The following is a 72089-nucleotide window of genomic DNA, read 5'->3' as shown; positions in this document are numbered from 1 at the left end:
ACTTCTGGCACAGAGTTCATATTCTAGCTAGCAAGAGCTCTAGAGAGATATATATTCGATCGGCATATAGAATCGCTTTGCAACAGAAAATGAGCGCACTGTTGAGAATATGCTTCACAAACTTTAGCTCAGGCACTCACCGCTAGAAGGAACCGATTCTATATGCATATTTGTCATGAAGTATATCGAAGGTAGGCAGATATTTTCCCAACTACGAATTATGGTTTGCGAACATTGGAGGGTCCGGTAGTAGGAATAGATCAAATAGATGAACATCAACATCACCCCTGTCTATCATGCAGAATATTTGTGCTTGCTCAGGTATGGCGGCAATGATTGAACATGATTAAGGTCGTTATATTCTGCGTAAGCTTCGATATACTTCATGACAAATATGTCATAGTCGTATGTGTCATGAATATATTGATGTATACATAGAAGATAACAACCATAATCATCATTGAAGATTATACAGATCTTTCCTCACGGCGTGAAACAACTATGTTATCAGCATCAAAACCCATCTATCAAGCACAGGTAGAAGGAATACAGAAGAACAAAGAAGAAAGAAAAATACAAGGGAGAAGAAGAAGAAGGAGAAGAAGAAGAATAAGAAAGAGGAGAAAAAAGAAGAAGAAGCTGCGCTGCCGCAGAAAAGAGGATAAATAGATTAAGGTTTTAGACATGGACAACGGGTCGGGTAGGGTAGGGTAGGGTAGGGTTTTACATAGATTAAGGTTTTACACAGATCTATATTAGGGTTTTACATAGAATAGGGTTTTACGCACGTGTACACAAATCAATACAACGTTTAGACTTACTAAAGTACAAATCGATTTACAACTTGATAACTATTAAAAAGTTGCAAATCACTATCACTGTTATATAGAAGAAGTGTTCTATCACGATCTGTATAGCAACAAACATTAAGTTAAAGTTATAAATCGTTATCACTGTTTTATAGAAGAAGTGTTCTATCAAGATCTGTACAACAACAAGCCTAAATAAGAAATGATTTGTCCTATCGCGATTTGCGTTTAAAAGGTTTGTTTATGTGAACAATATCCTATAGCAATTTGATTTTACGAGCGTTTTCTACGTAAACGATATGTCGTATCGTGATGTACCTAATGACTAATTCATAAAAGGTAGAAAGAAAATAGCTGTAAATAAATCGACACAATATTTAGACTTACTAAAGAACAAATCGACACGATGTTTAGGGTTTAGGGTTTCAGGGTTCAGAGTTATGGTCTAGGTTTTAGGGTTTAAGGTTAAGGGTTTAGTAATTTATTAAGGGTTTAGGGTTTAGCGTTAGGGTTTAGTAAGATATTAATGGTTTAGGGTTAGGGTTTAGGTTTAGGGTTTAGGATTTAGGTTTAGGGTTTAGGGTTTAGGGTTTAGGGTTTAGGGTTTAGGTTAAGGTATAGTAACAAATCGACACGACGCTTAGACTTAGTAAAGTATAAATCGATTTACAACTTTATAACTATAACGATTTGCTTTTACGAGCATTTGCTATGTGAACGATATGTTGTATAGCGATTTACTTGATACTGATTCATAAAAGGCGGGAAGGAAAAACAATAAACAAATCAACACGATGTTTAGACCTACTAAAGAACAAATCGACACGATGTTTAGGGTTTGGGGTTTAAGATCTAGGATCTAGGGTTTAGGGTTTCGGGTTTCGAGTTTAGGGTTTAGGGTTTAGGGTTTAGTAATATATTAAGGGTTTAGTATTTGCCATTAGGGTTTAGTAAGATATTTTGGGTTTAGGGTTTAGGGTTAGGGTTTATGGTTTAGGTTTAGTGTTTAGGTTTAGGGTTTACGGTGAAGGTATAGGGTTTAGGTTTAGGGTTTACGGTGAAGGTATAGGGTTAGCGTTTTGGGTTAGATATTTATAGTATGTAATTGAAATGTGTGCGTGAGGAATAACAATTATAGCGATATGAGGTGGCCATTTGTGTGTTCAAATCGTTGCCCATTTAGGGTTAGTATAAATCGCTATTGCATCAAACGTATAAATTGTTCCTACTTTAAACATATAAATCGCTGATTCAAACTTACAAATCGATGTAGAAGTCACACCTTTCATAAGTACATATCATTGTAACGTTTGGGCTTCAACAATAAATCTTGTTGTACGATTTAACAAACTTACAAATCTTGGTAACTTTATATATCATAAATCGCTATTGCGTTAAATATATAAATCGTTGCTGCTTTAAATGTATAAATCATAAATCATGTTGATTTGGATTTGTTACCAAAATATCAATTTGTAAGCTATTATGCTTACGTTTATCATATCAATTTGTAATATGAATAAGCGATTATGCTGAATTGTCGTATCGATTTGTAGTATATTATGCGATATGTACATTGATTTCTGTGTTGAAATCGTTGCTCATTTAACAATTTCTATTAAAATCACTGCACATTATTTGAAGTATGAATTGTTGTAAATAGATATTATGTGTTTGCTAGTGTCAATTATTATGATATTTGTTGTATGAATCACGTCAAAACATGCTAATACTATAAATCATTAGTTTTATTGGCATGATAAATAATAACTCGAAGATCATTATAAATAACTGAATGGCATTGAATGTTGAACAAAGTTTACAAAGTTTGTATACTAAGTTAATAAACTCCAATTTATTACACTCCTCACGAGTGATACCTTATCATGCTTCCAACCACCTTATCATGCTTTGTCATGTTTCCAACCACCTTTCCTTTGGCAGGGTCAACCATTCTTTGTAAAGATATTCAATTATTTTTCTTCGATGAGTATATATGTACAACCAATACGAATGAGCTTGTTTGCTTGCAAAGGATATGTGAGATCTGACCCCTAATACAGAGTTGTCAGAACTTTTGCAGAAGAACATGGAGTTATCAGCTGCAGAGTATACTTTTGAATCCGCTCTTGTTGATTTAATATCTGATAGATCCTCAGCTGCACGACAAAGGGTGGTCCGACAACAGACGACGGTAAAAGTTGGTCCGACAGTAGACGACAGTAAAAGGTGCTCCGACAACAGACGACGGCAAAGGGTGCTCCCGTGGCAGCAGACAACATCAAAAGGTGCTCCTCCGGAGGTGTAAGGATGATCCAGAACGGAGAGGGCGACATATTTTGAGGTTGAGACTCTTCAAGTAGAGGTGTTTACTGCTTAGGGCAAAAACAAAAGGTTATCCTCCATTTTCTGGCTGGAGGACATTTTGGTACATTACTCGAAACATTGTTTCATGACGCTAATGGTGGGAAAAGATACTTAGATCTTTGTAAACGCATCAGACTTTGATGCTAAGTGATGCAAACACACACGGGGAAACGAGCCCCACGTGCTTACATACGTGGTGCTCATTCAGACCTGAGAACACGCACTTGCGTGTTCCGGGGGGGGGGGGGGGGGGACATATAACCTGCTTCACACATAATGAGCTTATTCACTGTCTTGATGGGTGTCCATTTTTAAGATGAACGACATCGAAGGCACCGTCAGAGGTGCCTCTAAAGCGATCCTCTCTCAAATCAAACATCCCACCACCGACCCTCTCCCTCTCCCTAAAAAAAAAGCACCATCACCAACATAACATTGTTAGTCATTGAATTGGTAAAACCCTTAAAGTCCTCTTAACCATCAGAAAATACACCTAGCTTTGACAGTTGCAACAACGAATGTTCTCCATGAGTTTCGAACTGTGGTCATTCATGGTAGATGACAAACCATGGTCGCCTATAAGGAAGGCAAAGCCCTTATGAGACTTTGAGGTGACAACAATTGCATATATTAGTTCATCTTATTCTATTTGCCATGAACAAGTGGCCAGAGTATAAAACACAAATATTTGGCATATTTTAAAGTCAAAAGCCTTAAAAAAGTTTTTAAATTGGCTACTTATCATTTTCCTGATGGTGTCACGGGCTTATTTCTTCAATAGGCCAGTGTGGTGCGATGGTCCTTTCTTACCACCGTAAGCCTACCAGTCATTCACTTGCAACTAATTTGTCATGCGCATAGAATGCTTCGCAAACCTGCGATGCGCTAAACTGCTCAATCTGACTAGCCTAACGGCCACATACTAGCATTTTTCTATATGCTAAATCATTTTCATTAGCCCTGCACACCACCTCGTGCGCAACTGCCTAGCAGAAGCTGATCAAACACATTTTTTAATGTGTATTTCATCTAGTCCATCCCACTTAGTGCATAGCCGTCCCATACTAGCTATCACTTTTGAAAAGGGGATAAACTTGCCTTATCCTTGTGTGTCATGGGGCGTATTGCGACTCCATGCGCACGCTACAGCAAAACCTCGCCACTAAAGGAACAAGACCTTGTGGCCCCCAGTCCGAAGACCAATTGATGATTGAACACCATAGCGAAGAGCACCACTCAAACTCTTTTGTCGGCTCCTAGGCATTTTTTTGCCTAGCCCGAGTCACCATACTCGGTTGAAACTATCTAATGTGATCTTTTGAGAAATTAGCTCAAACCCACACTCACCCTCGTACGTCCAACCGTTATGCGTGAAAACTCCTGTAAGCCGAGAAGTCCTTAACCAAATATCAAAAGACAACATCCTCTGATCCATTGGCATTGCATAACCAAACAACGCTCTACCTCTATGTCTCCATACAATGATGCACTAATGACGATAACGTTGCCTATCATGTGCCATGCTATTATCGCACATCACCGTTCAAGCCAACACATACCGCACATTCCTATACTCGATGCATTTTCCACTCAATAAAGCTCTGCACTGCAACTGCCCTATTTTGAAGGCTCGGTCTGAAACATTTTCTTTCACCCAAACCATTATCGTCCTCGACAATGCCAGTGCAGGTAAGATCACAACCTTAACTAATATGCTAGTTTGCCTTTATACTCATTTTGGTTTATTTTTTTTTACCTTAACTTGTTTTTGTTTTCATCCACCATCGCCACAACCTTTAACACACTAAATTTCATCCCTTAAACGTGTCTCCAATCACTTAGACATCGGTCTTTTGCTTTATCAACGTCGAGCATTCTTTGCTCATGACAAATTAGTTGCAATTGAGCGATTGATAGGCTTGTAGTGGTAAGAAAGGTGATAAGAAAGGATCGTCGTGCTACAATGACCTATTAAAGAAATAGGCTGGTGACAGACTGTAACAAGCTTATTTTTTTTTTATGTAGTTTTCTTAGAAAGAAGATTTTAAATCCAAATGAGTATGGTTGTATAACGTCTGCCTAACAGCTTGGCTTTAAAAAAGAAAGATTTTGTTTTTCCTTTCCTTGTAAATATGCAATCGGCCAGTAGTGATAGCTTGTTCCTTTTTTCTGCAGGAATTATTCAAGAATATTAATATTTTGACCCTTTCACCAATAAGATGCGAGAAATTGGAATAAATAACACTAGGAAGGCGGGCTTATTTATTTCTCATACTCTCCTTCTAAGATTCAAACGTAAACGAGGCCATCTAACATTCAACCCATTGTTTAATTTCATGTTCATGTCTGTATGAAGCAAAAAAAAATATGCAATGGATTGATAGTTAGATAGCCTTGCTAAAAAAAGTATTAAGAAGTTTTTCACGGGGCTCTGTGTGCTTAGCTTGGGGTAACCATGATTTGTCACCTAACATTGAAACCCAAAGAAGTTATCCTTTGGTGCAAGGTTGAAACTGAGGCTACTCAAGGTTTTAGCAACTGAAGGCCTGCCAATATACGATGAGGTGTGGTTCTGCATCAAGGCCAAACACTTCAGAAGTGTTCCGGCCAGAGTAGGCAGTACACTGGCCCCTTCTTTAACAGGAGGCCACCTATTTTTTTTTTTTACATGGGGACAATGATTACATGGCTCTTCCTTTTTTTTTTAAAATTTATAACCTTATAAAACGACACCCAAGATAGCCCTCGCTTATCGTGCCAAACCTACCACTATAAGGATACAGTGGTGATATATTTTGCTGCTATTGTCTTACTTTTTTACGGCGATAAGTCTCATAAAAAAATATCCTTTATTGAGTAATAACGATCTATTTATATCTTACGGTTAAAGGGTGAACCAACACCTGCAAAAACTGAGAACACCAGTAACAGTAAGAGTGTGACAATCTTTAACAGTATGACAATCTTTAACGTTAAAGTTGTTACTTGTCTATGTTGCCGCAGCCTTATCTGGGGTCGAGGGCTTACTACCCGTTCAAAGTTTCCTAATCGTGCATGACCAGGTCTAGACTGACTATCTTCTAAAGTGCTTTGGTTTTCTCATCTGCCAAGTAGGTGTATCTTGTGCAAGTTTGTTTAAGAATCAACGTTTCATCTTTTTTGGGACTGCCCCACCTTTAGGAATATTTTCAAGCATACCTGGAACGAGGCTGAAGTCATCGTGCGTTAGGAGTCTTTCGCTCTGAACCTATTGTGGGGCTCGTAATCTGTTAGAAAGTGCAAAAGATGGAGTCTCATCTGGAGAACGTGGCTTCTTTCCTCATGGTGGGCGGTTTGGATGTCTCATAACAACGCTATTTTTCGAGAATGCCCAGTTACTTTAGGTAAGTTGGCGCATTGCATCTTATCTGATGTGCATTATATTTTACGTTTCTCGATCCCTCACGCCTTGGCTGCCTCCTGAACCGGGCTGATCAGTCGGTGCTTTTTGCTTTGCATCTCTGTTTTGGTTTTGTTTGTTTGGCTTTCGGGGCTGCTCTTCTGTGTTCTTGGGCTCAACTATGTTGACCCTTTCTCTTTAATGTTGATGCTTATTTTCGGCTCTCTTCTCATCCCAAAAGGGGAAACACCATGTTTGCATCTCATTAGTGAAGCACACTTTCCACTCACATCCTTTCAGTTTCTCACTCATTTTTCTTTGGCTTCTCACTTGCTTTTCTATGGTTTTCTCTTTGCCTTGTTTTCTGTATTTTTATGTTATTATTTATTTTTTTTGGCTTCTTACTTGTTTTTCTTTTATTTTCTTAGCGTTTTTTTCCATTTTTCATGCATATCCGCTATCGACACTTGCCTTCCCACTTCCTCTTCCTGTATCCATTTCCCTTCTTGGTAACCATTCACTTGTTTCATGCACAACGAAGGCATAACTTTCCCATTTATTTATTTTGTGATATTTTTAATTTTTTTATTTTCCATCATTTTTGTCAACAAAATATTAGCAACGCTAAAACAACTACAAGTGTAAATAATATAAAAATCAAAACAATGATTAAAATATTTAAATATATTCTGATTTTCATTTAAATGATAATATTAGGATGTTTTGAAAACATCACAACCGATTAAATGATCAAAACTCTCTCTCTCTCTCTCTTACCGTACCAATGTTGTCAGTATGGGCCTTGATGAATTGATCTTTAAAAAGATTTTGAGGAATCGGCTGATTCCGATTCTGAACTGAATCATTCATTTTTAACCAGAAGATGACACGTGTCACAAAAATATCAAAATAATATTAAAAATATTTTAAACAATTTTTAAAAATATTTAAAAATAAGCTTCATATCGATTTCTTGCCGATACGAATATGCTGACTAGCAAGGATAGTAACAACATTGAACCATAGAGTTTGATTTGTCATGCTTCATTTACTTTAGAATATACCTAAAAAAGTTTCTATCAAATTATGTCCTAAATAAGAAAAAAAGTCTAAGATTACAGTAAATATAATAATAAAAAGAGGGACTTTGACGTTCAAATTGTTAGGTTAAACTTAAAGACATGAAGTGTACTGAATAAACTACGGTAAACCCATCCGTAAGGATGATCTGCCTCAAAGAAAGCATTGGTTAGGTAAGATTGAATTGTTACGAGAGAGAGAGAGAGAGAGAGAGAGAGAGAGAGAGAGAGAGAGATGTGTATGCTAATTCAATGCAATGCATAAAGAAATTCATCTAACGATCGACCAACCTTTCAAATGGGTCAGGTTTCGGTTTTGATCCAACCTACCCGCAAGAAAAAGGAAAAAGATTCCTTGACCCTGGTGTCTAACGATACAATCTGCCATAATAAAGTTGGCATGCCTCCTAACGGATTTGCCCTTTTATTCCACAAATACCCCTGATCATTCAAAAGTGGCGGCGAACCACCTTGAGAACTTGATTTTTGAGTTACCCAAGAGTCACCTCGATACTACCCAAAATGGATTTCGGTTGACTGGTGACTGTTAGATCATTACCCATTGCAAGACAATAGAAGATGAAAATCCTAAGATATTTGTGTGAAAGTGAAAGCCAAGCTACAAATAGACACACATTTGGCCACCACAAGTCGAATCCCCCGCTCCCACATAGCAACAGTTCTCTTCTTCTTTGAGTATAAATTTATTAAGATAGGCTGCAAATCCAATTCTTGAAAATGGCTGGGTGCCTGCCATGTCCCATCCCCCCCTGCAACCAGTTGGCTTCTCCCCTGAGCCTGAAGAGTAAGTGCCAAAACTCAAAACTACCATGGTGGCCATCAAGACATGATTCAGTCAACCTCTCTCACTCTCCTGCAAGGAAGGTCTCAGTCAAGGCTGTAAATGGGAATCCACTCAATGCTCTTTCCATGCAAGATGGTGAGTCTTGTTGGTGATCATAACTCTTTCGGCTTCTTGGTTTTGCTTATCTTTTCTTTCTTGGTTGCTTTGTTCTTGATAGTAGGTGATACTGATACTAGTGCCTTCATATGTATATTCTATTTCCTTTTGGAAAATTTCTTGGACCAATCGTATTACTGCATGTGAGTTTCTGTTTATCGTAAAGAAAAACCAGTTTCTTTTTATTAAAAGAGAGAAATGAGAGAAAACAGAGGTGATTGGCAATTGTTATGTTTCAGTGGTTGGTGAGTTTAAATCTTGTTTGTCTAAATGCTAGTGGTATGCTGAAACTTCTCTCTCTCTCTCTCTTTTCTTTTTTTCTAACTTTTTTCTGATTTTTTGTTCTGGGTGAGGTTCTTCTGCAAATTTGCCTGTAAAAGAATCTTTTGGGAATCAATGGAAAGATGGAAAACTCCCTTTCTTTCCATCGGAAGATTTTTATGATGAGGCAATCTTTCGAAAGCCAGAGACAGAGACCACTCTTACTATTACTGTTGTTGGTGCCTCTGGGGATCTTGCAAAGAAGAAGATATTTCCAGCGTTGTTTGCTCTTTATTACGAAGACTGTCTTCCCAAGGTTCATTACTTCATCATGTTCTTTTCTAGATCTTACTTTAGCTAACGTTGCTCTTAAATTGTTCTGCTTTTGAACGGTTACGTCAATTGAGAAATTCAACATGTTGGCGTACTTCTGATTGTGCAGCATTTTACCATCTTCGGCTACGCAAGAAGTAAGATGACGGATGAAGAGCTTAGGACGACAATAAGCAGAACCTTGACTTGCAGAATTGACAAGAGGTAGCTTCTGAACATGGCTCTTTGGTTGCTTACGTTCTTATGGATGGGGAAACAAATTGAGTAAACATAGATACGTCAAACAACTAGAGTTGTAGCGAACAAATAGATTTTGGATTTGAAACTGTGGTTGCCAATAAGAGATTCACGAATTTTTTGCTGCTGTTTTGCTTAAACTCCTCACAAATTTAGCCATCTAAACTTTCTACTTGAGATTGTGGTTGCCATTCTGATGATTTTGATTAATGATGCTGTCTAGTTAGAATTCTATCACATTATGTATGTACTATTATCCTTCTGAATGGACTACTTTCTGTTGTGCAGAGAAAACTGTGATGACAAGATCGAACAGTTTTTGCAAAGATGCTTTTACCATTCTGGTCAATACAGTTCTGAGGACGATTTTGCAAATTTGGACAGAAAAATGACAGAGAAGGAGGTTAGATATTCCAATCTAATTGCTCTCTGTCCTAAATTACATCTTTGTAGATGCTCCATTTTGATCTCATCATGTCGAACATCATAGAAACTGTGAATGATGGTAGTCATGTTTTGTTTAGTTTGCCACCTACTTTTTGAGCCATTCGGATGGGAAGTCTCATCTATGACTACATTTAACTGTTTTATTCTATCAACACAATGCTCTGAGGATGCTTCATTTACATGGATAAATATTTATAAAAATTTGTTTTCCTCACTAGTTTATGCGGGTGGATCTGTCAGTTGTTCTCATGTTTTATGCATTACAAACATCTCTTTCTATCTCTGTAAAACTGTAACTGAAGTCATCATTGATGTAGAACAAATTATCTATAAAGAGAAAGGTTCTATAAGTTGGACCACATTTTATTGTGGCCACCCAAAAGGAAAAAAATCCGCGTTCATGAATCTTGTGGAAGTGTTTGTTACATGACATGTCCGTACTCACCTATACTCTGCAGATTTTGTTTGTTTTGAGAAACAGTCAATTTTATTTCTTTATTTTTCTACTGATTGTTTTCCAATATCTCGAAAAACTGGCCTTTTCAACTTAATGAAGATGTCTTTCTGTCACATCTTATACAGTATCATTTGGATGTTATTAAAGCAAAAGTAAATGATAAATCATAACATGTATAATTTTGAAGGGTCACTTTGACTTGTTTCAAGATTAGTATGGAATTTTATCCTGTTCCTGTATGTTGAATGTATATCATCATATATTTAATAAATTAAATAGCTAAGGACATAAGGCATCCTACTTCATAAAAAAAACATATTTTTGTCTGTGGATTGTTTCCTGACCCCCATCTTTACCATCTGTCTTTTATGCATATCTTCTGCTTTTGAAATTTTAAATTATCTTTTGCCTGATTCTTTATTAGTTATTTTGTTTTGTACAAGATGAGGGCGATCTATAGAACTCTCTCTGCATGCCTGACGGTGGGTGGGTTTGTTGTGAGATGATTCATGCACAAAGTAATATGCTTTGGAGTCAATTGGAGAAAGTTATTTTGGTGATGTTGAATGTGTGAAATTTTGGTTGATTGCACTTTTACAAATTTTTCCTTGGTTATGTTGACAGATCTTGTAGTCATGTAATGCTAGTGATGTTGATCCTGAACATGAAAAGTCATCATGATGTGGCAATTCTAAGCTTATGTCAAAGGTACTGAAAATGGCTAAAAGCATACTGCAGGCCATCTCTTTTCAGTATCCAAAGACGTACGGTAGTTCTCTATGGCTTTGCTAATATGCAGCCTTCTGATATTGTCCTTTTCCTTGTGTAATCAACAACAAACTTTGTGTTGTTGATATTCATATTTTATGAATATTAGATGAATTTGAGGGTATTTTAGAAGTATTGGAACATTACTTTGCACTCTTTCTTTGAGAAATAAATGAGCCTCTTTCTGAAATTGTGAAAAGTAAAAAAAAAGAGTGTGGCACACTTGTTTATCAAATGGCTGCAGTAATGTTGGAATCATATCTTAGAAGTCCTTTTTCTTATTTGTTTTCATGAAATGTAGAAACTGTAGATTTACATAAATATGAAGGGTTAACATATTTTATATGGTCTCTCTGTCCGCTGCGTTAAGACAAACCACACTGCTTGTTACTATATTTTTCACTACTGCATCTTTTAACATTTCTAGTCAACTGATATAGATGGCACCCATAGAACCTCATCATTAATGTATTTACATTTCCCAGTGGCTCTTTGGATAATTTGTTGTGGCTTTCTTGGCAATTATGCAAAACTTCCCAGTAAGTCTTGGTTTGGGTTATGGTCTGAAATTCACATGAAATAAATTGGTACTGCCAACTAGGACAATATCTGTCCTCGGAAGGCTGAAATGCTTATGAAGAGGAGGCCCTTAATTAGTCTTCCTCTGTCTTCCCATATATATTAATTTCACCCCCTTCCTATTGTCTTTCTTTTCCAATCTTTGGCATCCCGTAGGTTCCTTTCAATTGAACAGTCTTATCTTTGATCCCTTCATCAATGGATGGTTTGCGTCCCCTAAAAAGATTATATCATGTGTTGTCCATCTTGAACAAATGTATCTCCGTGTATATCTTCTATTCATTCACATTAACTTGGGTTCTTGATGTAGAACACATGGCTTGGAAATTTCTAGAAAATCAAGATAAGTCCAAGATGGGGTCGAAGTCCAAGTCTTAGAGTTATGGTTTACGTAGGAAAGTTCAAAGAGTCTTTTCAGGTAGGAGAGTCTCACTAGGATTTTACTTTCTTGAGAAATCTTGGATAAGAGTGGATGTCTTAGAGTCCTTAAAGAGTTTGGACTTTGATGTAGTGATTCTTGGGTCTATAAATAAGGGGGACGTCCTTTGCTTTGTATTCAGTTTATTTTTCAATAAAGTGAGTTTCTTTTGGGTATTTGCCCCTTCTCTTCCTTGTGGATTCAAGGATCTCTTTGAGCTATATACTCTTTTCCTTGTCCAAGTGGACTTAAGGAAACCCTTGTAGATTCAAGAGATCATGGCTTTCCCTTTGAGCCTTCATACAAGTTTGGTGCTATATGAAGTTTTGAAGATGTCAAAGTTCTTAAACATATTGCACTTCTTTCTGCTTTACCCCATATGTATTAGGCATGCCCCAAAAACTTCAGAGAGCCTCAATGTTTCTGTATACACTAAACTGGAAAGGAATTCTATAATTCCTATGTAATTAATATAGTATAGTAGAATCCATCGGTTGATTCATTCCAACCCATTGGTTTAACCCGGTAGAAATGAAATATCAATAAGATGGGAGCGTCGTCTTGACAAGGATGAATACGTTTTTATTTTTTATCCCGCGAAACTGGAAGGAAGATCTTGGATTTTCAAGTTTTTATCTGTAAAATGGACTCTGTATTGTAATTTCTGTATCCTGTCTCTATCCTGTTTTAAGATGCAAAAGGAAATCAGCATTGAACTCTGATCAGTTCTAAGGACTGTTACACCATAACCTTGCACCATATGTATACCTGAAGAGAGCAGTGTTTTTTCTCTCTTTCTATTATGTCTTTTACCATGTTTCAAACTTTCAACATGTTAATTCTACATCACTCTTTGTAGTTGCTTATTTTGATTTCTCTTATCACCTGTTGTTAGGCTGGAAGGCTCTCTAACAGGTTATTCTACCTATCAGTTCCTCCAAATGTATTCGTCGATGTGGCTAGGTGTGCTAGCCGTTCTGCTTCTGCTGCTGCTGGATGGACTAGAGTGATTGTTGAGAAGCCATTTGGTCGTGACTCAGAGTCCTCTGAAGAGCTTACCTGTGGTTTGAAGCAGCATCTGACAGAGGATCAAATTTTCAGGTAATTCCCTTAGAACCTCTTATTTTCCCTTAGTCTACCCAATTTAAGATGATTTAATGAGGAAAAAGTGAAACTATCCTTATTTTTGAAAGATTTTTCCATTTCTATTTGCACGGCCTAGACTTCATTTTTGGTCTTTATGCGTTGAAGCCTTTTCCATTTCTATGTACATGACAGTCTTCAGCTGAGTATCATGGTTTTCTCAGGGTGGAGATTTACTGAGACTGACTGAAACTGTTTTGCATCATTTAGGATTGACCATTACCTGGGCAAGGAGCTTGTTGAGAACCTCTCTGTCCTCCGCTTCTCCAATCTTGTTTTCGAACCACTGTGGTCTCGGAATTATATAAGGAATGTACAACTGATATTTTCTGAAGATTTTGGAACTGAAGGCCGTGGAGGGTATGCTATACTGTTTTCCTTGGATATTGTCAGATATATTATCTATTCTCTTTTCCAAACCATTCTCTTGTGAAAGCCTAGATTCATATTGTCCTATTCATGCAGGTATTTTGATAGCTATGGTATAATTCGGGATATAATGCAGAACCATCTTCTCCAAATATTGGCATTATTTGCGATGGAAACACCTGTCAGTTTGGATGCAGAAGACATCAGAAATGAAAAGGTAGTTGATATGAAATATAAATATGCCCACATGTATCTGAGATGTTAAAAAATTGGCCTAGATCATTTAGCTAGATTCTGAAGTTGCTATGGACTAGCTGGAACAACTTTGGATTTGACAACTCCAAACATCATTTACTAGGGAAGAATCCATCTCCCAGTTGATGTTAGTTCCATCTTCTGATAGACTTGGCCAAAGTTGTGTGTCTATTAGCAGCCTGAGCTGACATTTTCCCCAAAGGGGTTAGCATAGTTGGAGCAGCCTCAGCTGTCCGACGGGCAGTTGGGATTCGACTCCTGTTGGTGCTCCCCCCTTGCGTAAGCTGAATCCCAGCTTAGACCCTGGGGGCGAGGGTCCTAGCCCTGGTGTTTTACGATGCCGGGATGGCGATGACGTCTCCAGTCCCGGAAGTGGTTTCCCTAAGCAAAATATGGAAAAAAAAACTGAGCTGACATCCAACACCAAATCTGTACTAAATACTTGAGCTTGTAGGACAACACAATTTAACTGTTTCATTTTCAGGTGAAAGTACTCCGGTCAATTAAGCCGTTGCAGCTTGATGATGTGGTTATTGGACAGTACAAGGGCCACAAGAAAGGTGGAAAATATTTTCCAGCATATACTGATGACCCAACTGTGCCAAAGAATAGCCTAACTGCAACATTTGCAGCAGCTGCTCTTTTTATTGACAATGCACGCTGGGATGGGGTACCTTTCCTGATGAAAGCTGGAAAGGCTTTACATACACAGAGGTATATTTGCCCTTGTTCATTACAGTTTCCTCAGTCTTTTGATTTCTTTTGATCAACCAACTGAAAAAGGGAACTTTCCATGTGGTTATTGGACATATTTTTCTTTGTTAGTGACATATTTTTCTTTTTTTACTGGTAAACAGAGCAGAAATCAGAGTTCAGTTCAGACATGTTCCAGGGAGTCTATACAAGCGTAACTTTGGTGCTGATATAGATCGAACAACGAACGAACTCGTGATCCGAGTTCAACCAGATGAGGCAATTTACTTAAAGATCAATAATAAGATTCCTGGTCTTAGCATGAGATTGGATCGTAGCAATCTGAATCTTCACTATGCAGCCAGGTAAGAAGTTCATATACTGCCTTGTTAAGTGATCCTCTTCGTTTAGGCTAGCTTGGTCCAAGTCATTTAATTTCAATATGTTTCCTGTCCTAATCCTTTCATTCTGTGATTTGGTTGTTCCCCATATTGCATGGCTAACCCTGCTCCTTGAAACTGCTTTAGTTCATATCTTAATGGAGTTTCGGCTTTACTAGGTTTCACACGACACAAGTTTTTCATAAAAAAATTAAGCTAATTGATGATGCAAGCGTTATCCTGTTGAGCTGCAATGTATCTAGACTAGAACTCTGTCTTACTGCACATGGTTGCCCTTTGAAGTGCTGTCATAAAATGGCTACCCATGTGATGATCTTCAATTTGTTTAGGCATTCACTCTAAGAGTCAACTATTATATACTAAATATGGTTTTATCTTTACTTTGAAGATACCAAGGGCAGATACCAGATGCATATGAGAGGCTGCTTCTTGATTCAATTGAAGGAGAAAGGCGGCTTTTTATAAGAAGTGATGAGCTGGATGCTGCATGGTCGATCTTCTCACCATTGTTGAAGGAACTGGAAGAGAAAAAGATTGCTCCTGAGCTTTATCCATATGGCAGCAGAGGCCCAGTTGGAGCACACTACTTTGCGTCCAAGTATAACGTTCGATGGGGGGACCTATGCGAGAACTGAAGTCTGATAAACAATGTAAATATTGCCATTCGTTTGATCATATACAGCCAATATCAGGCTTGCTTGCAGATCATTGTGTATTAGAATTTTGGCGAGTTCTGCATTGCCTCGATGCTTAAGTGAAATAAAACAGTGCTTTGTGATTTGTATTCATTCTTATTGATAGAACAGTTGCAGAATTTGTTCAATAATTGATGGAGAAGGTTGTTTTGACCTAATGACCATATTCTGACTCATATGGGTTCAAGATTCAGAAGCTGACCAACTTGGTCTGGGGACTCGACTAACTAGTGCCTTCGTGGTGGTCGAGTCATGGACTCACGATTGATTCTTTGCAATTTGATCTATGAGCCATGCTAGACCTTGGTTGAATTACTAGTAAACTTCTGTTGTCATGTGTTATCTAACCTTCTATGATACAAAGCATTGTTTGTATGGGCCGGCCCCATCAGCTGGGGCCCTCAGCATGAGTCCTATTCAAGCCTGGGTTGGAGCCCTTAACTGATGTAGTTTTCATATTGATGCTGCTTTACCACAGGACTCTGGCCATGTAGCTGGCTCAATTCTTCTGCTTGCTCAAGGTTCCAGAGTCAGTTTCATTACATATCATTGTTCATTTTGGTCTTAGGGTTTGGGTTTTCTTGCCAAACCCCATATGTGCAGATGGGTGTGGAAGCACAAACGCCATTCGATGTGTGAAAGTCCCGCAAAATAGGGTCTTAGTAGTGGTCTAAACTGCCGCTAAATGCCCATTGGCTTTGGCAGCACTCTACGTAAGCCAAGCTGTCATAGCAAAACTGGTATCATGAGAAATAAATTTGGTTAACTCATAGCTCTAGCAATTATGGGTGCAAAAGTGGTTCAGTTGGATCAAATGGGATAAACCAATTGAATTGGATCCATATAGATCTTTGGTCGATATGAACTAGGAGGTTTTGTGTAATCTTTATCACATTAAAATTGATTTGAGTTGCCATTGTGGTTAAGATCATTTGGGATTAGTTGAGTCATTTGCTGAAATGCCTGGCAGAATTTGGTTCCCTAATGAACCCAGCCTGGCTTGTCTTTAGATCCAGAAGGGACCCTTGATCGGTTCATACTGAGCGTGGCTCAACAACAAGAAATTGGCTCAGGATCTGGTAAGGGCGACCCTTATCCTGGGTTGGATACTGGGCTGATGCTTGATGGGCCATCAGTACCCAATCCGGAATAGGCCTGGTTTGGTCCGAACTGCAAAGAACCATGCCTGGCCTCACCCCAGGTTTGTCAACGGATCAGATTTTATTTCATATCCGACTGAATTCAATTCTGTTTAGTTGCATTTGGTGAGCCAAAACAATATCCGGTTATACTAGGATGCGGATATGGTTTTGTTTTTTAGCTACTGAATCCGACAAATATCTGAATTTGATGGATATTCAAATCCATTTACATGTAAAAAAGCAGATCTGGTATGAGCTGTTCACCATCCAAATCAGAATCCGTTTAGCCAACATCTGATTAGTTGAATATGGTATTTGACCACATCTGATCTGGATACGAACTGTTTACATCCCTACCTCACCTGAACAGTAACCCTTGCTGGGTTTGGGCCTGGGTAAATGGAATTTAAATGGGGCCAAGCACCAGCTGACATGAACGCTGCCAAGTGGCATATGTGTGGATTCAAGTACCGACCCATATGATCTGATCCGGGTAGCATATACCCAAATCTGAGTGGATTACCTTTTTCAAAGAAAAGAAAATTGGCATTTATCCATTTTGAGAAGATTCAAATGACTCGGATCAAATCCAGGTCCGGAACTCTAGTATAAAATCTGAATTGTATCCTGGTTTTGAACCCGATCTTTTTTTTGAATTCTGCCTATCCTGGGCCGTCTAAGGAATTGGTCTTACTCGGATCAAATAGGACCAAGTTGATTTGGATCCAATATGAGAGATCCAGATGCTGATTGTTCATGCGCCTGGTTTTTGGACATGACCAGACCAAGGGAAAGGGTATATGGGCTGGATTTGGTTTGCCCAGCCTGACCTAACACTTGGCCATCCGAACACCGTCATATTAGAGCACGAGCAGTTAGGGTGTGAACTAATACCAACATGGGTAAGATCCAATAGGACCCAGGTTCGGTGCCCTTGGTCTGATTAACTTAACGGAAATATGGGCCATGCACCTACCCAGGTTATTCTTTTTGCCCATCATGGTCAATGCTATGGGCCTGATCAAACTGGGTCCTTACAATTTGTGCTCCAGGACCTGAGCATAAAAAAATGGTTTGGATCTGGGTCAGATTGGGTCCATTGAAAACAGTGGATGACCTCAACTCTATTGATTCCTTATGGAAGTCCCTTGGAGTTGATCTCCCTGGTCCAAGCAGTTTGCAAGGGCTCAGGCTTGACCATGTAGGGCTCCAGTACAAGATCACCAGAACGGTGAAGATTTTTGAAGGCCATGCAAGACAAAATGCCAATTTGGTCTATAGATTGTGTTATTGACTAACACATAATAATGAACATCTAAATTATCCTGGTGATATGGAAATGATGATGATTATTGTTATATGAACTGTTGTCTTTTAATCAATGCAGGACTGGTTGGATATTTTCAAGTCTTCCTTTTCCCTGCCAGTGAGCCAAGTACCAAAAACCATCTTGAAGATGAAAACAAGTACTTGATTGCCATATTTTGTGAAAATGTAGTCCTGACTGATGCCTTTTATTTTTATTTACACAGAGAAACCGGCCCCAGGATCAGAGACCTAGCCGTGCTGGCTCTGTCAGACATACTTACTATCACTGTCATGGCAGCATAAAACTCCGTGGGCTTACCCCTTGCTCCCAGGGAGTCTCCACGCTTCAGCTTGCGTAAGGGGTGACACCCATGAGATTTTAACCTAGACCGCCTGCCTAGAGGCCTAGGCCCCATCCCACTGCGCCAAACCCCTTTGGGGCACAATAGCTGTTTTTTTTTTGCTAAGCCAAGAAAACCCCTTGAGGTCTCCTCCTCGACATCAAACGTCGGTACACCACCATGCTTCAGCTTGCGCAGGCGTTCATGCTGAGGTCTAAACTCAGATCATCATAAATCCAATGCAGACGATATATATATATATATATATATATATATATATATATATATATCACCTCCATTCCTTAGAATAGATAGGCAAATGCCATTTTGATTGCTCTCCTGCCCACACATGAAAAAGGATGGAACTTCTCAGGCACTCGGGATCGATGGTTTCAATGCCGAAAGGAATCTTGAAGATTTGGAGATATATATACCCGAACAAAAGACAAATGGAAGAAAGCAAAAGAAATGATTTCTTGGTAATTCTTGATAACCAATAAGACACAAAGACCCAAGACAACAGTACTGGGGATGCAGCGATTGCACTCGATCCAAATTGAGTCGAGCTCTGGCCCATGCCAAATATTGTGACTTTGAAAGAAAAGTGCCATAATCCAACTTGACTATTCTTTATTATATACGTAATAATTAGAAGCCTTTTACACACAACATATTTCCTTCTCTTCGGCTGGCCGAGATGCTACTCCAGTATTGGAATAAATACGTTAGCTGATCTTAGTAGCCAATGAGGCTGATATTTCGTAAGCATGACTCCCAACTTCCAGTGCACCGGCACCCCGTCACATTCTTTTTTGATATTTACATGGATGAACTGCCCCAGGATTATAGACCTAGCTACTTTGCATGCGGTACCTACGATCGCTATCTTGACAACATAAAATTATGTGAGCAGGCTTGCCACGCTTCAGCTTGCGCAAGAAGTGACACCCATGAGATTTGAACCTAGATCACCTGCCTGGCAGCCTAGGCCTCATCCCACTACTTTACACCACTTTGGGTTATTGCATTTATGCACATATTATATTACTAAACCACCATAACTTATGATAGCACTCTTGCTTTACGTGGGTCATATCTCATGAAATAAAAACCAGTCTTTGGATTATCTAACTTTTAAACTAGTTGTAGTTGTGCTAATTTAAGCAGCATTCAACTTAATGAAAAAACACCATAGGAAGCAGATCAGGTCACGCTGAACATAAGCGTTTTTGCTCATAAGGACATCGTGACCGTCTGTTTGCATTTTGGATGAATGCCACGTGGTTTTGTTGACTTTTGAGCTTTTTAAAATGCAAATCGGATGGCCACGATGTCAGCATGAGCAAAAACGCTTATGTTCATGTTCAGCATGACCTGATCTGCTTCCTTAAAAATAATAGCAATTTTTAAAAAATACATCATTTTTTGATGTCAAAAAAGCTATTTTTACTTTTCAAATACAAAATTTTAAAGTACACCTTGTTACTCTTTTATTTTTTTTCTTAACAAGATTTACTTTACTCCTACGAATAACTATGCGTGTTGAAAAAGCCATTATTCAGTGCTTTAGTGATTTCAGTCAGTTGAATACTTGAACATTGCTAACATTGATATAGCCATTTTAAAGCTCTCTCTCTCTCTAGCTGTATATATATATAGAATATGTAAATCAGTGAAATCTTTATACTGTATGAACCAACAAGAACCATTCCTGTGTAACCCTAATCCACCCATCTTTTCTCTCTCTCTCTCTCTCTCACACACACACAGGAGGAACACCATCACAGCGGAGGCCGTTCAGCGATGATGAGTGAGTGAGAGATCAACAAAATGTTGAACCCATGAACCGAACAATATAGAAAACAAAACTAAAATATAGAGAAATAAAAAGCTAAAGAAAAAGAAACTACGAAGATCCGCTGGATTAGAAGAAACGATCGATGAGTGAACGTTGTTCAAAGGGAAGGAGAGGTCTCTAAGATGCATACATAGAATCACATATACATCAACCAGGATTTTATGGACAAGATTATCAAAGACGACCAGAATTTGATGGAAAGTAGCATCATTGTGTGCCATCCAAACAAACCACCAAGTAGTAAGCAACCACGCCTTCCAGTTCAATCTCCACTGCTTGCATCGTCTAATTCTAATAGGGCTCAGGAGCATGTCAAGCGCAAAAGACTCCTTTTTGACAATTACGTCCGCAGATCTCCACGTCCTATTAAATAGGGCTACAAAGATTGGGAAGAACTAGAATAAATGAGAAGTAGTTTTTTCAGCAACATGACAAAGCACACACTAGCTAGGTAACTGAAAGCCCAACTTCTTTAAATAACTGTGAGTCTGAACCCTATCATGCAAAATTAACCAAGCCAAGACTCGAGATCTTGGGAAAGAGCCCATAACACACACTCAAGTAACCAATCAGCCCCCAGGGGAGCAACGATCTATAAGAGAGAGAGAGAGAGGCGGCAAGAGGGCATCCAGTGGTGGGGCAGAAGGCTGTTCGGTAGGGCAAAGAGGCAATGGGAGGCTGTTCGGTGAGGCGATGGAAGGAGGAGGGAAGGTTGTTCAAACTAGCAAAGGGGGGGCAACGGGAGGCCGTTCAGCAGCCAATAGGAGGTCGTCCAGCAAGATGACAGATGGTGGCCAGAGATGAGTGAGTGGTGGGAGAGGAAAGGCGTAAAAAGAGGAAAGGAAAGAAGAAAAAGATGGGTAGGTTAGGGTTACACATGAACTGTTCAAATCAGTACATCATATATATATATATATATATATATATATATATATAGAGAGAGAGAGAGAGAGAGAGAGATGAAAGTGCTAAATGAAACATGCTAATGAATTTTCAGTGTTTTTTTAAAAAAATTTGACTCCATGGGAGTGTTGAGAGGTGCCAACGGGTCAGGTTTGGTTCGAACCCAGACTTGACCAGATTTTGGTATATGGTATCGGTCTGTCCAGACCTGGGTCTACTATAAGAGAAACCCTACCCTGATAAGAACTACATGAAGCAAACCCAGATCATACTTAGTAAGATAATATTTTTTATCATTTTTATATTAAAAATTTGTGGGTCTTAATCGAAACTGGGGTCGAGCCTGGTATAAAATTTCACAAACTATACATGGGTCCATGTATTAATCGGACCTTCGAGTCCAGATTCAGGTCTTAATTGGCTCTTATTTGTCATCAGACCCGGATCCTATAGGGTTTGGTCTGAGTAAAACCGACCCGTTGACACCCCTAATTGAGCATGATTGATTTATTAAAAATCAACACTCGGTCATGCACTCTGGATGACAAAAATGGTATTTGTTGCCTAAAAATTTTATGAAAAATGTAGACGGTTGATTCTTGAAACTTCATAAAAACTTATCCATCCATCCGAATCAAATGCTCCAAGAAATAATTCCAGTAAAAACAAACATATAAATTACATTTGTATGGTCAGAGTTTCGAAAAAACGCAAAAAAAGTCCAATAACATATTTCATTTAGCACCATGCCTTCATTTGATTTTATAGTTTTTCATTTCCATATATATAAGAAAATTGGTTCCTCCTAACTGTCCGTACAATGTGGGCATTGTTGATTTTTGATGTACCAAGTCATATTTGGTAAATCTGACTCCACAAATGTGCTCAAACATGATTCATTTGCTAGGAGTTGGCTGCTCGATCATGTTTTTTTATTAAAAAATATGATTTTATGGGTCTTTCAATTTATACAAATTCTAAATAGTAGCTTTTTTTAAAACCATATAAGAGCCTGCCCACGGTATAATAGGACGATTCAAAAGCATATTCTCCTAAACAGACCATATAGATAATATATGTAAGGTCAGATTCTAAAAAAAGAATTAGTAAATGAAAAAATAAGACTGTCCGCACCCTCCTACAGTTAGGAGGAACCAATCACTATATATATATATATATATATATATATATATATAGAGAGAGAGAGAGAGAGAGAGAGAGAGAGACTGTCATATAGAACACGGTAACAAAATATATACTTACCGTAACGTAAATGAAAGTATAACAACAGATACACAAGTATGTAGATCTCCTCCTCCAATGTGAACTCAAGCTATAGCTTTTATCCATATCTTCTACATCTCAAGAGACTTGTAGAAAACTGCGGTAACATATTTTGCAAGATACCTATGTGTAACACCGAGGGCCACCACAGATTGGCCACCCTTACTTTTCTGGACGTATAGATGATTTAGCACAACATGTTGTGGTCTTGACATTGGTGATGGGGTATCAGCACAGGAGGGGACATTGAGGAGTGTAAGATGAAGGTGAGGTGGTGCTGAAGGCGGCTCTTTTGCAAAATCTTCAGGTCCCAAGTTCAAATTGCCATAGCTGGATTCTGGGGACTTAGGAGGTTCAAAACCAGCAAGGCTTTCCAGTTGCTCTGGTACATACTCCTGCAAAATCATCATTGAGCGACTGTAAATCTGAGAACATGGGATTCATTTTGTGACTCTAAGTTGCTGAATCCATTAGAAAATCTAAAACACCTAAAATTTGGAGGTTCTTAACGGTGACGTAAAGAAAAAGAGGTCAGGATGAACCCCGTTTTCATATATATATATATATATATATATATATATATATATATATATATATATATATATATATAACTGAAAAAACATTTTACATATGTGTGTGTGGCAAAAACAAATGCATACATGTAAACAACAAAAATAAAAAAAAAGAAGAAAAAAGAAAAAAAGAAAGAAAAAGGAAGAAAATAAAAGGACGATAGTAGAGGGGCGAGAGGAAGAAGAAAAAAGCTGTCACATGAGCACGGGTAAAGGTACAGGTACGGCACAACAATTTCAAAGAACATATATATATATATATATATATATCAGTGGCGGAGCCAGGGGTGGGCATGGGTGGGCGGTCACCCACCCCAAAATTAGAAACCGAAAAAAAAAAAGATTCCAACAAGTGTCAGGTATAATATCAGTAATAGTTTTTTGCACATTATCCAATAATTATGTTACTTTACCTTATATTTTTACATACATTGGCTTAAAAGAGTCTTTGATTAGCCCATAAATGAATTGATTCAGACCTAAATTCACGCGGGTCTGGACTGTAGTCCGACCTGTATGCAGCCTTAGACTCTCTCTTTCGCCCTCTCTATATGTCTCTCTCCCTCTGCCGCCAAGGCCGAAATAGGACAGGCGAAGACGACCATCTCTCTCTCTGCCGCCAAGGCCGAAATAGAACAGGCGAAGACAACCATCTCTCTCTCTGAAACCGATGGCCTGCACCATCAATTTTCGGCGTCTAGATGAAGGGCTGGGAGACCAGAACAACAACAAGCGGAAGAGATCGGCTGCCGACGACGGTGGTCAGCCCCTCGCCATGGAGATCGACAACCACCCATCTTGGAAGAGGGTGGCCCTCCCTTCCGCCGAGGACCCGGACAGACCCACCTTCGGCAAGCCCACCTACAATGGAGTCATCACTGGGAACTTCTGGCATTGTCCCTAAGACCCGAAGTCTGCCCACCCAACGAAAAACTTCTGGCTCCGCCACTGATATATATATAAGAGGAAAGAGTTTGGGTCTGGCTCCACATATAATCCAGATCCAAACTCTTTCGTCTATCTCTCTCTCATATATCTCTTATAAAAGGGAAAATAAAAGGGGAAGGTGAGTCGTTCTCCTTTTTGCTCTCTCTCTCTCTAGAGTGCCCTTTTCCCTCTCTCTCTCTCTCGGATTGTTGTAGGAAGAAGAAGAAGGGGAGGCGGAGGAGGAGCGCCCTTTCCTCTCTCTCTCTTTCAGATTGTTGCCAGAAGAAGAAGAAAAGGTACGCTCTCCCCCTCTCTTCCTCTTTCGTCCCCTTCTTCCTTCTTCTCCTCCTCTTCCTCTTTCGTCCTCTTTCTCTTTCATCTTCTTCTTTCTTCACCTCCTGTTTTTTTTTTCTTCCTCTTCCTCCTCTTCTTCTTTCTTTTTTTTTTTCTTTTTCCTCGTCTTTTTTCTTCTTCCTCCTGCCTTTCACCGATGGAAAAAAAATAGGTTGGGTCGAGGTTGGACCCGACTTGATCCAGACTGGCACGTACCCATGATACGTCCGGTACCAGTACCCATGTTGGGCCTTGTCGACACGAGTACAGCTGCCTGGTTGTCGTGTCTATGTGACATAGAAAAAAATAAAAAGAAAAGGAAAAGAAAAGAAAAAAAATGAATAAGAAGAGGAAGAGGAAAAAGAATAAAGAAAAAAATAAGAAGGTAAAAAAGAAAAAGAAAATGAGAGAACAAAAAAAAAGTTTCTGGGACGAGAGGAAAAAGAAAAAGAAAAAGAAAGAAAGGAGACAAAAAAAATTAACAACCATGTCCCTTCGACCTAGGTGAAAAAATAAGGTCTTACTGCTAGGCAATGGCCTTGCGCCTAGGCACCACTTTTGACAACTAAGATTGTGATTCTTTTATGTGGATGAGAGAATCATTAGTGATCATTTGGAGAATGTAATTTGAGATGTGATGGATTCTGCCATTTACTATAAAGGACTTTAGTCCGATGGTACATTATTTTATTTACATCCTACACAATGATGTATTGGCACTTGTGATATTGATTGTTGTGTGATTCTGAAGGTTGTACATCAACACAATGGCCATATGTTTTCTGGAGTTCAGTTGGCATATGGGAGTGGCTGTCTTCCTAACCCCAGCTTACAAAAAAACAAAGGGAGTGGCTTGTGATTCTTTTAGCATGTTTGTTCTCTCTGTCCATGACTCCATGCAAGGTTAAACTTTCTTCGGTCAAGGTTAGAGTGTTTCACAGTTAGGGATGTATGTTATTGTTTGATAGATATTTAGTTATGGGTGTCCTAGACGAAGATGACTGGTTCTTATTTTTGTTTTTGAGCATTTAATGTGGCTGGGTTGATCTGCCTTATAGAATTACTCGAGGCAGAAACATTTATGTTCTTTATGATTAGTTGATTACCTTTGTTGGGTAAGTTTTTCCGCTTCTGCCTTGGAAACAGTATCAATACATAATGACCAATTTATTTTTTTCTCGGTGGAAGGAGATATGGATCTTCCATACTCTGAAACCAGAATGAATTTAAATAAGTTCTGTGCAGCAATGGGCGACAAGTGTGATTTTGACACATGGTAGATTACATAAGATATGCTATTAATGGTAATTCTGCTCTCACCTTTTCAATTCGAGCAAACTTTTGATCAAGAGACTTGTAAACATTTGGCTGTTTTTAGTTTATGCTATCTTATTATTGTTAGTTTTGGATCCATGATCCGACCCGCACCACATTCCAAGGATCCATCTTGGGATGCGTGGGCAGTGACATGTTTGTAATTTATTTTTATTTCTTGTGTAATGTTATACCCTGTATAACACTTTAAATGATAAGTGAAAAGGGAAAAACCCTATTGCCGCCGACTCCTCTTCTCTCTCCCTTCTCTCTTTACCTCACCTTATCTCCTGCAGGTTGATCTTTTATCTCTTGCAGGTTGATCTTTCTGACATGGTATCAGAGCACAGGCGCGGAAATCAATCATCTAGAAGCCCTATAAGGACCAGCACGTGCTTCTAAAGGACGTAGGATTTTTCCTTCTCTTTTCCTTAATCCCTTTTCACGTCATTCTAGTTTCTTTTTCAGTTCCTTTCATTTTTAATATTTTTTCTGGTACGCACGTCCTAATATTATATTCCAGTCTGTCGAGTCCTTGATTTTCTCCCCAAAAATATTTCTGTCCAATATTTTTCTGGTTTGCACGTCACTATTTCTCTGTGTGACGAAGGCATTGCTATTAATTTCAGCACACAACATTGTTGTTTTTCTCAGCATTGCTGTTTTTCTCTCAATAAATTTTCTGTTCAACATTTTCTGGTTCGCAAGTCACTACTCCTCTGTGTGACGAAGGCACTGATACTATTTTCAGCACACAACATTGTTGTTTTTCCCTTAATACACTGTCAGTACAGTCAACATTCTATTTGGTGTCATCCCATTCCTGTTTTCTATCTGTTATTGCATCTCATTCTTCATATAATCCATGGATTCCAAGTTGAACCCTAGTTTTCTTACACACCTCATGACCCACAAGTTATCCCATGATAACTACTTACTTTGGAAGCGTCAGATTGTGCCCTTTATTCGCAGTCATATTCTTTATGGGCATCTAGATGGGCGATTACCCGCCCCACCTACACATATCATGCAAGAAATAACAGGTGAAGATGGGAAGGTGAGTCAACTTCGAACCACCAATCCTGCTTATGACATATGGGTACAACGAGATCAGACATTAGTTGCTTACATAACTTCCACACTTTCTGATAGTGTTTTACAAACTATTTCTGATGATCAATATGCTGCCGAGTTGTGGAATGGACTAGCTCATTCCTTTTCTCAGGTTTCTGAATCTCGGGCTTTGCAACTCAAATGGCAATTCCAATCCATGCGAAAAGGAAACAAATCTATTACAGAGTTCATGGGGGATGTCAGGGTAATTACAGATCAGTTAACTGCCATTGGAAGTCCTGTATCAGATAAGGATATGGTACAACAGGTATTAGGTAGCCTTGGACCTGAATATCACATGTTTTGCACGGCACTCCAGGTTGTCTCAATACTTTCATGTTTTGATGATCTTCAATCTAAGCTTCTGCAATATGAGGTCAGCTTAAATCAGGAACACGCGTAAGATGATGCTCATCCTGTGATGATGGCACATACGCCTATTCAAACAGGAGTCTTATTTACTCCTCCTCGTCCCAATGGAACACCTATAAACAAAGGAGGATTACTACCTACACCAGGTGGAGGAGGCCTTGGCTCAGGCAGTGTATCACGAGGGGGACGTGTTCCTACTTGTTTTCTATGCAATAAGCGGGGACATGTTAAAGGAAATTGCTGGTACAATCCTCAGAACCGGAACAAAACAGGGAGGCCAGGGCAGAAGGCAACTCAGACGTTTGCACGCACTCCTCAGGGACAGGTTCTTCCACAGGACGTACAAAATATCCTTATGACTACTTTCAATCAGATGAACTTGCGCCAAAATGATGAAGGTATATGGTATATTGATTAGGGGCAGCAGCACATGTTACTTCTGATGCAGGTAAATTTTTTCACTTGACTCCTTACACTGGAAATGGCACTATAGTCATAGGAGATGAATCTCACCACCCCATCTCTCACACTGGAAATGTCTCTCTTTCTTTGCCTGAATCTCAATTAGCCTTGTCAAATGTCTTACTCACACCTGCTATTCAAAAGAATATTCTATCTGTGTCAAAATTAGTTGATGAAACAAATTCTTCCGTTGAATTTACTCCTTCTATTTATCTTAAGGATCTTCACACCAAGAAGACGCTCGCTAAAGGTGAACGGCGCGGGAACATGTACGTCTTTGAAAAATCTCATGTGCCTTTGAAGACGTTGTCTTCCGTAGCCGTGGCTTCTTCAGCTTCTTCCTTTCCAACATTTTTGAGTCGATCTACAGATCATAGTTCTTCATCTAGAGTCTTGAAACTTAATAAGCCAGACTTATGGCATCTTCGTTTGGGTCATTGCAGTCAAGTTTTTCTTGACAAGTTGTCTGCTAAAGGTTTAATACCCGCAGTCAGTTTAGAGTCAAAATGTCCAAGTTGTCATTTATGCAAAAGTCATGTACTTCCTTTTCATAGTATCAATAAAAGAGCAACAAAGCCTTTTGAGATTATATGCTCAGATGTTTGGGGTCCTGCGCCCACTGCCTCTCTTTCTAGATCTCGATACTATGTACTCTTTCTTGACTCTTACACTCGATTTAGTTGGATTTACTTCATGAAAAACAAACATGAAGTTTTCAAGTTGTTCAAACAGTTTCATGCACTAGTCCAAAACCAATTCAATACCAATGTTGTATATTTCCAGTGTGATGGGGGGAGAATACATATCCCATGATTTTAGTGAATATTTAAAGGAGCATGGCATTACACGTAACATTTCTTGCCCTCATACCCCTCAACAAAATGGAGTAGCTGAGAGAAAACACATGCATATTGTTGAGACAGCCTTGAGCATGATGCACACTGTGGGTATTCCTTTCTCTCTTTGGACAAAGGCTTTTCATACAGCTGTTTACGTTATCAACATGTTGCCCATGACCATCCTTGAAGATAATTCTCCGTATTTTGTTCTTTATAATTGTCATCCATCATATGAAGAACTACATCCTTTTGGTTGTGTATGTTATGTTCATATTGATCATTCATTGAGAAATAAGTTTCAAGACAGAGCTGTACAATGCAAGTTTCTTGGGTATGCAGATGACTATAAGAGATACAGGTGTTATGATCCTCATACGGGCAAAATTCGGGTATCTAGAAATGTTGTTTTTGATGATAAAAATTTTGACACTCTGGGTTCGTCTTCCACAGATACACAGGACAGTTATGATCCTTGGCTCAGTGACTCACTTTTATATGACTCGTTGTCTTATGAGGATTCATCTTTATTGACAGACAATGAACCTTATACTTTCGATGTGGAACCGCATATGGAAGACATTCCTTCTACAACAACATCCTCACGTTTTTCTGGTCTTGTTTATTCTCGTAGAGCTCGTTCAGTCAATGATGAGACTCCTCTACGACGTTCCACTCGAATTAGACATCCTATAGATCGCTGGGTAAGTTATAACAATTTCTCTTTGGATTTTCAAACATTTCTAACCAGAGTGTCCAAAGAAACAGAGCCTTCCTCTTTCCATGAGGTTGTACATTCCCGTGCCTGGGTAGAGGCGATGAATGAGGAAATGGAAGCATTGCATGAATGCAATACATGGAAAATTGTACCAGGGCCAGATAACAAGAATGTTGTAGGATCCAAATGGGTGTACAAGATCAAGCACAAACCGGATGACAGTGTTGAGCGCTATAAGGCTTGTCTAGTTGCACGAGGCTTCACACAGCAGTATGGGCAGGACTACGATGAAACGTTCAGCCCAGTAGTAAAATTGAGCACCGTCGGGATTATCATTGCATTGGCGTTACAACATGGATGGTCACTCAGTCAACTTGATGTTAAAAATGCTTTTCTGCATGGTGAACTAAAGGAAGAAGTTTACATGGAGCAGCCACCTGGTTATAGTATGCATGATTCATCCAATTGGGTATGTAAACTTCGACGCTCTCTTTATGGCTTGAAACAAGCTTCTCGATCTTGGTTTGAAAGTTTTCCCACAGAGATCCAGCATCATGGGTTCACTAAAAGTGTTCTAGATCATTCATTGTTCATATTAAAAAATGATTCAGCTATTGTTTGGGTGCTCATATATGTTGATGACATCATTATTACCGAGAGTGATGAGGTTCACATATCTTGGGTTAAGTCTATGCTGATGGCTAAATTCAAGATGAAAGACTTGGGTCCCTTGCGATATTTTTTGGGTGTGGAAGCTGATAGTCAACATGAGACTATTACATTGAGCCAACATAAGTACACTATTGATATTTTACTTGCTACAGGGATGGAGAATTGTAAACCAATTAGCACACCTTGCCTTCTAAATCATAAGCTAAGTGCTAAAGAAGGCAGTACTTATCATGATCCTACCTTGTATCGTCGAGTTGTAGGGATGTTACAATACTTAACATTCACTAGGCCTGACATAGCATACTCTGTCAATCAGGCTTCACAGTTTATGCATGCTCCTACAGATGTACATATGGAAGGAGTAAAAAGGATCCTTCGGTATTTAAAGGGTACGATTGGAGATGGCTTGATGTACACCAAGGACACAGCTTATACGTCAGGGCATCGACTATTCACCTACACAGACGCGGACTGGGCTGGTGATCCTGACGAGCGTAGATCAGTTTCGGGGTATTGCATTCTTATCGGCAATAATATTGTAACATGGAGTAGCAAGAAGCAAAAGGCAGTGGCGCGATCTAGTACTGAAGCAGAGTATCGTGCAATGGCAGCAGGAACAACCGATGTTACATGGGTGAGACATCTACTGCAAGAATTACAAGAACTGATCTCGTCCTCTATGCTTCTTTGCGATAATCAGAGTGCTATTAATATTGCCTTCAATCCCATCCTTCAATGTCGCACGAAGCATATCGAAATCGATCAACACTTTGTTAGGCAAAAGGTGGAAGAAAAAGAAATTGAACCTACATATGTTCGGTCAGATATGCAAGTTGCTGACATCTTTACCAAGGGATTATCCACTCATCAGTTTTGGGCACTCAAAGACAAGTTGAGCATGATCAAAGACCATACTCAACTTGAGGGAGGCTGTTAGTTTTGGATCCATGATCCGACCCGCACCACATTCCAAGGATCCATCTTGGGATGCGTGGGCGGTGGCATGTTTGTAATTTATTTTTATTTCTTGTGTAATGTTATACCCTGTATAACACTTTAAATGATAAGTGAAAAGGGAAAAACCCTATTGCCGCCGACTCCTCTTCTCTCTCCCTTCTCTCTTTACCTCACCTTATCTCCTGCAGGTTGATCTTTTATCTCTTGCAGGTTGATCTTTCTGACAATTATAACATGCATATAATTAAATCCCAGCTCTAGTTTACGTGCTAAGCAGCTATAAGGGGCTCAAGATGAACCCAGGCTGCACTTGGGCATGATGAGATGGTGTAAAGTTTAAATCCTTCTTAAACCATTTAAATGGTCCTTCCCTGTACCACATTTAGTCTGTCATCGCATCCATGAATTCTCTTGAGATTTTCAAAGCATTAGACATACTGTTAGTCAATTATCCTGTTCATGTATGGCATTGGTGAAATCAAAGCTGAAATATGTTTTTCAAGTGTATTCTGCATTGACATGTTCTGTTGCTTTTGGGAATTGCCAATTTGGAAATTTGCCCAACTCTCTCTCTCTTTCTCTCTCTCTCTCTCTCTCTCTATATATATATATATATATATATATATATGTGAAAATCTCTATAAAAGAGATTTTGTGTATAAACACAATGCCGGAACCACGAAGTGTGCACAAAGGCACAAAGGAGAACTCTCACAAGTGCACAAAGGCACGGATACACATGCACAAGGGCATAAAAAATATCAAGTTTAATAACTTGAGTCCCAAAAGGGGCTTTAAAAAGAATTGTTATTGCATATACTCACTAAAAGAGTTGAATTTACAAGGGCCACTAAGGCCTATTTATAATACAAAGAGAAGCCACAGGGGCAGCTCTATATGACTCTTGGAGCTGCACCCAACAATCACATTTGTGACCGTTGGGGCAGTTCCAACAGCTATATAGAGCTGTCCCTGCAAAAAGAAAAAGGTGTAAAAGGCAAAAGTAAATAAAAAAGAAAAAGTAAAAAAGTTAGCCCATTAAGGTGGATGACACCTATTGAGTAAAAGGACTGAAATACCCCTGATGAGTATTTCAGTTTACAGTGGAGTATATTTACATGATAAATACCCCATGTGACATCTCATTAAATGAGAAGAAAAGAACAAAAAAAAAAGAAATACAAAAAGAAAATAAAAAGTAAATACAACATATTCTCAAATGAGAATATGCGTAAAACATGTGAATTTACATAAATACCCTTATCGGATATATATATATATATATATATATATATATAGAGAGAGAGAGAGAGAGATTAATGATATGTGCTTAATGATACATGCTTACTAGTTTTTTCTGCTCTTTCAGTGTTTTTTTCACAGTTCCGACCCCATAAATGTGTTGGGCATGGTCGATTTATGAAGAATCCACACCTGGATCATGTGTTTTCCATGAAAAAAATGATATTTGGAGCTTCAAAAATTTACAAAGATTTTGGACAGTTGATTTTTAGAACCTTATAAAAACCCAACCATGTGTTGGAATTGAACACTTCAAGAGCTGATCCCTAAAATCAAGTACATAGATCACATCTGTATGATCAGAATTTAAAAATAAAATTAAAAAACTCTTAAAACCCCATTAAGCACGTATCATTAAGCACCTACGCTCTACTCTCTCTATATATAGATGAGTTGGCTCAGGATTGATGATTGAGTTGGATGTATTTATCAATACTTATTTATTGAGAAACAAGCTTTGTTTCAAATTGATTTAATGTAAAAATGTGAACATTTTATCATGAAATTTTAGTACAATATCAACCGATGATTTTTTTACCTCTTTAAAATACACATCCGAGCATGAAGATGCTTAATCAATTACATGTTCTCTATTCAACAACAGTTATAAACACATCTAATGGTTCAGATTGAGCATAAAACATCTAAAAACTATGATTTTTGGAGGGTCCTAACAAAACAGTATAAATATCCAGGTTTCACTCATAGTTCAAACAAAGTAAAATTAGTGTGAATGGCTAGTATAAAGGTTACTCCATTTGGTCCAAATTTTGATTGTCTTGGACAAGCATCTGCTGGGTTCCAAACCTTGATAAGATGGACCAGTATAAGACCATGACAGAAACAACTCAAACAACCCCATTATGTTGCAACCATAGTCACATATATTAGCAATATTTTCAAAATGATATTATCGCTGTATTTTCAGCAAACAATATTATAGGTAAATATCGTGATATTTTGAAAATATAGCCAATTTGATAATATCGCGATATTATCACGAGAATGTTGTGATATTCTTGTGATAATATCACGATATTATCAATTATTGTTACTGTTTTTATTTATTTTCTACAACTTAAATGTGTTTTTCTTCTTTATTCTGCATTTTTTACTTATTTCTTTTATTATATATGTATTTTATTATCTAAACATGATATTTTTTTACTTATTTTCGTTATTTTTATATAATTTTTATTTTTTTAAGCCCCGAGATTTTTCACTAAACTTATAATATCACGATAAATAGCCTTGCCGAGATATAGCCGATTCCAATATTTGTGGCTATGGTTGCAACTAAATGGACTAAGAATGAAGCTCAGCCTACAAAGGTAGGGGTATGAGTACTGGGTATGACATGGATACAAAACAGGATTTTCTAGAAGGACAGGTATGTGGGGAAAATTATATATATATATATAAACAAAGAAAAATTCACAACTATATAATATTTTACAAAATGCTTTACACATGGAGTTGTAGACCGTGGATACAATTATAAACTGAAGGTCCAAAACATGTTAAAACAATTAATAATGAAAAAGTATATAGTTAACATTGGACTCTTTAGAAACTTTGTTATCTACACATTGATTGGATCATGAAATGGTGGGCTGAATCAAGTCCAAAACTCAGTTTGATACATACCTGAACTCCTGAAGAACACAAGCACCAAGACATGTATGACATGGGTACGAGGGGCTGGTAGAGGTACCCATGTTATACAGAGGTCAACTTTATTCAGTTAAATTAGTAAGGTTCAGAAAAGGCAAAAGAAGACTAGAACCTCAATGACCTTACCCAATTTTGTCAACATTTGAACACCTCAGTATTACTTGAAGTACTAATAGTCTAATATCATGGGGCTACATCCTTTGGAACAATTGATGCCTCAAATCTTCTCTTTCATTAACACCTTATATCTCATCTTCTATACCCATTGTTGCCACTAACTTTTTTATGAGATGGATAGGCATAGATATGTCCAAACTTTGACGGCTATGGAGCAAATATTACTTGTGTCCCAACTTTCTACACAACTATTATTTGCAGTCTACTTGTTAACCACATGTGGGTGGGCGGGTTGGAGGGTCGGGTTCCGGTAAATGGGTTTGGCAGGCGATTGGTAAGGGGAGTGGTAAAGCCCGGGGGCACCTCTGTAAATTTGCCTCCTCTAATTGTGGTTGGGAATCACTATCTGAATTGAATGGAACTGAAAAGGGCATCGTTACATAACTTACATTTGAAGCATTGACGAGTTCCCAGGCACGCTTTCCGATGGGCACCGTTCGTCGTGCTGCGCTCTCGTCAGTTGAAAGAAAAAGGGCGGAAAAAGCAAAAGCAAAAACCAAGTGTCGTGCAACAGAATCCTCCTGACACATGCTCGAAACGGGGCCTCCGTACACTCTCACATGCTCAAAATAAACAGCCCCTCTCGCTGTATGATATTGATGTGATCATCGACTTTCCCTAGACGACTACACCACCAAAGAAAAAGCTGAACCAGTGAACGAAAGAAGAAAGGAGACAATGGGATGACGATACCTTCGTCATCTTTCAAAGGAGGAGGAGGGGTAGAGGAAGGGACGACCAAGAGGGATCGGGTGCCGCTGAGGCGGCTCTTCCGGGTGGGTGCGGTGGTCTGCGGGGTCCAGTTCGGGTGGGCGTTGCAGCTGTCGCTGCTGACCCCTTACGTCCAGGAGCTTGACATCCCGCATGTCTGGGTCAGCCTCGTCTGGCTATGCGGCCCCATCTCCGGCATGGTGATCCAGCACCTGGTTGGCCACATCAGTGACTGTTGTGCCAGCCTCTGGGGCTGACGCCGCCGGCGCCCTCTCCATTTCCCTCAACGTCCTCACCATCGGCTTCTCCTCCGACATCGGCTCCCTGCTCGGCAATCCCTCGAGCCCCGGTCTGCGACCGCTCGTGGTCACCATCTTCGTGCTGGGGTTTTGGCTCCTCGACTTTGCCAACAACTTAATCCAGGGCCCCTACAGAGCCCTCCTCGCGGACTTCATCGGCATGTTTTCCCCTCGCCGAAAAAATTTTTACTCGTATATTTGCGCCCTTCGATTTCTTCACTGACTTTCTTTGAACTGTGAATTCTATTACTGTTAGTGAGAGGTTTGTGACGCAGACCCGTTCTCTGTTGCAATTGCACTCATGGAGTGACTATTCTTTATTTGTTTTTCTATCCTTATCTTACATACTTGATTCCCTTGAAAAATGCTCCTTCAACCGCCGCCTGTCTGACATTTGTCCCACCCTTGATGATGATAAAGGCCATGTGTCTGTCCTAGGACGTGCATGCAGCCCCTGCTGCCTGACCACACTGTCCCGTCATTGTCAACAGGCGTACCACCTTGAGTTGGACTGCGCCTTGCACGATTTGCGATCACGGTGTCCTCCACCATCAGGACACAACAGTGAGCCTCCCCTGCCCTGGCAGACCCGTCCTCCGCAGAACACGACATTGAACCTCCTTCGTTGAGTGGACGCCGCTGCTGTGAGTTCGGTTTGATCCCTCTCCCTGGTCCGGGTCATCGTTCGAGCTAATGTGCTCGCCTGAGTCCCTGTTGTCCTCCATTCCGACTGTCTTTGTTTCCATGTCCTCCGTCAGTGGTTCGAAGTGGTTCATTGACCTTTGTTTCGGACCATCCTTCCCTTGTAAAGTTGTAGTATTTGTCTCCGGGTCACCTTCACTTGGTGCCCGGGGTCGGGTAAAAGAGCTGGGGGCGGGTTGGGTTCGGGTAAACGGCTTGACCCACCCGCCTAACCCGTTTATTAAACGGGTCAAACGGGTTGGCGGGTTGGCATACCCCTAACACGAACCCGACCCGTTTAATAAACGGGTTAGGCAGGTCGACCCGTTTACGACACGAACCCGTTTAAGCCAAACTCGAACCCGGTTAAGAAGCGGGTTGGCGGGTCGTGTCAGATTTTTCCACCCCTAGTTAGCGGTAGATCATTTAGAGTGCGGTTTAGTTTTTTCTTGTATTTTTAATTAATTTCCAGCATTGCATCATCATGTTAGCGATTATTTTTTAGTTTAAAATTGATTTTAGAATAGTCTTCATTTTGATTAGTATTTAATTAGATTGATTTGCGTTGTTTTAATTAATTTATAATTGCATTATCATTAGAATTAGAAATCAATAAAGTGAATTTCACATCTTAGTGCGTCATTTCATGTGAATTTTTGTAGAGTTTCATCCAGGAACAAGGCAGACACGTAACTAGAGGATATTAGCGAGGTCTATGCCGAATTTGAGAAGATTTTGATCTGTTTTGACCTTGCCCATCCTCGATCCAAAGTTGACAGGTCCTGCCGAATTCGGGCTTTCTTTATTTACAAATCGGGTAGAATAGTTTAGTTTTATTTTATTATTTTTGGGTGTTGCTTCGTATTATTCAATATATCGGTGTTAGTTAGGTCTGATACGTGTGTGTGCGCGTTGATTTTAGTCAAGAAAAATAGGTGTTTTATTTAGTTTTCTTTTTAGTGGTAATCGTTAGCACAATCTTTTTATGTTGACCGTTAGTATAATCTTATTATTTTAGTTTTAGTTTTTGAGTAGTGTTAAATTAGATAGATTTATTGTTAATTATTTGATTAGTTGTTGATTTCTTTTCAGTTCGCAATTTTAGTTAGATTTAATTTGTGTGAGTTTTTAATTGTTAGTCCCGCAGGCTTGTTATTTTGATAATAGTCTTTTTAGTATAGGTATAGTTGTGCAGTTTGTTTTGTAGGTATTTTCTCTTAGAGGTTGCTTCTTTGGAGAGGAGAATATCTATCATTACCTCTTCAATTGAGTCCGAAGAGAGAAAGTCCCGAGCTTAGTTTATGATTTTCTTTCATTTTAATTGCAACATGAATCTCCCATTGTTCCAGTCATGGAATAAATGCATGAATCACAGTATAAATTCTTGTACAAGAATTGGTCCTTATTAGAAATATAAATAGCCAGCCATCCTTTGGAACCATCTCTCTCTCTCTCTCTCTCTCACACACACACACACACACACAAAGTCGCAAATATATTTGAAAAACAATTAAAATGAGAAAAATCATGGTATTTGTCAAGTACAAGAATTTAAAAATAGCATGGTATTATCACAATAGTATCACGATACAGTTGCTATATTTTCAAACATTTTTGTGTTCTTTTATTCTTTTATTGATTTTATATATTAAAAATTTTAAACATTAATCTTTTCTGAGATTTATCTAAAAGACTACAATATCCTCAGATTTTGCCTTGCCAGGACATATCCATGAGTCGTGTGTGTATGGGGTGCATTGCATGTGACATGCATGTCTGACACTTTGACTATATAGTTGGTTTTACAAGTTCTAATTCTTAATTTACTACTGTAAGAGTGAACTATGCACTATATTTTGCCTCTGTGCTTGACCTAGCTATTGCTCGTTGCTTTCGACTACTCCAAGACACAAAATTTCTGCCAAGAAAGACACAATAGCCTGAAATAAATCTTATCTCATCAGGATCTCCTGCCCAATCAGCATCTGAAAATGCCATCAATGTCATCATGTCTTTTCCTTGTGTTTTTTTCGTATAAACCAGTCCATCTCCTGCAGTCCCATTAAGGTATCTTAAAATTCTCTTAACTGCTTCCATGTGCTTAACTCTGGGTGCATGCATACATTGAGATACCTGATTAACATTATACACTATATCAAGCACTTGTTGCCTATATTACTTCAACTCTTTCACAGGAAGTTTTAATTGGTATTTCGGATGATTGCACTGCAATGCAATTATGGATGTATCTAAGCCAGACTTTCTCTCAAATATCTGAGTCCAAAGCTATGTTTTTGAAGTGAGAGATCCAAAATATGAAGAAAGACAGAAATATGACTGTCATGGAATACCTCAACAAAGTTAAAGGTCTTGCTCATCAGTTAGCTCTTATAGGATGTGAGGTTTCAGACAAAGAAAAAGTTCACCAAACTCTAAGTGGTCGGGGTACTAAATATCATGATTCATGTCTTTTCAACTACTCTTTTGTACCTTCCAGTGCTTCCCACCTTTGAGGATTTAAGGCCAAAGTTGCTGCATTATAAAATGACACTTAATGGTATGACAGACGCAACCGGTAAAAATCAGAATGATTATTATGAAGTGCTGTTTACGAATTCTTTTCAAGGCAGAGGTCATGGATTTCGTGGAAATAGGGGACGTGGTAGGAATAATGGAGGAGGGTGAGGTATTCTTCCCACTCCTAATAGGCCTCCAATTATAAACACACAAGGAAAAATATTTCCTATGTTATATTTGCAAGAAGCCAAAACATATTAAAGAAAATTGTTGGTATAAGGATGATCCAAGGTACAACACAAAATTAAATATGGTGCAGCAGAAACCTGAACAAACGTCACAACAGGAAACTCCTAAAAATCATAATAGTACAACAAGAGATATGGACATATTGCTGGCTGCACTGGGTTGAATTTAAAACAAAATGAGCAGGGAGTTTGGTATATTGATTCTGGAACAGGCAATCATATTAGAGGTGATGCTAGTAAGTTTTCTGCTCTAATTTCTTATTGTGGAAATAGTCATGTTATAACTGGAGATGGAACCAAACATTCCATATCACATACTGGTTGTGTTTCTATTCCCATCAACAATTCAAAATCTCTCGCTTTGTCAAATGTATTCTATGTTCCCAATATAAAAAAAATCAATTTTCTGTTTCTAAAATTGTGGATGACATGAATTCTAGCATCATATTCACCCCTAATTATGTTTATGTGAAGGATCTTCTCACGAATAAGACGTTCGCTGAAGGGGAAAGGTGTGGAAACATGTATATTCTCAAGGAAAGTCCCGTGAAGTCTTTAAAGTTCGATCTAAGTGAGTTGTTCAAGATAAAGTAGTTGCCATTGTCATCATCTTGCTTTGTCTTTGTTTCCAATGTAAATGAGTCAAATAAGTCTGAAATATGGCATAATCGTTTAGCCCATTGTAGCAAGTCTTTCATTGAAAGACTTATTTCTAATGGTTTTATTCTTGGGTCTGGTTTAAGTAATAGGTCTGAGGGTTCTCCGTGCCCTAGTTGTCAAGTCTGCAAAACTCACGTTTTACCTTTTCCATTATCAGATAGTGTTTCCTCTAAACCTTTTGAGATAATTCATTCTGATGTTTGGGGTCCTGCCCCTGAAAAATCTCTGTCTGGAAGTAAATATTATCTCTTGTTTGTTGATGATTTCACTCGGTATTCATGGATATTTTTCATGAAGCACAAATCTGATGTGTTTGGCATATTTCGTAGATTTCTTTTGTTTGTTAAAAATCAGTTCTCTACTTCTATTCTTAATTTCTAATGTGATGGGGGTGGAGAGTTCTCATCAAAGGATTTCATTGATTATCTCCATGATAATGAAATAAATCGCAGAATATCTTGCCGTTATACTCCTCAACAAAATGACGTTGTGGAAAAGAACCATCGTCATGTTGTAGAGAGTGGTCTTGCCATGATTCATGGAAGTAGCATTCCATTATATTTATGGACAAAAGCTTTTCACTCGACTGTTTATGTGATCAACATGTTACAAATGAAGAAACTTGGAAACCAGTCTCCATATTTTAAATTATATGGAGTTCAGCTAGATTATAATGAGCTAAAAGCATGGGGCTGCACATGTTATGTTCACATAAATAAAAGTTTGAGAAAGAAGTGTGTATGCAGATTTGTGGGATATGCTGATAATTACAAAGGATATAGATATTTTGACCCATTAAGTAGATGCATAAGAATATCCAGAAATATTGTGTTTGATGAGCTACTATTCAAGAATGTGTCACGTGGAATTATTCAACAAGATACTGCCCAAGATACTTGTAAAACATAATACTATGATTCCTGGCTTAATGTTGAATTATTTACTTATCCTCAATTAGAAGTTCAACAAAATATTGCAGGAGAAAATATGGATATTAATACTGTTGAAACCTGGATGTGAAAAGATTGAAAAGTCTTATTCACGATTAGCCCTAATCACCCTTAAGTAGTGATTAGGGTTAATAAAGAAAATTACACAAGAGACCAATGAGAAGTTAAAATATACACCAGACCACCTTACAACTTTTCTAATTTCCAATAACCCCCTCACGATAATAACTCTCAACACTCCCCCTCAAGCTGGAGCATTAGAGTTATTTTATCACTTGCTACTGATTATGGTTGGCCTTTGAATCAATTAGACGTTAAGAATGCTTTCCTCCATGAAAATTTGAAAGAAGTTTATATGGAACAACTCCTGAGATATGAGGTGAAAGATTCAAAGTCTCATGTTTGTAAATTAAAAAGGGCCATATATGGGTTGAAACAGGCATCAAGATCATGGTTTCAGAGTTTCTCCTTAGAGATTCAAAAGCATGGGTTTGCTAAATCTCCTTTTGATCACTCGCTTTTTATTTACAAAAGGGAAGGAATAGTCACATTACTTCTTATTTATATTGACGATATAATTGGGATAGAGAATTCTGAAGATCACATTAACAAAATTAAGTTTCTTCTTGGGCAAAAGTTTCAAATGAAAGATCTTGGGGCATTGAAATATTTCCTTAGTGTTGAGGTTGATAGAAATAAAGACAGACGCGTCTTAACTCAACACAAGTACACCCTAGATCTTCTTGCTAAAACGGGTATGAAAGAGTGCAATCCTATATCAACTCCTAGCCCCATACATCAAAAGTTGAGTGGAACAAAAGGAGAATTATATGGTGATCCAACTGAATACAGAAGTATAGTAGGTATCCTTCAATATCTAACAATTACTAGGCCTGATATAGTATATGTTGTTAATCAGGTACCTCAATTTATGCATGCACCCAGAGTTGAGCACATGAAAGCAGTTAAGAGATTTTTAAGATACCTTAAAAGGACTGCAGGAGATAGACTGGTTTATACGAAAAGTATACGAAAAGAACACAAGGAAAAGACATGATGACATTGATGGCATTTTCAAATGCTGATTGGGTAGGAGATTCGGATGAAAGAAGATCTATTTCAGGTTATTATGTCTTTCTTGGCAGAAATTTAGTGTCTTGGAGTAGTCGAAAGCAACGAGCAGTAGCTAGGTCGAGCACAAAGACAGAATATAGGGAGATGGCTACAGTAACATAAAAAATAATCTGGATCAAATTTCTTTTAAATGAATTGGGTGAAAGATTTCCAAAAGCCATTCTGTTATGTGATAATCAAGGAGCCATCAAAATATCTTTGAATCCCATCCATCATGGAAAAACTAAGCATATAGAAATTGATCAACATTTTATTCGACAAAGGATAAAAGATGGATCATTAGAGGGCAGATTTATTGGCACTGAAAATCAGGTGGCTGATATTTTTGTGAAAATGTCTACAAAGAGACAAAGTATTGTTAAAATGTATCTCTCTTTATGTAAATATTTACATATATATATAAAGAGAGATACATATACATATATATATCACGTATATATGTATATGTATCTATCTATCTATATATATATATGTAAATATATATGTTTTCTTTTTTCTGTAAAACCCGAAAGGGTATTTTAGTCATTTCTCTCCATTTTGCGCATATTCATAATTATGAATATGCTGTAATTCTTTTTCCTTTTTTTACTTTTCTTCTTTTCTTTTTTTCCTTTTCCCTTTTTTGTCTTTTTTCTTCTTTATTTCTTTGTTGACTCAAAGTCAACCTTGGAGGGCTCAACACTAGCTGTTGAGCCTCTCCAACGGTTAGAATTCTAACCGTTGGAGGGGCTCCAACAGCTAGTGGAGCCCCTCCAAGGCTCCTTTTCCCTCTTATAAATAGGGGAGTTCCCCCTTTGTAAACTACACTTCTTGGAGCTTTTGTTCTCCAAGCCTCTCAATAAAATTCTTTATATTTTGTATGCCTTTGTGCATTTGAGTTTCTTTATTGTACCTTTGTGTACATTTGTTCTAAGTGTTCTTGTGCTTTTGTGCACATTGGTGGTGTTGTGCTCATCGCACTCTTTATCTCATTTTTGAGATATAGTCACATGGTATCAGAGCTAGGCTTAAAGGAAAAGAAGATCGTGTCTTATTTCTCTTTGTTGGAATACCTCGTAAAGCGTGCCATTGAGTTGTGGTGGTGGAAGTGAAGACTCGGCTCTTCATTCTATATTTTGCAAGCTTCCTACATCAAGGGACTCATTTCGCTTTGTGGTACGCATTTATTCCTCTTTGTATCCTCTCTAATGGGCGAAAAGGATTCGCACTTCTCTCTTGGCTTCAAATTGAATGGAACGAATTATCATGTATGGGCCGGGAATATGGAGGCCCATATAAATGGAAAGGGACTTTGGGGATATGTTCAAGGAACTATTCCCGAACCCGTACCAAAAATTACTACTCTTGACAAAGGGGAGATCAAGGTTCTTGAGGGAGAAGAAAGAGAAAAGGCTTTTGAAGATTACAATAAGAAGCATGAAGAATGGGAAATGAAAAACTACAAAATTCTCTCATGGTTCTTCTCTTCGGTTGAAACCAAAATTAATACCAATATTCTAAAGTTCAAAAAGGCATGTCAAGTATGGGAATATCTTGAAAGAATGTATACTTCAAGAGATTTGTCCCATAAGTACTATCTCCAAAAGAAGGCCTTAACCCTTCAACAAGGAGAAATGTCCGTTAGAGAGTATTTCGCCGAGTTATCCACTATTTGGGATGAGCTTGCCCTCCAAGAACCTAAATGGAGCGGTGAGGCTATTGAATTGAGGGCCAAACAACTAGAAGAGGATCATTTCTTTAACTTTTTAAATGGGCTTAGACCCGAGTTTGAACAAACTAGATCCTCTCTCTTATCTTCTTTCTCTTCCCCTCCTTTGGAAGATGTGCTTACCAAATTAAGTGGAGAAGAAACTAGATTGGGAATGAATAAAACCAATCTAAGTGTGTTGGTCGTTCCCTCTAAAGATGAGGATGAGGGTGCTTATGCCGTCTCAAGACCGGGGAATAATGTTAAAACCTATAAACCCCCTCATTTTAACAAAAATCAAGGAGGAAGAGAAAATGGTGGGCATTATGGAAGGAGAGATTATAGTAAGATTATATGCCATTTTTGCAAAGAACCGGGTCACATTAAACCGGTATGCCCTAAATGGAAGAAGATGGTGGCTATGTCTACTACTTTCCAATCAACCAAGGAGGAAGGTCCTTCTACTTCCAATCATGCTACTTTGGCTCTCAATCAAATCATGGAAGCTCTTCAACCACTCCTCAAGGGATCCGTTTCCGGAGCCGCCATGACCACCTTCTCTCCTCCCGGTAAGACTCTTTGGCTCTTAGACTCGGGTGCATCCTTTCATATGACTCCAAATGTTTTGTCACTTTCTAAATACTCAAAAAATTTGTCACCCTCTTTTGTCTCCACCGCGGATGGGGCTTCTCTTGAAATAAAAGGAATTGGTGATTTTGAAAGACAAGGTTTTTTTATTCCAAAAGTTAGATTTATACCAAAACTAAATTTAAATTTGCTTTCCGTCTCTCAACTATCGGATTATGGGTGTGATATCAAATTCTCATCAAATAAATGTTGGATACAGGATCGCCGGTCCGGGAAGTTGATTGGGGAAGGCTCTAGGAAGGGAGATCTTTATCTCATGGAATTTCTTCAAATTCCAAAAACCTCTTTTTGTAATGTTGCCCAACATAAGGATATAAATGTTTGGCATAAACGCCTTGGGCATCCAAATATTGTCAAGCTTTCATATTTACATTTTGCTAAAACCTTATGTAAAGACAATTTCAATTGTAATGATTGCATTCTTGGTAAAATGAGAAGCTTACCTTTTGGACAAAGAACTATGTTTTCAACCAAACCTTTCGAAATTGTGCATTCGGATGTATGGGGACCGGCACCCGTTGTGTCTAAGGGAGGTTTTTCATATTATGTTATTTATGTAGATGATTTTTCAAGGTATAGTTGGATATACTTCCTCAAACATAAACATGAGGTTTTCTCTACTTTCAAGATCTTTCACATGTTAATACAAAATCAATTCAATAGTAAATTACAAATTTTTAGAACCGACTCCGGGGGAGAATATCTCTCAAATGATTTCAAAAGTTATATTGAAAATAATGGGATTGTTCATCAAAGGTCTTGTCCCAAAACTCCCCAACAAAATGGGTTGGCCGAACGAAAACATAGACACATAATTGAAACTACAAGAACTTTGTTAATTTCTCAAAAAATTCCAAAAAGATTTTGGGCCGAAGCGGCTCTTGCATCGGTTTATCTCATCAACCGACTTCCATCCAAAAACTTGAACCAAATATCTCCATATGAAATCTTGTATAAAAAAGAACCCGACTACAATAGGTTAAGAATTTTTGGTTGTAAATATTTTGTTCTCACCGATAAGAATGATAAATTATCTCCCAAAGCTATTCCTTGTGCTTTTTTAGGATATTCGGAAACCCAAAAAGGTTTTAGGTGTTATGATATTAAAAATGATAAACTATATGTTTCAAGAAATGTAACCTTTTTAGAAAACATAAGTGGTTTTGAAGAACACAAAACTCATGAAGATAATGCCGATTATTCTTTTTTGTTTGAACTATTATCTAGAAATGAAGATTTTAGCGATGATGAATTAAAAGAGAATGAGGATATAAGTGAATGTATTCCTCAAACCATTCATGATGAAGAAGAAATGATAAATGAACCAATTACCTATACTCATAGAGATAAAAGCACTTTTAGAAGTGCAATAGAGAAATATAGTGATCTTAGTGAATCTTCCAACAACTCTCGAAGAACTGAAAGATCTAGGAGAAATCCTTCTAGATTTATATCCTATGAGTCTTTTTCTCCAAAACATAGGGCATGTCTTAGTGTCATTCACTCATACCAAGAACCTAGAAATTTTAAAGAAGCTACGGAAATGATTGAATGGAGGGATGCCATGGACAACGAACTTAGAGCCCTCAACAAAGCCAAAACGTGGGTTTTTCAATGTCTTCCAGAAGGAAAGAAAACAATAGGATGTAGATGGGTTTTTAAAGTTAAAACCAAGAGTGATGGCACTCTTGAAAGATATAAAGCCCGTCTTGTCGCAAAAGGATATAGTCAAGAATACGGCATCGATTACGAAGAAACCTTTGCTCATGTTGCACGAATGGTTACTGTAAGGTGTTTGATCACCATTGCATCTATTAAAAAATGGAATATTTACCAAATGGATGTTAAAAATGCATTTCTAAATGGAGACCTTAATGAAAAAGTCTACATGGATGCTCCTCCTGGTATGAACATACCAAAGGGGAAAGTCCTTCGTTTGCAAAAAGCGCTTTATGGTTTAAAACAAGCCCCTAAGGCTTGGTATGATCGATTTAATGATGTAATGGTTCAAAATGGTTTTTCCTCATGCTACACTGACACTGCTCTGTTTGTCAAAAAGTCTGATGCAGGAATTGTGATTTTACTGTTATATGTTGATGATATGTTGATAACAGGTAGTGACATAAAAGGCATCAGAAACATTAAAACCACTTTAAAAGAAAGGTTTGAAATGTCAGACCTGGGGTATCTGACTTACTTTCTTGGTATTGAGGTAGCCTACTCTCATAGAGGCTATTTTTTGTCTCAAACTAAACTTGCCTGTGAGATTCTTGACAGATCAGGTATTACTGATGATAAAATCTGTGAGACCCCTGAAATTGTGGGATCAAAAATGAAGATCGATGATGGGAAACCTTTAGAGGATCCTACTCCCTATCGGCAACTTGTGGGATCTCTAATGTATCTTAGCATCATAAGGCCGGACATCTCTCATGCCGTGCATACTGCAAGCCAATTTCAGCATGCTCCTACATCCGTTCATATGAGTGCCGTCCTCCGAGTTGTCAGATACTTAAAGGGAACTTTAAACAAGGGAGTTTTTCTTTCCTCTTCTTCTGAGTTGAATTTAATTGCATATACTGACTCTGATTGGGGAGGTGACCCAAATAACCGTCACTCCACTACAAGCTTTTGTATTTTTTTAGGTGAATCCCTGATCTCATGGAGATGTAAGAAGCAACAGAAGGTGTCTCTGTCATCCACCGAAGCAGAATATCGAGCCATGGCATCTACAACTATGGAGATTGTCTGGATTCATCAGTTGCTGCAAGACATGGGGATTCCAATTCAAGAACCCACAAAGTTATGTTGTGATAATAAGAGTGCAATCTATATTGCCAAGAACCACACGTTTCATGAGCGGACAAAGCATATTGAGATGGACTGTCATTATGTCCGTGAGGCATATCTACAAAAAGTCATCGATCTTCCTTATGTGACGTCAGAATATCAGTTGGCAGATTTCTTCACCAAGGCGCTTTGTTCCCCAAGATTCAACTTTCTCCTTAGCAAACTTTCGGTCATTGTGCCCTAAGTTTGAGGGAGGGTGTTAAAATGTATCTCTCTTTATGTAAATATTTACATATATATATAAAGAGAGATACATATACATATATACATCACGTATATATGTATATGTATCTATCTATATATATATATGTAAATATATATGTTTTCTTTTTTCTGTAAAACCCGAAAGGGTATTTTAGTCATTTCTCTCCATTTTGCGCATATTCATAATTATGAATATGCTGTAATTCTTTTTCCTTTTTTTACTTTTCTTCTTTTCTTTTTTTCCTTTTCCCTTTTTTGTCTTTTTTCTTCTTTATTTCTTTGTTGACTCAAAGTCAACCTTGGAGGGCTCAACACTAGCTGTTGAGCCTCTCCAACGGTTAGAATTGGGCTCCAACAGCTAGTGGAGCCCCTCCAAGGCTCCTTTTCCCTCTTATAAATAGGGGAGTTCCCCCTTTGTAAACTACACTTCTTGGAGCTTTTGTTCTCCAAGCCTCTTAATAAAATTCTTTATATTTTGTATGCCTTTGTGCATTTGAGTTTCTTTATTGTACCTTTGTGCATTTGAGTTTCTTTATTGTACCTTTGTGTACATTTGTTCTAAGTGTTCTTGTGCTTTTGTGCACATTGGTGGTGTTATTGGTGGTGTTGTGCTCATCGCACTCTTTATCTCATTTTTGAGATATTTTCACAAGTATACCAAGGATGCCAACTTCACAAAGGGGTATGTGCACAAAGGCACTTTAGAAGAACACTTGAATATGTGTACACAAAAGTACACTAAACACAAATGCACAAAAGCATTAGAAAACAAAGAATCTTTATTGAGAACACTAGAGCATAAGCTCCAAGAATGAATACATACAAAGGGGAGACAACCCCTATATATAGCACATAAAGGAAGGGCCTTGGAGGGGCCCCAATGTGATCGTTGGAGCCCCTCCAACAGTCAACGATCATATTGGGTCCCTCCAAAGGCTAACCAAAAAAGAAAAAGAAAAAGAAAAAAGAAAAGTAAAAAATAAAATGAAAAATTACATGCACATTTCAAAGGGAAAATGTGCAAAAAGAAAAAGACAAATACCCTTTATCGGGTTTTACAAAAAGAGTATAATATATATATATATATATATATATATATACATATATATTTACATTATGAGTATATTTTAACATCCCCCCTCAAACTTATGGTGTGATGACCGTAAGTTTGCCAAGAAGAAAATTAAATCTCGGAGAACAGAGTGCCTTGCTAAAGAAGTCAGCCAGTTGATACTCCGATGTCACATACGGGAGATTGATGACCTTCTTCAAGTATTCTTCTCTAACATAATAGCAATCCATCTCGATATACTTCGTGCACTCATGAAAAGTGTAATTCTTGGCGATATATACTGCACTTTTGTTGTGGAAGCACAACTTGGTTGGTCCTAGAACAGTGACTCCCATATCTTCTAGTAGGCGCCGAATCCATACAATTTCCATAGTTATAGATGTCGTGGCTCGATACACAATTTTGGTAGAGGAAAGAGACACCTTTTGTTGTTTCTTGTATCTCTAAGAGACTAGAGATTCCCCTAAAAAGATAGAAAAACCAATGGTGGAGTGACGGTTATTTGGGTCACCTCCCCAATCAGAGTGAGTATAAGCAATCAAATTTAATTCAGATGACGAAGATAAGAATACCCCTTGTTTACTGTCCCCTTTACATATTTGATAATTCGAAGAATGACACTCATGTGAATTTATGTAGGAGCATGTTGAAATTGGCTTGCGACATGCATAACATGAGAAATATCTGGCCTGGTAATGCTAAGATACAATAGCGATCCGACGAGTTGTATGTAAGGAGTAGGGTCTTCCAGATGAATCTTATCATCAATCTTCATCTTGGTTCCTACAATTTTGGGGGTTTCACAGATTTTATCATCTGTAATGCTTGACCTGTCAATGACTTCACAAGCTAGCTTGGTTTGAGATAAAAAATATCCTCTTTGAGAGTAGGCAACTTCAATGCCTAAAAAATAAGTCAGAAAACCTAAGTCTGACATTTCAAATCTTTTCGTTAGTAATTTTGATACTTTTAATCCCTATAGTATCATCTCCTGTGATTAACATATCGTCAACATACAATAACAAAATCACAGCTCCTACATTGGAGTTTTTAACAAATATTCGACCATTACTCTGATAAACCGATCATACCAAGCTTTGGGGGCTTGCTTCAACACATAAAGTGATTTTCGTAAATGAAGAGCTTTGTCATATGACACATTCATTCCTAGAGGAGCATCCATATAGACCTCTTCATGTAAATCTCCATTTAAGAATGCATTCTTAACATCCATTTGATATATATTCTATTTTTTAATTGAAGCAATGGTAATTAAACATCTAACAGTTACCATTCGTGCTACAGAAGCAAAAGTTTCATCGTAATCTATACCATACTCTTGATTATACCCTTTGGCAACCAAGCGGGCTTTATATCTTTCGAGTGATCCGTCACTTTTGGTTTTAACTTTAAACACCCATCTACATCCTATTGCCTTATTGCCTTTAGGTAAAACTTGAATTTCCCAAGTTTTGGCATTCTTAAGAGCTCTAAGTTCACTATTCATAGCCTCTCTCCACTCAATGGTTTGCATAGCTTCTTCAAATTTTTTAGGTTCTTTATATGAGTGAATAGCACTTAAACATGCACTATGTTTGGGTGAGGACTCATGGGAAATAAATCTAGAGGGATTTTTTTTTGTTCTCTCGATTCTACGAGGGTTAGTTATTGAGGACGGTTCACTAGACTCACTATATTTCTCAATTGTATTTCTAAAATTGTTTCTATCTCTATGTGTATAGATTATAGGATCCCTAGATGTGCCTTCTTCTATAAGCTAATCAATAGATTGATAATTTTCATCAATATGTTTGTCATCACTAACCTTAACATCACTAAGAATTTCATCATCCTTAGATAGAAATTCAAACAAAAAAGAGTAATCCATATTTTCTTTGTGAGATTCATACTCTTCAAAACCACTCAGATTTTCTAGAAAAGTCACATTTCTAGAAACATATAACTTATCATTTTTAATGTCATAGCATCTGAATCCTTTTTGGGTTTCGAAGTAGCTAAGAAAGGCACAAGAAATAGCTTTTGGTGAAAGTTTGTTATTTTTATCAGCAAGAACATAACATTTGCATCAAAAAATTCTTAGCTTATTGTAATCGGGTTCCTTTTGGTATAATATTTCAAAAGATGATGTTTTGTTTAAGATTTTTGAAGGAAGGCAATTTATGAGATAAACGGATGCAAGAGCCACCTCGGCCCAAAATCTTTTTGGAATATTTTGCAAAATAAGCAAAGATCGAGTAGTCGCAATAATATGTCTATGCTTTCTTTCGGCTAGACCATTTTGTTGAGAAGTTTTTGAAAAAGACCTTTGATGAACGATACCATAACTTTCAAGATAACTTTTGAAATCATTTGAGAGGTATTCACCTCTGGAATTAGTTATAAGAATTTTTAGTTTTCCATTAAATTAATTCTTTATCATCATATGATATGTTTTAAATATTGAAAAAACCTCATGTTTATGTTTGAGAAAATATATCCAACAATATCTAGAATAATCATCAACGAAGATAACATAGTAAGAGAATCCTCCTTTAGATATAACGGGTGTCGGTCCCCACACATCCGAATGCACAATTTCAAAAGGTTTGGTAGAAAACATAGATCTTTATCCAAAATGTAAGCTTCTCATTTTTCCAAGAATACAATCATTACAAACAAAGTTGTCTTTACATAGATTTTTGGTAAAATGTAAATAAGAGAGCTTGACAATATTAGGATGCTCAAGGCGCTTATGCCAAACATTTATATCTTTATGTTGGGCAATATTACAAAAAAAGGTTTTTGAAACTTGGACATACTCTATGTAGTATAGATCTCATTTCCTAGAGCCTTCCCCAATCATCTTCTCGGACCTGCGATCCTGTATACAACATTTATTTGATGAAAATTTGATATCACACCCATGATCTGATAGTTGAGAGACTGAAAACAAATTTAAATTTAGTTTAGGAATGGATCTAACTTTGAGAATAAAAAAACCTTGTTTTTTAAAACTTTAAATTCCTTTTATTTCAAGAGAAGCACCATTCGTAGTTGAGACAAAAGGAGATAAATTTTTTATGTATTTGGAAAGGGCTAAAAAACTTGGAGTCATATGAAAAGAAGCACCCGAATCTAAAAGCCAAAGAATCTTACTGGGAGGAGAGAAGGTAGACATAGCGGCCCCAGAAACAGATCCTTTAAGGAGAGGTCAGAGAGCTTCCATAATTTGACTTAGAGACAAAGCTCCATTGCTTGAAGTAGGCAGTGCCTCCTCTTTATATGGTTGGAATGTTGTAGACATTGCCACTATCTTCTTTCACTTAGGACATACTGGTTTAATATGTCCCGGTTCTTTACAAAAATGACAAATTATTTTGATAAGCTATTTAATGATAGTCATGCTCAAGATCTTGGAGACTTCTTCATTCCTTTTCATGAGATAAATCGTGACTTCATGCGTAAGATTCAAAATAAAGAAATTGCAGAGGCTTTGAAGAAAATGAAATCAAGAAGGGCAGTTGGCCCAGATGGTATACCTATCGAGGCTTGGAAATGCTTGGGAGAGAAAGGTTTAGAATGATTGACAAATCTTTTTAACTTGATTTGGCGAACAAATAAGATGCCTAATGAGTGGAGGAAGAATACTTTGGTGCCTTTATATAAGAATAAGGGTGATATACAAGATTGCACAAACTATCGTGGTATAAACTCATGAGTCATACTATGAAACTTTGGGAGAGGGTGATTGAGTCTAGGTTGAGGAAGGTTGTCATGATATCGGAGAATCAATTTGGTTTTATGCCTGGAAGATCAACAATGGAAGCTATACATCTTCTTAGACAACTTATTGAAAGATATAGAGAGAGGAACAAAGATTTGCATATGGTTTTTATTGATTTAGAGAAGGCATACGATAGAGTACCTAGGGACGTTCTCTGGTGGACAATGATGAAGAAAGGTGTTTCTCTCAAGTACATTAGTATAATTAAAGATATGTATGAAGGAGTAGTAACCAATGTCCGCACTTGTGGAGGGGCGACAACCAATTTTCCGATAACGGTTGGGTTACATCAAGGATTTGCTTCAAGCCCTTTCCTATTTGCGATAGTGATGGATGAGCTTACGAGATCAATTCAAGAAAATGTACCGTGGTGTATGTTGTTTGCTGATGATATTGTTTTGATTGATGAGTCTAGAGCTGGGGTTAATGCTAAGTTAGAATTATGGAGACAGACATTGGAAGCTAGAGGTTTTAAGTTGAGTAAGAGTAAGACTGAATATATGGAATGTCGGTTTAGTAAGCAACGAAGTAGTGATGGGAGTGTAGTGAAGCTTGGTGAGCAAGAAATACCGGTGAATGATTATTTCAAATATTTGGGACCCATCATTCAAAAGTATGGAGAAATTGATGGAGATGTAAATCATAGGATAAAGGTTGGGTGGATGAAATGGAAAAGTGCAACTGGAGTGTTGTGCGATCGTAGAATGCCATTGCGGTTGAAGGGAAAGTTTTATAGGACGACTATTAGATCCGCTTTACTATATGGTACAAAATGTTGGGCTGCCAAGAGACATCATATTCAAAAAATGAGTGTAGCTGAGATGCGGATGCTTAGATGGATGTGTGGAAATACAATAAAAGATAAGATTCGGAACGAGAAGATACGTAAGAAGGTAGGTGTTGCACCCATTGAAAATAAGATGCGAGAGAATCGTTTACGGTGGTTTGGACATATTCAGCGAAGGCCTAATGATGCTCCAGTTAGAAGGTTGGAGAAATGAGAAAATATATTAGTTAAAAGAGGTCGGGGTAGGCCTAGGAAGACTTGGATGGAGATGATAGGAAAGGATATGAATGCTTTGAACCTCACTGAGGACATGGCATTGGATAGAAATGATTGGAGGAAAAGGATTCATGTGGAAGACCCAAAATGAATTTCTTTTTTGGTTAATATCGCTGACCCCAATTGTTTTGGGATGAAGGCGTAGTTGTTGTTGTTGTTGTTGTCTCTCCCTTGATATCTTCCATTTTGGCCTCATTGATTTTGAAATTTGTTGAAATGAGGGGGTTTGTAAGGTTTCACATTGTTCCTCGGTCTAGATACGGCATAGGCTCCTTCATCTTCATCCTTAGAAGGAGTGGCCAACACGCTTTGATTGGTTTTATTCATTTTTAATCTAGTTTCTTCTCCACTCAACTTAGTAATAACATCTTCTAGAGGTAGAGATGTAAAGGAAGACAAAAGAAATGATCTAGTTTGTTCGAATTCGGGTCTAAACCCATTCAAAAAATTGAAGAAATGATCCTCTTCTAATTGCTTGTGTCTTAATTCAATAGCCTCTCCACTCCACTTAAGTTCTTGGAGTGTACGTTCATCCCAAATTGATAATAATTCCCCAAAGTACTCCCTAATAGACATTTCCCCTTGTTAGAGGGTTAATGCCTTTTTTTGAAGGTAGTATTTATGGGATAGATCTCTTGAAGTATATATTCTTTCAAGATAATCCCATACTTGAAATGCCTTTTTGAATTTTAGGATATTGACATTTATCCTTGTTTCTACCGTTGAAAAAATTCATGAGAGATATAGTTCTTCATGTTTCTTATTGTAATCTTCAAATGCTTTTTCTTTATCTTCTCCTTCAAGAACCTTGATTTCACCTTTTTCAATTATAGTGATTTTATGTTCGAGTTCGGGAATGGTACCTTGGACATACCCCCAAAGTCCCTTTCCCTTAATGTGGGCTTCCATGTTTCTGGCCCAAACATGATAGTTGGATCCATTGAACTTAAACCCAAGAGAGAAATAAGAATCCTTTTCTCCCATGAAGAAGCCTTAAAGAATGAAGAAATGTATTGAAAAACTTGAGAAAGATTACCAAAATAGATCTTCTTTCCCTTGCTTGATCACTCCTTAATACTTGCAAGATGACTTGGTGCACCAAAAGATCAAGAGAGAGGTGAGCACGCACTTCGAGGCAAGATTGAGATGGCGTAAAATGTCGAAAGCTTCTTCTTCTATAAACCGAGCTCTGATACCATGTGAAAATGTCTAGAAAGAGACAAAGTATACGAAGGATGCCAACTTCACAAAGGGGTATGTGCACAAAGGCACTTTAGAAGAACACTGGAATATGTGTACACAAAAGTACACGAAACACAAATGCACAAAGGCATTAGAAAAACAAAGAATCGTTATTGAGAACACTAGAGCATAAGGTCCAAGAATGAATACATACAAAGGGGAGACAACCCCTATATATAGCACATAAAGAAAGGGCCTTGGAGGGGCCCAATGATCATATTGGGTCCCTCCAAAGGCAAACCAAAAAAGAAAAAGAAAAAAAAGAAAAGTAAAAAATAAAGTAAAAAATTACATGCACATTTCAAAGGGAAAATGCGCAAAAAGAAAAAGATGAAAATACCCTTTATCGAGTTTTACAAAAAGAGTATATATATATACTATGTCACATGGGTGCGAGTGAGGGGTGCAGCACTTTCAAAAAACTTGGGTGCGGCAAAAATATAAAAAATTATATATATATATATATATATATATATAATTTTTACGTTTTAAAAGAAAAAATAAATCCCGTGATGTTTCGAAAAACCCTACCCCTATAAAACCCAAGATTTAAAAAAAAATGGGTCGGACCAGGGTCGGGTCTGGACCCGACCCAGACGCAAGCTGAATACCCCACCCCCGTGCTTTTATAAAGCAACAGAGGGGTTAGGGTTTTCTCATTCGAGAAAACCCTCCCCACCTTCGCCGCCTGCCCTGGTCTCTCCTCCCGTCCGACCTCCAGCCGACGGCTCGCCGGAGTGCCGACCGATAGCCTACCCCCCCCCCCCCCCCCGTGCTCGTCCCTCTCCCTCTCTTTGTTACCCTCTCCTCCCCCTCAGTTTCCCTCCCTCTCGAGCTCCCTCAGACACTGGAACCCCGACGAGCCCCACCGCTCATTTCTCCCTCTCTCTCACGATGTTTTTTTGACAGTTGACCCCCCTCCTGCGGGCACCCTGTTCGTCGGCAACTTTAGCGCCTTCCGCGGCCTTCTCAGGTAAACCCCCCTTCCCCCAAGTCTTCTTCTCTCTTCTCCTTCCCCCGAGTCTTCTTCTTTCTTCTCTTTCTCCCTCGACCCTCCCGCGGGCACCCTGTTCGTCGGCAAACTTGAGAGCATTTTTTTTTGGTTAAAAAAAATGGACACAAATGACCATGGGTGCATTGACCGCACCCAAGGTCCTGTTGACCGTACCGGGTGCCGCACCTGCATTGCATCGCGTCAACGCGGGTGCGGCACCCAGTTTGCCGAGACCTTGTGACTTAGTATATATATACATAGAGATACATATATATATATATGCATGTGTATCTCTATGTATATATATAGATATATATTTACATTGTGAGTAAATTTTAACAATTTTCACATAGGGGTTGACGACACACGGATTTTGGTTCTTAAAGACCAAGTTGTGCATGGTCAACACCATGTACAACTTGAGGGGGGCTATTAGAGATAATTGTGCTTAACTCTTGATCCAGATCCATATGTTAGTTTGGTATCCATGTGTTTAGTTTTGGTCCAAATGTAAATAGATTCAGATCTGTATTTGTAGTATGTCCATACACCCTTTATTCTTGTGTTTAGTTATTAAGGGCATCCCCTTTATTGCTATTAAGGGCATTTGTGTAAAGTAAAAATATTCTTTATTTAAAGGGAAGTTACCACATTTCCCAGCGAGTGGAAAACGTGAAACTGAAATAGAGGGTCTCTTGTTTCCTCTTCTTCTCCTTTTTCTTCTTGATGCAACTGATATTTTGGAATAAATGCTCAGATTTATTACATGTGACTGTGTGTGTATGGAGTGCATTGCATGTGACATGCATGTCCGACACTCTGACTATATAGTTGGTTTTACAAGTTCTAATTCTTAACTTACTACTGTAAGAGTGAACTGTGCACTATTTTGTCTCCTGGTATCAACTCTCGGTAGCTCACTGCAAGTGTTTATATATCATATCCTTGCATCAAGTTTCCCCACTACAAAGTTGTTTTCACAAGAGACCATAGGACATGACAAAACCATCTTCACAGTTCATTGGTTCTCTTTTACTGAGCTGCTAGTTTCATAATATGCATTTCTCTTTCCTATTCTAGATAGTCACCTCATTGTATGGTCATACACATATCTTCTTATCATTTCATTGTCAAACATCATATTCATGCTTGAGTGCCACATCTACTTCGACATTGAACCAAGGTTGCCAGACTAGGAAGCGGAAGTGGGAAACGATGCGGGAAGTGAAAGCAAGAAGCAATGCATTTTAAAATGTATAGGAAGCGAGAAACGAGGAATAAAAAAAGAAATATAAGAATTGAATGAGAATCAAAATGAAACATAAATAAAAACTAAAGTAAAAGTGACAAATATTAAATTTCATGTTTTTTAGTGTAAGAATTAAATTTTAAAAAAAATCTAAAAATGATGACTACCAATTTACTGAACTCACGTGAAAGTAAGTGAGAATAGTGAGAGGAAACATATAAAAAACAAGAAAAGTTGAGTAAGAGAACATATAAGAAGAATAGATGAAGTGTGTGGAAAGCATAGGAGAAGCATTGGGGAATCGAGGTTCTCATCAAGTTTCGGAAGAGAGGAGTATCGCACTTCCGAAGCGAGTTTCTGGGAAGCGAGCTTCCCACCTATCTAAGAAGCTTCCGGTAACTTTGCATTGAACAACTCTATCTTATTGGGGGTACTCTATTGGTTTGCATATACCAATTGGCAAAAGCTGGAACTAACTTTTAGGATATTCTGGAAATCCCATTTAAACACCACATCTGAGTCTAGTATGGTAGGTTGGATGTTTTCTTGGCTATGAAAATCGTACAACTTGTTACCCATAATTGCACCTACTTGAGCAGCAAATAGGCCACGTAAAATGCATATACAGGGTTACTTACAGGGCTGGTGATCAGAAATTAAAGTGTACCATTTAACCTCATTATGGATGAGTACCATATTAGATTTTTCATATACACCACAAAGGCCACATTAATAATATGAAACTTCTACCATACATTACATTATAGATAAATACAGAGGTGCTTCCTTGATCAAGTTAGTCAACTAGGACTATCACAAAAAATGTTAATCAAGAGGGACAGAACAAGCACACTTGTTGAGACAGTAATATTTTTGCTTGCATTATTCAATCATAACCGATTTCTTATATATAATGCAAATGTAAATTATTGAATATGTAAGTTCTGTCTTGGACAAATAAAGAGGTCATTCTTGATCAAGCTAGTCAACTGGCATTGTCTAAAACAAAAAAGGTCAACAAGATCATAATAAATATGCAACTTGAGCTACTGTTTTTCCTAATGTTGAGCAACTTTAGTAGCAGGAAGGGTATCCTATTGGATTAAGTCTAAATTTACAAACAATTGTTTGCTATCTAATTTAAGACACCATTTCAAAATGCTTCAAAATAGCTTTCAAAGAAAAGAAAAGAAAAATATAAATCTGCTGAATGCAAGTCCAGAGTTTTCTGGAAAGCATACCAGCTTCAATACCAATAGAACTCAGGCTCAATGCAAGTCAAGAATTGTTTTTTTCTTCTTTTGGGGAGAATGAAAAGCTAATTGCAGAGTAGGAAAGTTTTCTGTTTCATTTCTATTCATGCATTTCTTGAGAGTGTATATACAGCCTATGATTGTGTGTGCAAATGCCAAGTAGTATATTCTAGAAAAATCAGTCTTAGATATTTTAAAAAACATGTGATTGAACAGTGACAGTGTACTATTCAACAGAAAAACAGAAGAAAAATCACAAAAATGAAATGCTCACAATTTGCAGAGTGATTATAATACCTGCACATCTAAAATATTGCACACATTTCCCGTATGATCAAGTCCCATTTGAATGTCAGGGATGTACCTCCATTTTCCATCAACGATGAATCTGTACTGGTAGACGCCTGATGGGAGAACCTTCATCAATGTGAAATCTTTCCCTGACCTTTGTAGCAGATTCCTGCCATGAACAATTCAATTGCATCGGAATAACTACAATTTCCTAAGAATATGCTACCTTAGGGATGATAATCATGACGACAATTTTTATCTTTCAGTACCTAACAGAATAAGTTATAGCAGGAAGTTAATGATCTAAGGATATATCTACAGTAATAGAAGACGTCAAGTGGCAACACAATGTAATTCTGACTGAAAGAATTGTCAAAACTAGGAGAATAATAATCATAACTTACTTTGTCCTCCAATTGTCCCAAGATCCCTCCACAGCAACTTCTTTGCCACCATAGCTCCATGAAAGCATTGTTGGAATGCCTTGATCGCAACAGATTTCCTCATATGCTGAATAACCATGCGTCCATGCAGAACTTGGACTGTAAATCTCATCTGGTCTCTGTAATGGTTCTATGGGTACCTGAAAAAGATGCCCCATTTGAGAAGTGTACGTGTCCAATTCATTATATAACAAGCTGTGATTATAAAAGCAATCCAAAAGAAGTAGCCCATAACTTGGAAGTTTAGTTCCATGAGCTAACACCAGGTTGTTGTCAATCCAATATGCACACATACACAGACACTATGGTGGGTCACCTTATTGCAAGACTCAGATATGCGTGAATACATGAATAGAAATATCATATTTGGTCAATACATCACAATATGTAATATCCATGTGATAGTCTCACCCAACAATCAATCTACTCCCAAACATTTGGGTTGCAATGATGCAAATAGAAAGGGTTTCTGTTTGCGATTCATTGACATAAGAACCAGATGATGCATGACAAAGTAGCAAATTTCCAAACAAGTCAATGGAAACAGATTACAGATGGTAGTAATACGTTACTGTTCATCGAGCAACCTCATTTGAATTCCACAAGGAAAGTGAAATAAACATTTCCAAGAAACACTCACTAAACTACAATCTTATAAAGTACAACCTCATAATTTTGGCATCACAAATTCATTGTAATGGGTAACGGGATACCATGTCAACAGTTTCTGTCTGCACCAACCATGAAAACCCAATTACATGAACTAGAGGATAACTACTTTAAAGGGAAAAGTTCTACTTATAGTCCACCAAAACAAAAAGTTACCAACAAACCTGCAAAGCTGATTATGCCAATGACAACTGTAACACTCCATCTGATACAGAATGAAAACATTTAGCTTATTGCTTATTAAAATCAGAAGCCATGGAATACTTCAAAACGCGAATTCATACATGGTTCAGATTAGCAAATGAATTATGGGATTCCTTCCCTATTCAAGTGGACACATTAAGATAGTCCCAACATAATAGACCAACCAAGTCAGCCATGAACTTTACCACAATCTAATACAGAAAAGTTCGATCCTAGAAAAGCTCTAAAAGAAAAAGAAAAAAAGGAAATCTAATGCAATAAATATATAAAAAAGAAAAGAAAAAGGGCCAAAAGAAACTGGTTTCACAAATTGCATTGAAGTGACTTCTGAATATGCAAGCAATTCATTTATACTAATGCCTCAACCAAAAACTCTGATTCAGTACGATGCAACGAACTCAAAGCAAACAAAAAAATAATGAAAAAACAGAAAAAAAAACTTGCAATTGTTGCAATAAACACACACACACACACACACACACACACACACACACACACAGCGAGCGAGCGAGAGAGAGAGAGAGAGCACCAACCTGACGAGTAAACATCACGGGAGACCAAGCCGCTGTTCCAGGGCTGTGCGGAGGAGACTGCCCCATCAACTCAGAAGACCCTTCCTCCTGCTCCTGCTCATCATCCATCTCACCTTCCTCTTCTCCAACCCCAGAAAGGCTCCCTCCATCCTCCCTCGCACTTGCATTCCCCATCGAACAAACAGCAAAAAACCCAACTATTCACCAAAACCCCCAACAGCCAACATCAGAAAACCCTCCAAGACGCCACCATAGTTACAAAATTTAAGCACCCAACCTCACCTCCACCCTCCCATCCCTGAGACCCAAAACGGAGGGCACCCTGATTCAGTATAGGTGCACAGGCAACAGCCCAATCATGATATCATATACCATATTGGAATTCAAAGAAAGTGAAAAAGAACATGAAGTTTTTTTTATGTTGTAATGTGATGGGTATCACTACGAAGAAAGTGTTTAAAAAAAACGAAGGAGAAAATTATCACAACAAACCTAACAATAATTGAAGAGTAGGTGGGTGAAATGAAATGACCCATCTGTGCTTCTTTCCGCCACCCATAGATTTACCAAAGGGGGTTTTGGAGATTATGGTGGTGCTAATACATAGTAGCCTGAATGGTTTATTTATGCTCCAATGTGTTTGGAAGATTCTTTGTGGCTTAATTGTAGCAGTTAAAAGAGGAATGCCATCTCATTTATTGGTATAAATAGTGAAGTAAGGTCTTCCACTTCCATATGTCCTTAGACCTTACTGCAAAACACAAAAAAAAAAAGTGATCTTGGCGCCACCTTTTCCTTTATGGGGACAAAAGGGAGTATGGTCCTTAATGGTTTCTTGTACCCTCCAAGGCGAATCACTCACCCACCTTGTCTAGGTGATGGGCTATGGAAAGGTGTTTTGTGGTCCATGGTTTCTAGGTTCCAGCACCAAGTCAAGACCCAGTTCAGTCTTTGGTCAAACCAGGCCAAGAACTAGCAACAGAAGCTTAGTCCAATGTTGTCAGAACAGGCCGATTCAGATTAGTTGATTCAGAAGGGGCTGATTCAACTGTCACTTCAACCAAATTTATTTAATATTTTTTAATGAGTTAAAAACATTGCTTAATATTTTTAAAAAGTATTTTTTTTTGTTTAATAACACATATCTGATGGCAAAAAGTTGTCAATTCACAGACAATTTGATTCGATTCAGAGTTTTTTTAAGAAACCAATTCACCCGGTGAATCGATTTTAACAATATTGGCTGAAAACTCATCTGACGCGAGGGATGTTTTTTTAATTAGCTTTCACCATGGCCTTGTAAGTGCTCTCAGAAACCAGCTCATTCTAGGCTAGATAGACAGGCAGTGGTTTGAATAGAAGTTGATCCATTAGGCCAACTCAGCGATTCGTTAAGACTTTTGCTGGTCCGATGGAAGATTAAGCGGACCGCTTTTGACTCTAGAGAAACTCAGCCCACTAGCTAAGAATGCTTGGTCCTTGACTCATTGGTTGAGTCAGTGAACCTTTGGACTATGTTAGGTCAAAAAGAGTGTGAAACACCAAGAATGTTTGGTTCCTGGTTTGGTCAGTGAGCCTATAAGCTACTTTAGCTTTTTTTTTTTGGTGGGTGGTGGGGAGGAGCCAACATTATGGTTTGGATGTCCCGTAATAGGCCGAGAGGTTCCCATATTGACCGTGGTTCTGTTTTGGTGTTGGCAGTAAAAGATTTCCATAAGTACTTTCCCCTACCCACTAGGAATAGTTTTCTGTTGGCTTATACATTGCGGATAGGGACCTGTACCCTGAGTATTGAATTCATGATGTCTTTTGACTCAAACACCTTAAGCTGACCCAAACTAGACAGGTGTGTGAATCCCTTGCAGAATTTTGGGTATTAATTTGTGTAAAAATTATGTGGACATCTTTAATATGATTATGACTTAATTGTCTAGACTACGGCTGGATGGTCCATAGTCAAAGTCGGAGAATCTTTAAAAACTAAGTTGGGGGAGGGTGAAACTAAGATGCATGTTGATTTATTTTGATGCCTTAGGCTTCAAGTCATGCAAGGAAGTTGGGTGGGGGCTTTCATGATGGTGGCTTTCTCTATCAAGAATCATGAGAGGGAAGAAAGAAAGAAAAATAAGTTTAAATGTTGCATGATGTGACTTAACATTAATTAAGCCACTAATAATGCTTTTTTACATTGAAAAAGTTGGAAGTCTGCCCTTGCTTGGTAGGTCTAAGTTTGAGTCCATATAGGGGAATTTGCGTAGGTCATTAGGGCCTACTTGTTAAGGTTATCACTTAATTATGCTTTATCAATAGGATACTAAGAATTTATTCTAGATATAAATAACAAAAAGGTCTCTAATAAGACTATCACCAACTGATTTGCTGGGGTCTTCACGTGGCTTCTCTTTGATTCTCCAACTTGATAAGTCAAGTCAATAGAATAGGCTTATTCTCTAGAGCCTTGTGGACCAACCATCGTTGAGCTGACAAAAGAATTTAAAGAGTCAATCCGAGTGACAACAATAAGTCAGCCAAATTTGCGCTACTGAAAATTGGTCAGAGCCACAACAACTCAGCCAAGATTTTATACTTCCTAGCTGAGGCAAAGGGAGTCGTCGGAGCTCTTGGTTGGACTTTTCCATTGAAGTCATAAATAGTTTGATAGGGAGCTAAGGGAGGGGTTAATATATATATATATATATATATATATATATAGAGAGAGAGAGAGAGAGAGAGAGAGAGTAATGCGCTTCTTAGGCCCCCTTTTCTCATTAGGTCACATTAGGCCCTTTCAAAAATCATAGTTTTTAGTTTTTTTTTCTCACAACTTACACCATAGATATGTGATCTACAGGTTTTGTTTAGTAGGAACCGGCATTTGGATAATTGGAATCTGACCTGTATACAGGTTTTTCCAACGATCCCTATGGTTATTAAGGCATTAATTTTTTCTCGCTCATAAAAATACATTTTTTCATTGAAAAAACATGATTCAAGAGTCAATTCCTACTAAATCAAGCATGATAAACACTAATGGTTCTGATCTATCATAAAATTCTTCAAACTATAGGGCCCAACGAGACCTAACGAAAAGAGGGTGTAATATGTTCAGTTCTCATATATATATATATATGCAAGAGAGGTGTTAAAATTTGCGTATGTTAACATAATGGTATATCTTAGTTCACAAGGATGCTCCAATTACCGTGTCGTGTCCCTTAGATATTACTTAATCCCGTGTCCTTTTTTAACTGTATCCATGTGACATAGGTTATAGTTAGTAGAAAACACTTTTTTTTTACATTATTTAAAATTTGTGGGTAGATCAAACTCTGCAAATGTGATCTACATGTGCAAAACCTGTTTCAAATTATATGATTAAAGTACAAGTTTTTCGATATATTAAAAAATCAACTGCCTAAAGTGTACCAAAACTTTGTGGTGTTATCACTAGCAAACCAACAATTACAAACACATTTATGGGTTTTGCACTTATGATTCCAGCTAGGTAAGACGGTCTTATAGACATGACCAAGAATTATCTTGAATGCATATGGGCAGGAAAACCCTGGGTGGGGCCCAACAACCAACCTGCCTAAAGTAGCCCACCTCTGTTGAATGCATGTTGAATACGACTTTAAAATCTAGCCAATGTTGTCAGTATCGGTTTCGGCCCATACCTATTCTCAAGTGAATAGTTCTGAGTTGGCTAAAAATAATTAAAAAATATTAAGTGTCAATCAGAATGTGACAGTGTTAAAACTATTTAAATAATATAAAAAAACAATTTTAAACATTTTTATATTTATTAAACATCCGATTCAGGTTAGTATCATATCGATTTTTTGCAGATACGACACTGATCGGGCCGATGCAGGACGATAATGACAACATTGGGTATGACCAAATTTACATTTGGCCGCTTCAGCTTTCAAATACTTAAGATCACTTTTTACCTTTAAGAGATTGTTCATATGACTGCCCCAGTTACTTTTGGTTCAACTAACTCTAGTTAACTCTAAAGAATGTCACTTTTTTTTTTAAATCTTTCTCTTTCTTTAAATCATTCATTGAATTATTGTCACTTTGGTAACTTTTCAATTTTCATAACATAATTTGGAGCTAGCAAGTAATTGAAGAAGCAAATGTAAATCAAGCAGCCATCTGTGCAATTTCCTAAAAAGTCAAGACATTTACATTAAACCCCAAAATCTGTGATTCTTAAATGCAAATTTTCCATAGGTCAAGTGCCTATGTATAAATTATTTAGATTAACTTTTTTTGAAGACACCATGCATCTTTTATTTTGTTAAAAAAAAAAAAAAACTTTGATTCTTCCAACTGCAACGTTTGTAAAAAGCAGCCCCAGCTTGAGTTTTAAAGAACTTTTTTCTCTTTCTGTCAACCAACGCTGCTTGTCTGTTGCAACTTGATACCCTCACCACAGGACTCTATGACCAATTTTTATGTTTACTTACAAAGGAAAAGAATATTGTATTGGGGTGACTCCCGCTTGTGGACTTCTTTGACATATTATAAATTGATTATTATTGATCTTATGGATACTGCTAAAGAATAAAATATGAAAAGGCCCACACACTCATGCACTACCAACAGACCATAGATAGACAAAAGAGGGACCTCCCACTATTGACATCTAGCACCAAAGTTAATTCATTGGGGGACTTGAAGGCAAAGATTCATATATGGCATTTTATTATACCACTTGAAAGATTCTCATGGACCAAACCAACTTTTTTAGATAACTGAAAAACAAAAAATCCACCTCACTCACAGATCGTTCATTGGCATAACAGAATATGAAACCATTGAGGTGTGACCATCACTCTTTATCAGCCAGGCTGGGGATAACCCATCGTGTGATTGGAATTGTAGAATGCAGGATGAAGGATTTGGGGTTAAGTCGCGTTGGAACAGCAAAAAATCATAAAATATCCATACTGGATCTGGTCAGTTTGCATCCCTACTTGGGGTGTGGTCACAAATGAACCAAGCTTTGCATAACGGGGCTTTGTATGAGATCACTCGGTCTTGTGAAGGAGACTCATTGAATTCGATGAGCATATCAAGGTAGGGATGCAAACGGTTGGGATTTCGGATCAGAAAATAAATAGGGGGCCAGATTGGTTCGGATCCGAGACAACCAAAATTTACAAAAGCCCCTTCCTGAATCCGACCCATTTGCAACCCTATATCAAGGGGTCATCCCTAGCAAGTCCAGCTTGAACAAACACTATTTAGTTTGGGTGCACATGTTGAATTTAAATGTAAGCTGTTGGATTGAATCTGCCTAATAGTTCAGTTGATGTTATAGATGTTACAGAAAAAGTTGATTGCACACACACACACACATGCACATGCACACATACATAGGGGTATAGGGCTCGAACCAAAAGTCCAAAAATTTATGACTGACAATCGTTATTTCATATGTTTTCTAAGTGCTGAGACTTTTTGTATGTATTTATTATGTTTTTTTTAGAAAAAAAAAATACTTTGGATTGAGTTGTTTCAACACAAAAGTTTGTTTTCTTCTTCAAAAACACCAAAGCCTAATTTTCTGTATTTTAAAACTTTTGATTTTTAATGTTACTAAAAACCATGTCTAACCATAAAAAAATCACAATCTAAAGCATGTTAATAAATTATAAAGATCAAATATTGTAAATATTTTGTTGACTGTATGTGTGTGTATTTATTATTTATTTAGGAAAAATTTCATTTAGGGGCCAACCTTTTACCCCTAATTCCAAACAATCACCTCACATTTCTTTTATTCCAAATAGCCTACATTTATTATTGCCATTCAACTCAAGTTAAATCACAAGTCAAATTACAATAATCACCTTTATCGAGAGTTCAAACTTCAAACTGTTTACTTTTTCTTTTTGTTATGAGGATGAACGAGTATTTTCAATTTTCAACAGAGAATATATATAGGAAACAAAAAAGGAATCACATTTTTCAAGATGAGAGAAGTTGACGTGAGGTCCTTATTTGACTGTTTCCAGGAAAAGTTTGTCCCTTATTTAGAATTTCAGAAAAGTGTATCCTATTTTGGAATTATAAGAAAAAGGTTGGCCCCTAAATGGAGATCTCCCATTTATTTGTTATGCATAAAAGACATGTAGAGAATAGGGTACAAATAGATTGGATTACTTTGGACTTTATTTCAGACAAATCATTTTGGATATATATGTCAGAATAGAACCCGAATATTTCTTCAGATTGAATTTGAGCTTTGGACTCTTTGGAACTTGGATATAGTTTGATATTTTGTCTGATTTATGCTAAAATTCACATGAAATCCTACTGTTAAGATTTTTTAGTCTAGAACAGTCATTCGTAACCTTTCTTAAACGGACACAGTATTACAATATCAAATTTGCTTCAGATTTCAATTCTACTTCATCATATCAAGTTTGGATTGTGACCCATTGCTTAACATTCAGATATGAATCTGTATCAACTATGATATGATCCATATCCAATCTCTTTGTACCCTCCTAGGTGAGTTTGGTTGTTGAGAATTGATTTCAATTCTTTTGACTCGTCCCTTTTTTGGAGAAAAAAAGTTTTTGTTTTAATGATGAGGAACCTTATTAGAGATACAAGTCATTTTTTAGTTGTCTTTTTTTTTTTTGATGTTTTCACGGAGAAACCACCTCCAGGATCAGAGACCTAGTTATGCTTGCTTTGCCGGGCGTACTTACAGCCTCTGGTCGCTGTCCCAACAACGTAAAACTTCATGGGCTTACCCTTGCGTCAAGTAGTCGTCATGCTCTGGCTTGTGCAAGGGATGGCGCCCATGGGATTTGAACGTAAACTACTTGCCTAGTGGCCTAGGCCCCATCCCACTACGCCAAACCCCATTGGGGCTTTGAAATTGCTTTTACCATTGAAATTTCTTTATTTACCCTTAGCTGTAGCTACAAAAATAGGGAGCTACAAATGTGACATTCAACCATTTAAACAAGGAAAATGTTAAAAGTGATTACTTTTGTGGGTGCACAAAATAGGGAGCTACAAATGTGACATTCAACCATTCAAAGAAAGGAGAAGGTTAAAAGTGATTACTTTTGGTAGTACCTGCAAAAAAAAAAAAAGAGAACCATTTCATTTATTTGAGGTAACAACAAAAAGGATCTTTAGCAACAGTCAAGACTGCCGCTATAGCCTTGTGTAACTGCTACTATAACAAACAGCGGCAATTCACCACTGCCCGCTGTAGGTTATGTCGTTGGTAATAGTGGTAGTTTTACGATCAATAATGGCAAGTACAATTGCCACTGTAAGACCCTATAGCGACATTACCATAATTGCCATTGTTAACCTACAGTGGGACTTAAAACTGCGGTATAGGTCCTACTTCCAACTGCCTCTAGTACCAACAGTGACATTTTAAACTGCAGCTGTAGTTATCAGTAGCAGCACTTATAAATTACCACTGTTGATTCAACAGTGACAATTGCAGATTGCCACTAAAGGTGTAGCGTCGGATAAACAGTAGCAATGAAAACTGCTACTATTTTCAATCTACACATTTAAAAAAAAAAAGACTGTAAAAAATGTAATACATAAAAAAACACAAAAAACATAACGTAAACTACAAAACTAACGTTAGCCATTTACAAATGTCCAAATGATTACAAGTTCGACCATAATATGAGTTGAGCATGAAACCAACCACGAGCTGCTCATCTCATGTCCCAGCTCTTACTGAAAAGTCTCCTGAATACTAACCTTCACAGGTGCAGGCTTAACATGAATTCATCCTATAGATATGTAGTGAGGTAAATCAATTTGGACCAGATGTCGCTGTACAAGCTGTAGCATTTCCACTGGTTGGAGATGTGCTACTGTGATTTTCTTCAATGTTTCTTGACACAGAGGCCTCACAGGTGAAGATGTGTTAGTGTCTGGTACAGACAGAGACATATTTCGTGGGAACAACCTCTCCCTCCATCCTCTTGCACTCTTTGAAATTGTTTCCTTGTATCTTCAAAAAATATCACAATATACAATGCTTAGTGAGAGACCAAAAATAACTTGTCTTAATAAAAAAGTATTTGATCGACTCAAACCGTGTTGAAATTGCATCGAAGCGAGATTTTAGTGATTCCGAGAAAGAATGGAAGTCAGATGGTCCAGCTCGGTCTTGATTCACAGCTGAAGATTGACTTGAACTACTCATGTACAAGTACCACCATCATCAACAGACATAAAACTATCAAGCGCATAAGGTAACATTATCTACGGTCTGTATCCTGTAATTTACAGAGTGCTACCTATTACTAAAAATGCCATGCATGTTGCTTGTATTAGTAGGAGTCACAAGGCAGAGCCAGACACTTCATCAAGACTCGCCAGTGCTTGTGAGATGCCACCCTGTGAAGGTTCTTCTTTCACAGAAGAAAGGGGAGCTGCTGGGGTCAACACAACTACAGTTGGAGAAGAGAAAAAACTGTGGAAGAAGAACCTTCTTGCAATGACTTTTAAGCAAGTTTCTGATTTATTGCCTTTTCTTATTCTGTTTCACTCTCACGAACTTGATTTTCTCTGTTTGATTATTCTGGAGAAATACCGATATACTTTGGATGCAACATTTTTTCAGGAGTTTCAAAGACAAGTTCAGCCTAGACTGTGTAGCCATTAGGGGGTTGGTTTTCCATCTGTATTTCAAGTCAATAATCAAACTAACTGTAAACTCATTTTCTGTACTACCATGGCATCAGTCTCTGTCAGGATAAGCCAGCTAAATGCTTTGTATATGCTATTGGTCATGAAAGTTTTTGTGGTCTCTGGATATTTTTAGTTTGGAATCACAGTAGACACAATTGATTTTGAAAATGTTGTGCTTCATTATTCTCATAGCTAAGGTTAAACAATGTTTACTAATTTTGAAAACTCACATTTTTCTCACTCATTGAAATAACTCCTTGTTTATATAGATCTTAGATGATTATCAAGGCAGTACTCAATTCCACCATGTAAATTTGCAATGATTTGTAAAAGTTGTATCCCATACTCTCTTCTTATCAGCCAAATTAGCTACTAGAGATGAGTCATAATATGTGCTTGTGAAGATTAAGATGGATATTAGATGTTGGTCCCAAATCTCCCTAAGTGTGACTGTGTGTGTTGTTTATAGCCCTAGTTTCGAGTGTTTTGTGTGTTGTTTATAGCCATAGTTTTGGCATGCCCTTGTGACATAGACTTACAGTAAGGAATGGATTGAATCATTTCCGCAGGCGTTCCACGACAGAATAATTCTTAACATCACAAACAATAGCATACCTTCACAGATAAACAAAAAATGTGCATCTAAGGTCTCATTAAAACAAAGGAGACCTATAAAAGGTCAACAACGATAAATTCTGTGACCATCAAGGATATTTGCAGTCCACTGGTGCATTTTCAAGTTTAACAAACCAAAAACATGGATAGACCCTTTTACAGAATATAAATAAGTAATCATGCAATTCCAAGGAATTAAAAGTTCATTTTCGTGAGGATACGTACAAGCAATTCTCAAATTCACCTCAAAATCAATTTGGCAAGAAAGAAATTATACCATAATCATCCGGGAATGGAAACCATGGTTCTAATTGAGTCCCATAAACCATATGGGAATTTCAAAATGTCAAAGATAGGTTGCATCTTGCAAAAGGTCTGCTGCGCAGAAAGACCTATGGTCAAACTTGTTCACCACACACAACTAATGAAAAAAATCAAAGATGTCAACATACTTAAAAAAATTAGATGTGGAGTGAACAAACATCAGACTTGGTGCATCATAATTAACTAATCAGATTAGCACAACAAGGTGTGTTGAGAAGATCAGCTCCCCTTTCTTCTGTGGAAGAACTTTCATCAACAAGGTGTGTTGAGAAGAGCAAAAACTGTGGCCGACCATGAGATCCACCTCTACACTGGCCTTCTCGTCTTGCAATGTGGTGCACCCTGCCCATTGCAGCAACTGCAGCTAGATGTTACGTTCTTCGAGTATCATTTGCACCAACAGATAGTTGCATTCCACAAAGTTCGACACTAAATTCCCCTTTTTATTAGGCCTTTAAGTACACATGGAGTGCTAGTTTAACATAACAATGAAACCAACCAAATAACACCATTATCATGTAAATCAAACCAAAAAAAAGTTGAGTTTTTATGCATGTGTAAACACCCCAAATTTTCCAGGTTCATTTCTGGATACCCCCCTTTCACAGATGTCAATCCCTATTACACAATGTAGGAGTCTAACCCCTAAAACCAGTCTAATTTAGGTATCATTTCACCCTATTTTACCAGAAAAACCACCATTTTGTCCCTAAGTAACCCTAGATCCTTGTCAGTTAGACCTAGCCAAGCTCATTGTAAGCTCAGAAGAGTTAGAATATCAATCATTTCTAGCTCCCCTGAACTCACGATGAGTAGACCCAGTTCATTTCAGTTAAATTTGGTTCATTTCATGTGAAATAAGCTCATTTCTAGCTCGAATTCCATCCAATTGTCTCAAAGTTAGTTATTCTCAGTAGATCCTATTCTCCTGTGTTTAGCTTGAGCTCATCAAGAGTTCAAGTGATCCGATTTTAGTTCAAACTTTTTTTTCCATATTATTGAAGTTCATTTTTAGCTCGATTCAGCTCATTTCAGCTAGAATTGAACTAATCCTAGCCAGCCTAGCTAAGATTTAGTTTGTTTAAGCTCTAGATTAGTTCACTTGAGTTCAGAAACCTTAGAACCCAGTTCAAACCTTACTTTTCAAGTGTTACTCTTCATTCTACAACTGAACCCACCTTATGAGTCATTCAGGAGGACATTTCAGTCAATTTCTAAGCCAGCGGCAATTTCTAGTCTGGACTCAGATCAATTTTGTTATCTGATATTATATCTACATCCGAGATCCAATTCATATTTCAATTTGGACATCAGATACTTGATTGGATCTGATGACCAATATCCAATCTCTATTCTGAATCTGGATCTTCTATCCAATCTGCTTTGTATCTGTATCCAGAGTCCAATTTGCTTTCTCAGACCTGGATCTCTACATTAGATATCCAGAATCCACTTATCGATCATTTATTATTCAGGATCCATTCTTTAATTCTTATTTAATATCCAGGATCCACTTTCTAATTCTATCTTTGATCCAGGATCAATTTTAAATGTCTTATCCCTGATCCAGGATCCGTCCATCATTTTCAAGAATGAATCATGCTCGTTGTCTGAGATTCAAATCCATTTGTCATTTGAAACTTTAGATCCATATCTGAATTCAAATCTTTCTTCCAATTTCAAACCTGGGTTCAAAATTGATCTTTACATTTTAATTTAAACCCAGTGTTTTACATTTGATATTTTAAAATGCCTTTTTTAGAAAAACAATTTGTACTAGATCTAGATTCAAATTGGAATTTGATTTGGATTTTTATTAGGCTCGAATTTCAAAATGGATTTTAGATCCAATTCACATTAGATGGGACCCATCTAGGTGGTGTCACCTCTAGATCATTCTTTGCATTTGATTTTCTTATTTTTGTTATTTTAGATAACTAGTTGATTTAGGAGTTTGCCTTTGCTTTTTATCTTTTATTTTTATCCCTTTTATTTTAACCTTTTATTATTTGCTTTAAAATCAAATGTGGACCCCACTCAAATGGCGCCACATCTAGAACTCTTTCTTTTATTGAGTGTTTCAATTAGGTTGAAAAAGAAAAAGTAAAAAAAAAATCAAATGAGAACTCTTCTAAGGAGGATGATTTTCTCTAATTTTGCTAATTAGTTGCTAATTAATCTAGCAAATATGGGACCCACTAGTGAGTCCCTATCCTCTTCCAATTTTCTTATAAATAGAGATTCAAGGGGGACGTCCAGCCTATGCAAGCAAGCTCTCTCCTCCTTGATTTTTCTTTTCCTCCTCCTTCCCTAAGTGCCACCCCTTCCTTCTTCTTTGTTTCTTTTCGATTGCAGCGAAGGAGGAATCACAGGTAAATCCTCTTCCTCTCCTTTTATTTTCTTTCTTTTATTTTCATTACTATTGCTGCATTTTCTTTTCATTTTCACAACCATGAGAAGGTTGAAACTCAGTTTCTCATAAACCGAGTTCCTCCTTCTAATCGGCTACAGCAAAATAAATCTCATGCACTAACTTTTGTTGTTATTTTTTATTTTATTTTATTCATATGCATTATAGATATAGGTATGCATCTTTACATCCATATAGAATCAAGAACGTTCAATCTTTTCTTTTCTTTTTATGCATGCTTAGACTAGGTTTAATCATGTTTAATAGTCTGTGCTTTAAATCTTGATTTTGTCCTTCACGTTAGCATCGTTATTTTATGTGATTATTTTTATCGTTTCAAGCTGATTTTTTATGAGACATACTTTCATATGCTTATGTGAATCTAGCCAAGTTTAATTATTTTTTAGCATCTTTTGTCCTATTTTCAAAAATAAAAAACAAAACCTATTTTATGTACCGTCTGGCCACTATTCGCAGCGTGGGTCAACTTGCTGAAGTCATATCTCCCTAATCGGAGATGATTTTTCAAATCCATAAAAAGTAACTTCTTTGTTTGCATGTCTAGTTTATTTCTGATGTGTTTGGTAATTTTTGATGCTTGTTTGCTATTTTATTTTAGCCCAAAACCAGAACCTATTTTTTTGTACTTCAGATTATTGTTTATAATCAGGGTCATCTTGTTGGAGTTATATCTCCCTAACCAAAGATGATTTTTTAGATTTGTGAAAGAGATTTCTT

At 37.7% G+C, this 72089-nt stretch overlaps 2 protein-coding genes across 3 annotated transcripts; one reads left to right on the top strand and one right to left on the bottom strand.

Annotated features, from left to right (window-relative positions):
- Positions 1-8330: 8330 nt before the first annotated feature.
- Positions 8331-15813, top strand: LOC149848211 (glucose-6-phosphate 1-dehydrogenase, chloroplastic-like). Its single transcript, XM_089983531.1, has 10 exons — positions 8331-8574; positions 8949-9172; positions 9299-9393; positions 9715-9829; positions 12991-13196; positions 13449-13598; positions 13704-13824; positions 14347-14576; positions 14720-14920; positions 15345-15813. Exons 1-10 carry the CDS (start codon positions 8373-8375, stop codon positions 15589-15591), a joined length of 1791 nt encoding a protein of 596 aa, XP_089839657.1. The 5' UTR covers positions 8331-8372; the 3' UTR covers positions 15592-15813.
- Positions 15814-22451: 6638 nt separating this feature from the next.
- LOC149848210 (SNF1-related protein kinase regulatory subunit beta-2-like) lies at positions 22452-59814 on the bottom strand. Of its 2 annotated transcripts, none has more exons than XM_089983631.1 (4): positions 59303-59814; positions 57858-58036; positions 57460-57622; positions 22452-22882 (listed from the first exon to the last, which is right to left on the bottom strand). In XM_089983631.1, the coding sequence occupies exons 1-4, from the start codon at positions 59474-59476 to the stop codon at positions 22559-22561; spliced, it is 840 nt and encodes a 279-aa protein (XP_089839757.1). In that variant the 5' UTR covers positions 59477-59814; the 3' UTR covers positions 22452-22558. The 2 variants fall into 2 exon arrangements, with proteins under 2 accessions (XP_089839757.1, XP_089839825.1); XM_089983699.1 differs by having other exon boundaries at positions 57527-57622; positions 59303-59807.
- Between the last annotated feature and the right edge of the window lie 12275 nt (positions 59815-72089).

The sequence above is a fragment of the Nuphar pumila genome, chromosome 1, assembly GCF_984573655.1.
Source record: "Nuphar pumila chromosome 1, dmNupPumi1.hap1.1, whole genome shotgun sequence".
NCBI classification, from domain to species: Eukaryota; Viridiplantae; Streptophyta; class Magnoliopsida; order Nymphaeales; family Nymphaeaceae; genus Nuphar; species Nuphar pumila.
This window is presented reverse-complemented; position numbering and strand designations above follow the sequence as displayed.

Bases quoted from the DNA above. Each gene is read 5' to 3' on its own strand.
- LOC149848211 (XM_089983531.1), top strand. From the start codon at position 8,373: ATGGCTGGGTGCCTGCCATGTCCCATCCCCCCCTGCAACCAGTTGGCT. The intron at 8,575-8,948 runs GTGAGTCTTGTT...GTTCTGGGTGAG, and splicing joins TGCTCTTTCCATGCAAGATG to GTTCTTCTGCAAATTTGCCT. The intron at 13,197-13,448 runs GTAATTCCCTTA...TGCATCATTTAG, and splicing joins ACAGAGGATCAAATTTTCAG to GATTGACCATTACCTGGGCA.
- LOC149848210 (XM_089983631.1), bottom strand. From the start codon at position 59,476: ATGGGGAATGCAAGTGCGAGGGAGGATGGAGGGAGCCTTTCTGGGGTT. The intron at 57,623-57,857 runs GTAAGTTATGAT...TGTTCATGGCAG, and splicing joins TGGGACAATTGGAGGACAAA to GAATCTGCTACAAAGGTCAG. The intron at 22,883-57,459 runs GTATTATAATCA...ATGATTTTGCAG, and splicing joins GCAATATTTTAGATGTGCAG to GAGTATGTACCAGAGCAACT.